Genomic DNA, 72,089 nt, shown 5'->3' on the forward strand with positions numbered 1-72,089 from the left:
AAGTTCCACAGGGAAAAAGTATATCCTAGTGGTAGTGGATTATGCTACATGATACCCTGAGGCAGTGTATTTGTCCTCCATTGAGGCAGAGAAGGTGGCAAATGCTTTGTTAGAGATTTTCAGCAGGATAGGTTTCCCAAAAGAAATACTGACTGACTGAGGGGCCAATTTCATGTCAGACCTGCTGGTTTCTCTGTGGAAGTCTTGTGGGGTGAAGCACATGAAGGCCACCCCCTACCATCCCCAGACTAATGGTCTTGTTGAGAGGTTAAACTCTACAATGAAGTCCATGCTATGGGCATTTGCAGATCAGCTTAAGAGGGAGTGGGACAAATATTTGCCCCATCTGTTGTTTGCTTACAGAGAGGTTCCCCAGGAATCCACAGGTTTTTCACCCTTTGAGTTGCTGTATGGGCATAGGGTGAGGAGACCTTTAGATTTAATTTGAGATGAGTAGGAAGGTAAGTATGAGTCTCACAAGGAGTCTGTTGTGGCATACGTCCTAAACCTCAGGACAAGGCTCTGGGAACTCATGGGCTTGGCCCAGGACAACCTGGCAGAAGCTCAAAAACAGAAAAATGTGTGGTATGACAGTAATGCTTGAGCTAGGGAATATGCTGTGGGGCAGCAGGTAATGGTTCTCATTCCTGTCAGACACAACAAGCTGCAAGCAGCTTGAAAGGGACCCTAGAAGGTGGTAAGAAAGGTAAGTGATGTTAACTACATGGTGGAAGTGCTAGGCAGATGGCAGGGGCACAAATTGTACCATGTTAACATGATGAAACCTTACCATAATAGGGAGGCCCTTGTGCTGAGCATTTGCAGTGGATTGCAGTTGGAGTCTGAGGGAGATCTGGGGATTGATCTCCTCAGTGAGGCTTAGGCTGACACCTTGGTGGAAGGAGTAGCAATATCCCAGCAGCTATCTCCTACCCAGGTTCAAGAAATCCAAGCAATGTTGCAGGAATTTGGGGACGTGTTCACTGGGAAACCAGGGTGCACCCACCTGGTGAAGCACCAGGTGGATATAGGGCCCCAAAGGCCTATTAGGTAGGCCCATTATAGGGTGCTTGAGAGAGTCAAACAGACTCTGAGGGAAGAGGTACAGGAGATGTTGGAACTAGGGGTGATTCAAGAGTCCAACAGTCCCTGGGCCTCACCAGTGGTGTTGGTACCAAAGATGGATGGCAGCACCAGGTTCTGTGTGGATTACAGGAAATTAAATAGTCACACAGAGTCAGATGCTTACCCAATGCCTAGGACAGATGAGGCCCTAGAGCAGCTGGGTGGGGCTAAGTATCTTACAATGAGTGGTGTCCCACAGGGCTCAGTCTTGGGACCACTCTTATTCGGCATTTACTTCTCAGATGTGAAAGCAAATATGGGAGGATTATGGCTGACAAAGTTTGCAGATGACTGCAAACTGGGTGCCATAGTTGATTCACCCGCTGACACACACATCCTACAGAAAGGTCTCACTGAAACGGACAACTGGTGCCGGAATCATGGCCTCAAATTTAACGCCAAAAAATGTATAGTCATCCCCTTTGGGAAAAACAAAGTACCCACAAATTATCACGTAGACAATAACCCACTGAATACGGAAGAAGTAATCAGAGACCTGGGGACTCAAGTCGATAGTGACCTCTCCTTTGACAACCATGTTGCCAAAGTGGTCAGAAAGACATTCTACCTTGCCCATCTCATCATGAAGGATTCTCATCCAGATCAAAGGAGGTCATTGTACCTCTATATTCCTCCCTTGTCAGGCCCATGATTGAATATAATGCTCCATTTGGGATGTATCTCACCCGGCACATGCAACAACTGGAAAGACCCCAGAAGTACCTCACCAAGAGGATCATAGGTCTCAAACATGTGCCTTATCCAGCTAGATTAAAGAAACTCCAGCTCTATTCAGTAGCATACCGCCTGCTCAGAGGTGATTTGTGCCTAACATATAGGGCCATGTCCAACCAAGAACTGATGGACATGCTCCATCTCAAAAAATCCAAATCCACCAGAACCACATGAGCTAAAGATTTCAACCTCTGCACAAATATGAATAGGACATGCTGGAGGGATAGATTCATAACACAGAGGTTACCCATACTCTGGAACAAAATCCCAGTTCATGTGAGACAGAGCCCTTCATTGGCACTGTTCAAGAAAAATCTCGATGCATGGATGGGAGATTGCAAGTTTACCCTGGGAGTCACCTCAGTGTCACTACTAGACAGAGGTATAGTTTACTAAATAATGGGGTCCCACATGTGTCACTACTAGAGAGGCGCAACTATATAATACGGGGTGGCGGAAGCCACATCACTGTTGGCTAGGCTTATAAATGCCCCCGGGCAGATAGCCTAGTACACTACTATGAAACTATGAAACCATTGATCTTACCAAGGGTTACTGGCAGGTGCCCTTGACTCCCAGTGCTAGAGAGAAGTCAGACTTTGTGACTCCTTTTGGCTTGTATGAGTTCACAAAGATGTCCTTTGGGATGAAGAATGCTGCAGTGACTTTCCAGAGGCTGGTGGATAATATCCTAGCAGGAGCAGGAGGGTTTGCCCTTGCTTACCTGGATGATATTGCCATCTACAGCCATTCCTGGCAAGAGCACCTTCAACATGTCAGGGAAGTGCTGGGCAGACTACAGAGAGCAGGGTTGACCATTAAGCCGAGCAAATGTCAGGTGGGTATGACAGAGGTCTCCTACCTAGGACATAGAGTGGAGAGTGGTAAGATAAGGCCAGAACCTGAAGTGGAGGCTATTCAGGCATGGCCTGCACCTGTTACCAAAAGCAGGTGAGGGCATTCTTAGGGACAGCAGGGTACTACAGAAAGTTTGCCCCCAGTTATAGTACCATAGCTGCTCTACTCACAGACCTGATGAGAAAGAACATGCCAGATAAGGTAGTGTGGACCCTAGCATGTGAGCAGGCATTTCAGAAGCTTAAAGAAACTTTGGGAGGACACCCTGTGTTAGCCAGTCCAGATTACAGCAAAGCATTTGCTGTGCAAGTGGATTCTTTGAACTATGGATTGGGGGCTGTACTTAGCCAGATTTCTTCAAAGGGAGAAGAGCACCCAGTGGTTTATCGCAGTCAAAGGCTCCAACCCAGGAGGAATGCTATGCAGCTGCAGAAAAGGAATGTCTAGCTATAGTGTGGGCATTGCAGAAACTTAAACCTTATCTGTATGGAAGAAAATTCACTGTAATGACAGATCACAACCCTCTAATATGGTTAAACAGAGCCAGTCAGCAAAATGCCAAGTTGCTAAGATGGAGCCTGGGGTTGCAAGCATATGATATGTCAGTGCAGCACCACAGTGGGAGTAGCAATGCCAATGCAGATGGGCTCTCAATACAGGGAATGGGGTGAGGTACCCTCAGATAAACCTAACCCTCTCAAGTAGCATTTATCAAGGGTCACTTGAAAAACTAGCTTGAGTTCTCCAGGGGGTAAGAGATCTTTGAAGTCTTAGATATCTCTGTGGTATAGTAGTATTGTCTTGTGTTTTTAATTATATATTATTAAATATTTTAAAACCTTTACCTGTGGCTGGTTTGTGTAAAGAAGTAGGCTCTAGAGTACATTGCATATTTATAGAGTTCATTGTAATAAGCCACTCTAATAAGCCTTAAGACTGAATAGTCACATTGGATAATAATATTGCACAGTAATAACTAGACACCCTTTTAAGGGCCTTTGGGTAGCTGATAATTATTAAGCTGGTGGTGGCAGGAATTACTACTGTATAGTCTGGGTAAAGGGGCACAGCTGGAGCATCTGTGTCAGCCTTTTCCAGGAGTGTCTGTGCAGTTGCATAAATACTTATCTCAAAGTGTAGGTGTGTGTCAGCTATATGGGCAGGGACATGAAGCACTGGTGGGACAGAGATGGTACTGGAGGTTAGCTTGCCAGGTAGGCTGAGATCTGCACCCTATAGCTGTGCCAGTGGGGAGCCTTATTGGGGACTTGAAGGGCAAGGGAGCAACCAGCCTCAGACTCACTGTGATCTCTGTGTGCACTTAAGGGAAAGTGTACTTTACTGTGTGTATTGGTTATTCTTTCGTCTTGTAGGAGACAACCTCCCTGGTGTTAGTGGTGAGGATTGAGGCTCCTTGATTGCTAGGCTAGGGCACGGTCATCACAGCGCCCTTTGGAAAATCCACCCAAGCAGTACAGCAGTGGCAATAGTAACATATGGTATATCCGTAGTGACATAAGTAACATACAGTATAGCAGTGACAATAGTAACATAAGGTATATCAGTAGTGACATAAGTAACATACAGTATAGCAGTGACAATAGTAACATAAGGTATATCAGTAGTGACATAAGTAACATACAGTATAGCAGTGACAATAGTAACATATATGATATATCAGTAGTGACATAAGTAACATACAGTATAGCAGTGACAGTAGTAACATATGGTATATCAGTAGTGACATAAGTAACATACAGTATAGCAGTGACAATAGTAACATAAGGTATATCAGTAGTGACATAGGTAACATACAGTATAGCAGTGACAATAGTAACATATGGTATATCAGTAGTGACATAAGTAACATACAGTATAGCAGTGACAATAGTAATATATGGTATATCAGTAGTGATATAAGTAACACAGAGTATAGCAGTGACAATAGTAACATAAGGTATATCAGTAGTGACATAAGTAACATACAGTATAGCATTGACAGTAGTAACATATGGTATATCCGTAGTGACATAAATAACACACAGTATAGCAGTGACAATAGTAACATAAGGTATATCAGTAGTGACATAAGTAACATACAGTATAGCAGTGACAATAGTAACATAAGGTATATCAGTAGTGACATAAATAACATACAGTATAGCAGTGACAATAGTAACATAAGGTATATCAGTAGTGACATAGGTAACATGCAGTATAGCAGTGACAATAGTAACATAAGGTATATCAGTAGTGACATAAGTAACATACAGTATAGCAGTGACAGTAGTAACATATGGTATATCAGTAGTGACATAAGTAACATACAGTATAGCAGTGACAATAGTAACATAAGGTATATCAGTAGTGACATAAGTAACATACAGTGTAGCAGTGACAATAGTAACATAAGGTATATCAGTAGTGACATAGGTAGCATACAGTATAGCAGTGACAATAGTAACATAAGGTATATCAGTAGTGACATAAGTAACATACAGTACAGCAGTGACAATAGTAACATATGGTATATCAGTAGTGACATAAGTAACATACAGTATAGCAGTGACAATAGTAACATAAGGTATATCAGTAGTGACATAAGTAACATACAGTATAGCAGTGACAATAGTAACATAAGGTATATCAGTAGTGACATAATACGATAGTGCCAATAGTAACATATATGGTATATCAGTACAGTATAGCAGTGACAATAGTAACATAAGGTATATCAGTAGTGACATAAGTAACATACAGTATAGCAGTGCCAATAGTAACATAAGGTATATCAGTAGTGACATAAGTAACATACAGTATAGCAGTGCCAATAGTAACATAAGGTATATCAGTAGTGGCATAAGTAACATACAGTATAGCAGTGCCAATAGTAACATAAGGTATATCAGTAGTGACATAAGTAACATACAGTATAGCAGTGCCAATAGTAACATATATTATATCAGTAGTGACATAAGTAACATACAGTATAGCAGTGCCAATAATAACATATGGTATATCAGTAGTGACATAAGTAACATACAGTATAGCAGTGACAATAATAACATATGGTATATCAGTAGTGACATAAGTAACATACAGTATAGCAGTGACAATAGTAACATAAGGTATATCAGTAGTGACATAAGTAACATACAGTATAGCAGTGCCAATAGTAACATAAGGTATATCAGTAGTGACATAAGTAACATACAGTATAGCAGTGCCAATAGTAACATATATTATATCAGTAGTGACATAAGTAACATACAGTATAGCAGTGCCAATAATAACATATGGTATATCAGTAGTGACATAAGTAACATACAGTATAGCAGTGACAATAATAACATATGGTATATCAGTAGTGACATAAGTAACATACAGTATAGCAGTGACAATAGTAACATAAGGTATATCAGTAGTGACATAAGTAACATACAGTATAGCAGTGACAATAGTAACATATGGTATATCAGTAGTGACATAAGTAACATACAGTATAGCAGTGCCAATAGTAACACAAGGTATATCAGTAGTGACATAAGTAACATACAGTATAGCAGTGACAATAGTAACATATGGTATATCAGTAGTGACATAAGTAACATAGAGTATAGCAGTGACAATAATAACATAAGGTATATCAGTAGTGACATAAGTAACATACAGTATAGCAGTGCCAATAGTAACATAAGGTATATCAGTAGTGACATAAGTAACATACAGTATAGCAGTGTCAATAGTAACATATGGTATATCAGTAGTGACATAAGTAACATACAGTATAGCAGTGACAGTAGTAACATATGGTATATCAGTAGTGACATAAGTAACGTACAGTATAGCAGTGACAGTAGTAACATATGGTATATCAGTAGTGACATAAGTAACGTACAGTATAGCAGTGACAATAGTAACATATGGTATATCAGTAGTGACATAAGTAACATAGAATATAGCAGTGACAATAATAACATAAGGTATATCAGTAGTGACATAAGTAACATACAGTATAGCAGTGCCAATAGTAACATAAGGTATATCAGTAGTGGCATAAGTAACATACAGTATAGCAGTGTCAATAGTAACATATGGTATATCAGTAGTGACATAAGTAACGTACAGTATAGCAGTGACAATAGTAACATATGGTATATCAGTAGTGACATAAGTCACGTACAGTATAGCAGTGACAGTAGTAACATATGGTATATCAATAGTGACATAAGTAACATACAGTATAGCAGTGACAATAGTAACATATGGTATATCACTAGTGACATAAGTAACATACAGTATAGCAGTGACAATAGTAACATATGGTATATCAGTAGTGACATAAGTAACATACAGTATAGCAGTGACAATAGTAACATATGGTATATCAGTAGTGACATAAGTAACATAGAGTATAGCAGTGACAATAATAACATATAGTATATCATTACACACTTGTAGTTTCATTCAAATAGATAGTTAGAAAAAATGGATTACATGTAATGGCATTCCACCGATGCAACTGTTATAATGTACATATTCACAGTGACATCAGTGAGATACAATGTAACAATAAGATCATGTGGCTGCATCCTATACAGAGTCAGCCAGCAGTTTCATTACAGATGTTACAAAACTTCAAGGCAGAGACAGGTTGCTTGTAGGAAGGGAGGATGATATGGGTAGATTAAGTTAGGTCACTGCAAACTCAAGTTCAAGAGTTAAGCAGATTTTCTTTTAATGCTTTTTTAAAACAGTTAAAGTTAGAGACTGATCTTATATGAAGAGGCAGTTTATGCTAATCGTAAGCGCCCATGTGATTGTGGAGGAGTTTACCAGTGGATTTATTGGGTTGGTAGATATGTAGGCGGTGTTGGTCAGAGCTGCGTAGAGTACGATTTGGAACATAGGGAGTTATGAGAGTAGACAGAGCGGGACAGGAATCAGGTTGGTTTAAGATGGAGTGAGTCAGGTGTAGTTGTGGCAGGAAAAGTTGATGGTGAAATTCAAGCCACTTTAATTTTTTATGGAAAGGCAGCGATGTGAATGATATGGTAGATTAGCGGCAAATCGAGAACTTTTATTTTATGTTAGTTCAAGTTCAGAGAAGAGATTAGCTTGAAGGTTCATGGGGATAGGGGCAGCATATAGTAGGGTGGGTAGTAAATAGGCATTTGCTCCAGAGTTTAGATTCATGTGTCAGACAAATTCTATTTCTATGGAGTAGATGTAGTTTTTGGTGAGTATTTTTGATGCAGTTATGACTGTGTCGGTCAAATTTAAGTTGATCAATAAACCCCCCTAGTAGTTTAGTGTGGGATTCTACCTTGATCAAAGTGTTGTTTAGAGAGGAGACAGTGAAAGTGGATTTGAGATGTTGGAGGGATTTGGGGAAGACGAAGAGGAGTTTAATTTTATTTGGGTTAAGTAGAAGTTGGTTGGTGGATAGCCATTTTTCAGCTGAGTGGAGCGGTTCTTGAGTGAGGGTAAGTAGGTGGGGGGATTTTTGGAGGAGGAGATTATAGTAGAGTCATCAGCATATTATATTAAAGAGGATTGAGGATGGGATTCACAGAGATTGTTAGTGAAAATGATGAATAGTAGGGACCCAAGGATGGAATCTTGGGGAACACTGGTTTGGACTGGGAGGAAAGGGGAAGATGCGGAGACCATTTCACAGCTTGGAGTTGATTTGATAAATAGCTAGAGAACCAGGAGAGAGTACATTAAGAGAGATTGAAGCTAGATAGTTTGGACAAAAGGAGAGTGTGAGATACAGTATCAAAGACTTTAGGTAGATGAAGGAATAGACATGAGACTAGTTTATTGAGATCACGTGATGAAGATATAGTGTGAGTAAAAGATATTAGTGTTATCGCAGTGCTGTGGTTGGGGCGAAAGCCATGTTGAGTAGGGGTGAGGGGATTTTCCTGGAGTAGGTGATCAAGGAGCTGTTTATGAATGCATTTTTCAAGAATCTTAGAAAGGGGGGGCAAATAGCAATTGGCCTGAAATTAGAGGGTTCAGTAGATTTCCCACATTTATAAAGGGGAATAATAAATAATTTCTTCCAGATATCTGGGACACTGTTTTATTTTATGGATCTATTTATTAAAAGGGAGATGGGATATGCACTGGTCTTAGCAGCTAATGTGAGGTAGAGTGGAGATAGGTTTTCGGCTGAAGGGGAGCATGTTTTGAGTTTACTAAGAAGAGTTCTAATATAAGAGAGAGAAAAGGAAGCAGTGTGTGTGGGTGGGGGTGAGGAATAGTGGGGAAGGTATTTATGTCATTCTTAGTTAGTTTCTGAATGTAATCGATGAAGAAGGGGTTAAGAAGTAATGCAGTATCTAAGGCATGGCCATTAGGGGAGGGATTAGGTGCAGAGGGGTGACCTGGGTGTAGAAGTTTGTTAACAGTATTCCAGAATTTCTTAGGGTTAGAGTGGGTTTTTTTTAGAGAGTTAAGGTCATTTTTTTTTGTCAAGGTTGACTTGTTTTTTTTAGTTCGGTTACAAAGTTCTTTGTAGAGGTGTAGACTGGAAGGGGTTTTGTGTTTATGCAATTTTTTCCAGGCAGTATCTCTCTTGTGCATGAGGGGGGGAGCAGCCTTAATTACCCAAGGAGAAAAGTTTGATTTAATTCTGATTTTCCTGTCAAGAGTCAAGGAGATTAAAATATTAAGAAAGATGGTATTGAATTTTAGTACAGCTTCTTCTTCTGCTTTCTCCCAGTCTGGGAATGCTCAGTTGGACTCTTTCCTCATTTCTCGTTTCTTCTCAAGTATCTGTCTCACTGCAAACATTGAATTGATTCTACTGAATCTTTAAATGAATCTGAACTGCTCATCCCCCATCTTACTTTCTACTACACTGCATATTCCTTTTCAAATCAACCAGAACCTTCATGCACCTTACCTTAGAAAACTCCTTTCTGTTACACTACCACTATTCAGTCAAACCATGTCAGGTGGTAATGGTATCATTTAGGTTTTTTGTTTCATTTTAGTGTATTTTTAATTGAATTGATCAACGACATAGACTGGCTGTATTTTTGCTATTCATTTAATGTGGGTTTAGGTTATTAATAGGCCTGTGTTCTAGGAGACTATAGAGACCACAGCCATGCTGCCAGGAGAGCTTAGTAGGTGGATTTGACACCTTCCTTAAAGGGGATCATACTCTTTGTCCCAGGAGTACATTTGGGGGTACCATTCTTATTGTCAAAGCAAAACCAGAAGGAGGTTAATGCATTACATCATTTGACATGGAAGATTTTTATTTTATTTATTTAGTTGTATTTTATTTTATTTTACATTTGTTAACCAGGAAAGTCCGACTGGATACATGTCCATTTTCAGCAGAGGCCCGGGGAGAAAAGCTCCACATTTGCAAATAAGTGACACTTTAAAGTTGTGGTTACATAGAAATCTAAACATTAACAAATCACTGACAGTTTATAGTCAAGGTTACATTTAAATCAAGCACATTGTAGGTTTATGGTATAAATATACAGATATAACATTTTGCATCTTTGAGGTGTGTAAAAAAGAAAGAAAAGTATTCACAGATTGAATGTAAGAATGATAGTTAAGAGAAAAGGTGGTTAGTTAAGAAGGGAAGTTATTATAACTAGTATGTACAGGGGTAGAAGAGCATAGCCTCAGAATGGGTAGTATAACACGTTATTTTCCTGATAACAGAATTCTAATGGTTGTAGAGAAGTGTATGTTGTCTGGGTGGAGAACGGTTATTATTGGGTATTTCTCCTAGGTGAGCTGTGCTTTTCTTACCTTTTTCTTGTTATTTTTTGGGTTAGTCTGGGTTTAGACATGGACATAGCCAATCCCTGTTTATATACATCTTTAGGGATATCTTGAATTGGGGCAAGGAGGATGTGGTGGTTAGTTCAGCAGGAAGGAAGTTCCATTTTTTCCAGCAGAGTTGGAGAATAATGATTCTCTGGCTGAGTTGTTGGCTTTGGTAGATTGTACTAGCATTCTGTTGGATGAGCGGAGGGATGCTAGGTTGCTGTAGGGGATGATAATATTAGTCAGAATGGGTGTACTGGTAGGTTTGTAGAAGATTTTATGAATAGCTTTGAGTTGGTTATACTGGAGCTGATTGGGTAGTTCTAGCCAGCATAATTTGTGAAGATTCTGACAATGGTGGGTTCTGTAGGCTGAGCCTGTGGCAAATCTAGCTATATTGTTATAGCAGCTAGTGATTTTGTTAAGGTTTGATTTGCTTAGGTTTGTGAGGATGGGTGAGGCATAGAGAAGGGTTGACAGCAGATGTGTCCGAGCTATGGCAGTTCTGGCAGATGGGGTTAAGAATTGTTTAATCCTATACAAGAAGCCTATTTTTTTGTTAACTGTTTTTATGGTTTTGTCTATATGGGCATCGTACTTCAGACTATTATCAATGATTATTCCAAGAAGTTTAGTGCAAGGTTCAGGAGAGATTATGGTGCCATTGTTAGTTGAGATTGCAATTATTGGTGATGTTAGTTTACGGGTAGGGGAGAAAAGTAGTAGTTTGGTTTTGTTTGGGTTCAGTAGGAGTCGGCAACTATTAAGCCAGTTCTCTACTTTGTTGAAGGTGATTTGGGATAGGGATTGTAGTTCTGTGGGAGTGGAGGCAGACCAGATAAGTGTGGAGTCATCTGCATACTGTATACATGTCTTATCTGGGATAACTTTGGGTATGTCATTAATGAATATTGAGAAAAGGAGGGGACCCAATATAGAACCTTGGGGTACTCCAAGGGTGACAAGTAGAAGGTGGGATAGATTGTCTTTCCATAGAACAGCTTGTTGTTTGCCATGCAGGTAAGAGTGGAACCAGATGATTACTGGGTTGTCTAAGGAAAGTGATTTGAGTGAGTCTAGGAGTAGGTGATGATTCACCATATCAAATGATTTCGATAGATCGAGAAAGAGGGCAGGGGAGAGCTTATTCTGATTACAGTTGTGATTTATTGTGTGAGAAAAGGAGGAAAAGGACAGTAGTTGTACTATGGGTGGGTCGAAATCCATGCTGGGATGGGGCTAGGAGAGTATTCTGAGTAAGGTGAGTTAGAATTTGCTTATGTATGCATTTCTCCATTATTTTGGCTAAGGGAGATAGGATGGCTATAGGTCTGTAACAGAGTTCAGTGGAGTTTCCCACTTTATGAAGTGGAATAATGTGGGAGATTTTCCAGATGGAGGGGATGTAGGATTCGTGGATAGTACGATTGATTAAGATGGAGATAGGGTATGCTATTTCATTAGCGGCCTTTTGCAGAAACTCCACAGGAAGTAGGTCTGCTGCCAGGGTGGTGGGTTTTAGTTTCATAAGTAGGGATTTAATATAGTCAGTAGGGATAGGATCAAATCTGAAGGGAGGGACATTAACCTGAGTGGATGTGATAGTAGTAGAAGAGTTGGGAGATAGATAATTAGCTAGGGACTAGACTTTTTCTGTGAAGAAAGTATTAAAGGTCTTTGCAACACATTTAGGAGGTAGTTGTAGGGTAGCTGAGGGGGTGGGGGTTGTGAACTTACCTGGGTGGAGCAGTTTATTAAGACCTGACCAGAAGTTTTGAGGCTGATTTTGGTGCTTTTACTGTAAATTGAAATAGTAGTTTTGTTTGTCTAACACAATAGACTTTTTTTCCTCGTTTCTCATTTGTTTGTATCTAATGTGGGCTTGTGGGGATTTGGTGGATCTCCAGGAGGTCCATGCTGTGTTTCTAGCAGTAAGTTTTTGTCTGGTACCATTGGATAGCCATGGAACTATTTTGTTTTTGGTTCTGATTGTTCGTGGGGGAGCACGCCTGTCTAAGATGGCAAGGAATCTAGCTTTGAAGTCTGAGACTGCTTCGTCAAGGGGAAGTAATTTAAGATTTGCCCATTTGCATGAGTTAAGTTGGCCTGAAAACTAGTTAGGTTAACTTTCTTTGTATACCTAAGGGTTTTAAAGGTGGTTTGGTGAGACATGTCATCCCTTTTTCTGTTTATATAGGTTAGGAGGTGGTCACTCATGTCCTCAGGTAGGGTGCCTGATTTGTATAACTGAGGTTTGTTGTTTATTAAGATCCAATCTAGGATACTTTCCTTATTGTTGGGCCTATTGATTCTGGTGGGGGAAGTAATAATCTGGGAGAAGCCATGTAAGTTGATATGGGTGGTGGGGTAGTTAGATGAACATGTTTTCCAGTCAATATTGAAGTCCCCGAGAATAATTGTTTCTTGGGGGTGGTTAGTGGATAGCCATTGGAGGGTGCATTCTAAGGTGTCTGTGTTGTTACCTGGGGGAATATAGATACATACTATGTTTATAGATTTTTGTTTTGAAGATTTGGAAGAGGATCTTGTTACGTAGGTAGGGGATTCTTTTGGTGGGGAACTTCTCTCTACAAGAGGTCTTGCTTATGCTGTGATGATGGTAATTTTTTTGGCACAAGTATTTTTAGTATTACTTGTTACTTAGATGGAAGTGATCTATTAGGACATGATAGAAAGGCAAGACAAAGATCATCATGTAAAAACTGGGATGAGACAGAGGAAAGTAACAGGAGTTTTTGCCCACCTGGGTAGCTAAGGGGATAGGCTTTTGATTAGTGAGTAAATATTGTAGCATTTCTAGTCGGTAAAGGTGCTTGGAGAGGTACATTCCAATTAGTACAGTATTTTCTATGACTGGCCTGTTGAGGTTAGAACAGACAGAGAGATTATGATATCCTTGGGACAGAAGCATATACCTTTGGTAATTAATTGAGCAAGGTAGCAGGTTTTTTAACTGCAGCTGATATATGATGAGCAAAACATAGGTAGCTGTTAATGAAGGCACCTAGATAGTCAATGACTGTGTTGATCTTAAGCAAGATCCTGACAATGTGGTAATCAGTAAGATAGACTTGTTTCCCAAAGGCAAATATAATTCAGTTTTTGATAGTAAATGTAAGGGCATGTTTGGTACACCAGGTGTTTGTTCCGGAATACCCATTTTGGAGGATATCAATGTCAATGAAAGAGTCAATTACTGCAGCCAGTTTACAGTCATTGGAAAACTTGGACCTTTGACATCTGCTTTCACATCACAGAAGTAGACACCAAAGACGTAGTGAGCAAGGACAGAGTCCAGAGGGATACCACTACTGACATGCTTTTTTAACTCTTACACTGTGTGTGTGTGTGTGTGTGTGTGTGTGTGTGTGTGTGTGTGTGTGTGTGTGTGTGTGTGTGTGTGTGTGTGTGTGTGCACATGCATTTGTGTATGTATGTACTCATGCATGAATGTGTGTATGTATGTGTGTGTATGGGTACACACATGCATGCATGTGTGTAAACGTGTATATCTATGTGTGTGTCTGTGGTCAGCTTGCATGTGTGCGTGCATATGTTTGTGTGCGTGTTTGTGTGTAATTGGAGAGCCAGTCTGCAACCCAACAGATTACATAGTGGTTTGCGTTTAGAAAACTGAGTTTCTTGTTTATGGCAATGTGGGGAATTGTATTAAAGCTTTCAGTGAGGTCCAGGTAGGGAGTATTGGCAGAATGGAATTTGATGATGGCATCCATTACCATTTTAAATAAGTCAACTAGATTGAGAAGACAGGATCTACCTTTTAGAAAGCTGAATAAATTAGGTTTGAGGGGTTGATGCTCACCAGTTTTGTTGTTTATGAGGATGATACATTGAATGCTTTCTCAGATAATATCAGTGAGACTAACAGTATGATAACTGTCAGGATTTATGGTGGAGCTGCCCTTGTGGTAGGGGCACCATGGTGTTGGTTCTCACAGAGAGACTGAGGCTGAAAAGTTTTAGCAGAGGTTCAGTAATACTATACCATGTACTAAACAAGAGATCATCAGAGCCTATGGAGCTATTGTTTTTTGTTTTGGATAAAGGTTCTTGGATCTGCTCCATACTGATTTTTAAGGGAATGGGAGTTTATTGATTCAAAGGTTGGAATTGAGGGGGTGAGTGAGAGGGGTAAAACTGGAACCTAATTTGTCAACTAGGACACTGGCTACATCTTTGGGACCAGAATACAACATCCTAATTGACTGGATCATGATGCATTGTTGGGTATTTTATTTATTTGTATTTGCATTTGTTAATCAGGTTAAAGTACTGACTCAGATGGACCTATATTAGATTCAGTGTGGAAGTACTCTCTGGATAAGTAATCCACACAGTAGGTAAATGGAGGCTGAGAGAATCATACCCTGGACTACAGGAAGCAGTTCATTAACAGCCCATTGCCTTAATCCTCCACAAAAGCTTTCACACTTTTACTTCTAATACTCGGAGCCTTATGGTTATCATTGGAATAGGTGCCTATGTTCAGTTTGTAGACCACCTTAGTCTTCCTAATGGCATGTTTGATATTATTTATTTGTTTGTTTGTCTTTTGTGTTTACCTTTTGTTGACCAGGCTAAACTCACTAGTTAGTGGTTTCATTTCAGGGGAGACTTGAGGTGGTATTTTATACTGGTTAGGGGAGATTTGGCCAGGGCACCAGGAAAACTCTTCTCTTCTTTTTGAAAATACCTTGGGATATCCTACATTCACCTATGCTACACCTTAAATCAGTCTGAAATCTCAGTCGAAGAACAGAATACTCAGGAATGCAGCACTCCCTCACGTGTGCAGCACCCCCTTATGTTACACTGCAGTATCCGTAAAGGAAAATTAATTCAAGCACATGTGGTGGGACTACAGCTTGATCTTTTAACATCAAAGGTAAGTGTGCCTCCTGTTAAGCAACTAACACTAAGTGCTTTGCAGGCCTCTTTAAGTAACTTCTTATGTTCTTTTTATGAAGCAGTTATTTTTCCCCTCTTACTATTTAGTTTGTTTATTCAAGAGTTCATTGTAGTAATTTATTTTGAAGATTCCATGTGCAGTGTCAGATCAGAGTTGTTTTTAGATGGGTATAGAAGTTAAAATTAAATGTAATGGCCTTAGTTATTGGGTCAGCTTTGGGGTGGGAGCTTTTAAGCTTTGTCTTTCCCACATACATGGATATTATGTCAGCTTTGGAGTAATCTCTGAATATGGCAGCAGTATTAGGCATGATGGCATTAGTTTATGGAAGATATGAATAGTGGTGGTTACATTTTATTTATTTATTGTGTTTATTTACTGAATATACCTGACTAGGAACAGGGCCCCTTTTCAGAGAAGACCTGGGGAGAAAAGATCCAGTTATAATCTTAGATACAGTAACATTTCAATTACAAAACTTGTTTTGCAGATTACAAAAGGCAGTGAAGTTGCAGAGACTTTGCTTACTAACATATTGGTAGTTACAAAATGCAGCAACGGTCATTGGAGATAATTACATTCTGTAAAACGGATCAACCAGTCGTGGATCAACCAGTTGGAGATAATTACATTAAAAGAAAGAAAACAACAGATTAGACATTAAAAAGGAAGGCGAATACGAGCAGAATTGTAAATAAGACAGTGTGCACAAATACATTTGATTTGGAGTAGAGAGGGTGGACTAAAGAGGCAGAGACAGGAGCTGAGAGTCAGAAGGGATGCAGGAGGATGAAAGAGTATTTTTTTCCCATCTTTTTTTTTTTTTTGGAGGTGTGCCAAGTCCACTATTTTACTGAGTGGTAAATGAGAAGGCAGGGTATAATTCTAAAGATTAGGTGGGATCTGCTTGGGTATTTTATTTACTTTATTACTGTTTCAATTTGGTGGTGAGAGAAGGGATGACCAGGCCAGGTGTGGAGTTCCCTGCTCTATATTCTTATCCTGGAGTGGAGCACTGATATATCCACTTGTTCGTAACGTAAGATTGTAGCTTAGCTTAGAAGCATAGTTGGGAGCAGTCATGCCTCAGAGAGGGTGAAATGTTCTAGATTTTAGAAATATGGAATGAGAAGGTAGAATTGTTTGGTTTGGTGACTTGTAAAAGAAGTTTATCAGTTAACTGAAGTATTGTAGATGGTGTGTAAAATTGAAGGAGGTTGTTTAGGGATGGACAATCTGGGTGATAGATGAGGTAATGACTCATGAGGATTTGGAGTATGTGAGAGGCTGGGAAGTTCTAGCCATTGTAGTTCCCTAAGACCTGTGCACGGGTGAGTCCTATATGGAAGTTTAGTGGCAGATTTAGCAATCTTATTATAGCATTGCTGTATTTTACTAAGCAGGGTAGACTGTATAGTGGTGTAAAGAGTGGAACAGAGTACAGAAGTGTAGCAGGAGGAGAGACAAGGCAACATTCAGTAATTAGTAAAGATGCCATCGATTTTCCAAACTTATGAGTACAAACTTCCTAGATCAAACAGTCCAATTTGATGAAGGAGGGAATGATGTTAGTAGAGGGGCAAGCAGAGGCAGTGTTTGTAAGGATGAGGTCACCTCTGATGGGATATTGGACTGTTTGATCTAGGAAATGAGTACACTGATAAATGTGATGAATCAGTGAGCATCTTTATTATTTATTGAATAAGATTTTCATTTACTGAGGGGGTAGCTAATGTCAACATGGATTAACAAATTTGGATGAAAAGGCACAGAATTCAGCTTGTTGGGGAAGTTGCCATGGTCACCAGGAGACAGGGGTATATTTACTTAGCGATAATGTGATAATTGGCTTCATTTATTATGACTGAGTGTTGCAGAAGATCCAGATTGATCTCTTGAGGGATTATGCATGAGATAATTGGGAAGAAGATAAATATATATATTCCTCTGCCACTCCCAGGCAGTCTGAATGAGGGTTTGTTGTAGTACCAAGGTATGGAGGGGTGCAGTCAGTAACTACACATAAATGTGTGTGTTTGGGTGTTCGAAAGGTGTCAAGATCATACAATTTTGTGTGCAGATTCCTAGGGATGAATGGCATCACCATAATCTAAACCAGATTAGAATTTACTAGACTGTAATGTTTAACAGGAGGTTATAGGGGCACAACATTTTAGCCAATATGGAAAAACCCTGGGGAGGGAGGTACAGGTCACTCCTGGTGAAACAAGCTGGCCTAGCAATCATTACCTCCCATGCTGACACAGACTGGATTCCTCCTGAATGGTACAGTTAGTTAGTCCATTACTGAAGGCAGTTCTTTTGTTTGCATTATTATCAGAAATGACTAGACACTGCTCACAACAGTTGAATTTCCTGCCTTGGACACATGCATGGAGTGCATGACCATGTCTCTCTGCATTTGCTGTGGGGTGGAGTGTCTATGGTCATTCACACCAGCACAGGCAATTACTTGGTTATACCCATATTTGTGACTGAGGGCACTATGGGCTCTAGTTATATTACCAGTACCAGAGAGTGAGAGAGAGAGCGATAAAGAGAGAGAGAGAGAGCTGACCATGAGCCTATCTTTGTTCATACTGGTCAGTAGAACATCAGTGGGTCTAATGATGGAGTTGCCTATTCCCGGTACATTGCCATGTGTAGCCACAGCCTCTTTGGATCTTATGGGTGTCAGTTTGGAATGAGAATGACTCCTCATAGGTGTAGATGATTACTGGCTATAAAATTCTGTATAAATAAAGCATGTCTAAGAGGTGTTAGTGAGACTTGGGTAATGATTTTTAACAAGCGCAGTTTAAGTGCGAGTGCTGGGTGGCTATGATGTGGCAATCTGCTTTCTGCTATATGTGGTGCGTGAGAGGCTCACCTCCAAAACTGTGTAAGTATTGACTCCTCTCACAAATTCTGTCTGTGCTGGATAAAAGTAAAGAATTGCCAGTAAGCACATGCAAAAAAGTAATCTAGTTCTAAACCCTGTCCCCCAAAAGTTTAGTGCTACTCAGGAACAAAAGCCTCCAAACCACCTCCTTGAAAAAAAAAGTCAGATTTTATTTTCCTGTATCTGGAAATGCATGGAAGTTAACTCCATAGGCAGCGGTCTTAAAGAAAACTTCCTTCTGGCAGGCAGGCAGTCCCTGAAGGTAGTTTAATTTTTAAGACTTATCCAACAGGCAATAGTCATAGACATAACTTAAAGTAGATTTTGTCTCTTTCACTCTTTTGTTTTATGTTACTGGCTATACCGAAACATTCTCAGACAGTTAATAGATCACATATACAATCCCAAGATGAAATTTTAATGATTTGTTTATCCAGTAAGTGGCAACAAACAGGCCCATGGCTTTTTATGCTAGAGAATTGGATGTTTATTAGACATAATACAGTTCTTATATTAAAAATTTAATTTGGCTGGAAATCTGTAATGAGTAATAGCTTTAAAATATTCCAAAACTGAAATGTTATTTCATATAATTAATCTGCAAGAAACATGGCAGAGCAATGGATAAGTAAAATCTATAAATATTAATGGAATCCAGATGCTTCAAACTATTGTTAAAAAAATCACAAAGATGAGAAGAAAAGAGGATGTTCAGTGTTACAGAAAATTACTTGAAGGCAAAGAAAAACTCACAAACTATTATTACATGAGTGCAGTGTTACAGTTAAAGGGATATATTATTTCTGATGTGTGCTCACAGTTTACAGAAAAAGTGCCAGGGTATGGAAACTGATTCTGCAGTCAATGCCAAGTTCCCTCTGCTCATACTTAAATATAATATTCAAAGTGTCTTCATAGTTATGGTGAAATAGATAAAAAATAAAAGGAAATTTAAAGTAGAACACATAAACTTTGAAATTTTAAATGTGGAGAAAAGTACTTTAGGACACAGTATACGAGATAATAAAAATGTGTAGCTCGATACTATAGATACAGCTCTAGTTTCTTATATGAGTAGAAGAAATATGCAGGTTTAGTGTTAGTAAAATGAAACTTTAACTAATTTTATCTATTTATTAACCATATATATTTAGAGCTACACAGCTGGTGAAAGGAATCAAACCCTATACCTTTCTAACTACAGAAAGCAGCTTATTAAATGCGCAGACCCTTGAGCTTCTGTGCTGCTAGACTAACAAACCTGCTACTAATGAAACCAATGTATCAGCAATATCTAATAATGTACAAAAATCTACTGCACTAAAAATGAACAAAAAGAAAGTACCCTTGTATGGCTCCCACATCCTTTCACTTAAATATACTAACTCCATGGTCAATCTATCTTGGACAAAGTGCAAAAAACACAAAGTGAAGTATTATTATCTCCCTCACCTGCAGCATTGTGCTACAGAAAACATAAATTGTAGCCACAGTTTAAAGAACACAGCAAACACATTCCTCAGTCCCTCACACCAACTGTCCCCCCAAACTAATGCAGACCGCCACAAACCATTTCACTGAATGCAATGCCTCTGTGGCTAACACTAGCATTAGCCATAGTTGATGTAATTATTCCTTAGTGTGGTCCAGTGAAAAATAATTCAGTGAAACTGCATGCAATGAAGTATGATCTCCAGATTTAGAAGTAATGACACATAAACTAGCCATTTGTATTAAACTAGGGGCTATTAACAAGCTCCATCCTGAGGTCTGAGGTTTGATTCACTTGGCTTCCATTTGCCTGCTGTGTGTCACTGAGCAAGTCATTTTACTAGACAATGCTGCTTGGACTGTGTCAAAAAAAACCCTAGTAAATCATTTATCTACCTTAGTTAACAAATAATAAACAAAATGTTCTAATTTTACAGAAAATTAAGAAAAACATATTAGATTTCTAAATTATCAGATATTATAGTATTTTAAGACATGAAAGAGAAAATATAGTCTATACTAAATATTTACATGTGTTTTGTTGTATTAATCAGGTAGGTTCCACTAAAACATGACATTTGACCTTCGCATAAAACAGGCAGTTAAAAACTCACCAAAACTTGGGCCACTCCAGAGTATCAAACCACATGTAACTGGTAATGCCAGGAAGCACATTCCCTCAACCCATCTTCTTCCAGCACTCACTTACTCCGCTCCTATTGTCACAAAACTGCAATCTACACTTATAGGTCAATGAGAACAGCGTTATTATGAAGTAGCAATATTTATGATTAAATTACCTCATAGGACACACCACTGCCTGGCTCTGAAACAGTTTAACTGTACAGAACTGACCCATTACAGTGGTTATAGGTTCTGCACCTTGTGTTTGTAAGGCAAACACCTTAACCATTAGGCCACCCTCCCAACCCAAACTAAATCCAGTGGTGAGAATCAAACCGTGCACCTTGTGGTTGAAAGGCATATATCTTAACCACTGTACCACTCGGCCTTTCCGGTTACCTAACCTTCTCACAGCTAGTGACCATTCCTAATCTCATTAACCAACCAGAACACTGTCCATCTCTAAATGGTGTAATCGCTTACTACTATGTTAATAGAATTCTGTGCTCCATGGGCAAACACCACCTACTAGTAACCAAATTAAATGACTCTGCAAGAGACTCATTGTACTCCAGCTGCATCTCCAAAAACTGGCACCCTGCCCTCTCCCTCTCAGACCAGTGGACATTGTAAAAGCCTTTAAAACTCAGCTAAAAAATATCTAGCAGACTCCTGGCTGTGCCCCTATATTTCTCTAGGCTAACTCCATCTTATACCTCATTACTATAACCTCTTTGGGCAAGAAATCCAGACAAAGCCAAAAATAATGGGTGGACAAAGGCCCAAAATAGGGACAAATTGTAAATATTGACAGTTGCAAGAATAACAGGTTTTATGTTAGTATGCATTTTCTGCAGGATATGAAGTGTTAAACTTAAATGTCTGCATTATTTGGTGACCTCAGTCCCCGTTGATTTGCCAGAAAACCACACATTTTATGAGGAACAGGTCAAAAATATGAAGCAAAAAATCTGGACATTCTGCAAAAATATGGACAGTTGAGAGGTATGACTATAGGCAACATCTTCCACAGATTGTCTATTTTTTTCCCCATGGACCAAAATCTGTGTTCAAGTGGTCAACTCTTTCCTCTCAGAAGAATTATAAACTAATTCTGCTTGAAACAATGTATCATTACAATTATCAGCATCTCTTACTGCATTCTTACAGAATAATCATCACAACTGATTAGTGAATTTAAAAGTAAAATATGCATACCATATCCACCACTGCTAACCGTTGCAATGAGAAGTAACTGTGTATTGCACCATGAATGCGACCCTGTTTCTTGTTTACAGAATTGCTCTATTCTTCTTTCATGAATCTAAGTGAAGTTTGCACACTCATACCCACCACTGTTAGTGGAATAACGTAATGAGAATAAAACTCTGTAATGCAATGAATGTAACCCTAAACATTACATGGAAACGTGAATTTTATTTTACTCGTTTTGTCTTTGCAGAAACGTTTGCTGTCTCTCTATACTGTATGTGTCTTATGTCTATATATTTGTCATTTAGAGCTTTTCTCGCTGGGCCAGTGAAGGGTTTTTATTGCCCAGTCAAACTTCCCCAGAAATTAAATGCAATAAATAAATAAATCCAAGATTGCCCTTTTTTCAGACTTTGTTGCAACTATTTTGGCAAATATGGAGAAATGAGATTCAAACCATGAAGATTATTTAGTGGTATATAAGAATAAATGCTGACACCATCTATGATTTATTTTGTAGCACCTTTCTTGTGTCATTCTTGCTGCCTGTAGATTATACAACATTATGGATCAAATTTCAAAAGGTATGCTGAGGACTTTGGAAGGCACCATGTATGGAGGAAATACTCCACCAACTTGTAAATAACTCCCAGTTACTAAAAAAGCCATCTGGCTATGAAAACAGGGTTTGAGAAGTCAAACAAAGTGAGCAGTGTCAAAGTTTGAGGCACTCCATTATGAAAACCATGAGCGTTGTGCACATTCTAAAAAAAAGTATGCATGTTATTCATGCCCCCTCAAAACTAATCATTCTGCCATATACATAAAATTGTCTGTACCTGAAATAATGGGCCAGATTCCAAAATGCGAGTGTAGTGAGGGCCCACAGCCTTCAGCATTCTGGTTTCACTACACTGAATATTAAAATTCAACCTACCGCTTGGTTTGTAATCATCCAGAGGGTTGAGATCCTCCAAATTAAATACCTCAGAACCCCCACACTATAGATTATAGGGGGTGGGAGGTTGGCATAATGGTTAAGGTGTTTACCTTACAGACACAAGGTGCAGGGTTTGATTTTCACATGGGGTAATTGGCTAGGCTTAAAATGGCCCTCAAGGGCACTTAGCCTAGTACTAATCTATGAACCTATGAACCTAATAAGCTCCCCATCAGTGTGAAGCAAAGTTCATCCCTGACTATTCAAACAACACCTTGATCACTGGATGGGAAATCACAAATTCACTCCTGGTCTGGTCTCCATATCTCTTATGGATAGAGGTCAACAGTAAGTAAATTAATTCTCAACTAACAATATCCCCCATATAACAACACTTGGCTATGTCATTACTAACATCCCCCTCATATAACCCTTGGCTATGTCATTACTAAAATACCCCCATATAAGCCTTGGCTATGTCATTACTAAAATACCCCCCATATAACCCTTGGCTATGTCATTACTAACATGCTCCCCCATATAACCCTTGGCTAAGTCATTACTAACATACCCCCACACCTTGTATAGGTATCTAGGGTACTCAGGGACAAAACTGGTTTGGGTTGCACAGCTAGGCTTATAAAGACCTTGGTGGTCATTAGCCTAGTATAACCCTATGAATTCAGTAGGGAATTGCTAATTGTAAGATAATGCAGTTCTGAAATATTCTATGGTAATTAATTGCATTACTTTGAGTGTAGTGCAAAGCTGCCCAAAGATTTGGCAGGGCAGCTGAATCCAAACAAACTTCTCTGGCAACTTAAACTGTATGAGTGAATTGCTGTTGCAGGTGTGGAACCAGCCTGCCTGCAGTACCATTTTTGTCATACAGGTGGAGCTGCTGAACAGCACCATCTGTAAGAGGAAACTGGTATTATAGCTTGAGAGTGTGCCTGTAGCACCAGTTTCATCTTACTGGTCGAGTTTCTTTGCCACAAGGTTGCTTAGTGACACAACCTCATCTGTAGATTGTCTGGGTAAATGCAGGTATGATAGACCTCATAACCATCTTGCTTGCATTTACCACATCCGGGATGAAGGACATAGGTGTGAGGTCACTATACTATCAGGGCATCACACCTGCTTTACAAACAAAGTGAAAGGAGCCACCTCCTAAGGAGGTTACTGTGCATGTGAGAGGTCACAGACAGCCCCTCACAATTCTGAATACCTGCAGTACAGCCTCACTTGTATTTTAACTTCCTCAGATGTTTGGGGTTTCTAATAAGGGACAGGAGTCAGGGTGCAATCAGAGTTCAAGAAATGAGTATTGCTTCAGTCTGTGATGGTTGTCAAGAGTGCTCTTCACAGTGCTAGCCATGTACCTAGAATTGGCAGTTCATACAGGCTTACATGTGTCAGCAGCATATTTAATTATGCTTAAACATTCATTTTTCCTATTCGCAGCACTCACACTACTGTTGGAACCGTTTCAGTGCCCCTCTCCTGTTCTTTTCTCTGCTTGGAAATCCTGATATTTTATGACTTTGTCTCTCTCATTATGCAAGACATTATAATTGCTGGATGTAGCTATTTCACTGATTAATAACACTTTGCTCAAATTGAATACCTTTACTTATGCTTTGTATTTTTCATTCCAGTTTTGTTCATTTATTATTTGAATAACACGTTGCTAATAGGTCCTTTTTCGTGGACTACTGTATGTGGTTTTCTTGCTCCTATTTTCCTAGCTGTTGCTATTGGATAATCCCATGTAATCACAACTTCTTCATTGTTAGCAATGTCACTAAAGCTTTGTGGTTCATGTTTCCAGTGCTTGCCAGCTACTTATATGTTGTATTGTTTGCACAATCCTCAGTGCAACAGTCTTGCCACATTATTGCACTTTTCAGTATACAGATACAGCCTAACATCTAGAAACCACCCTTATTAAAAGACATCTCATCTATTTGTTGTGGATGATTTAAAATGACATAAATCATCAGATGAACATCTGAAAGCACAATTAGAAATGCTTAAAACTTTCTCAGATGGCATAACGGATTTCCACTTGGTACAGCCTACAGTGTCTTTTTTCTACCTACCGGTGAAACTGCTGCCACATCAAAAGCCCATTCATTTCAATACGCTTAACCATTGATTTAGCCTTGCACTTTGGTAAGCTTCACCAATGTATGGTGCCAAATTAGTTCACTGTAGAACACCTGATTTCCCTTTTGAAATCGGACTAGGGGCTCTGCCATTCTCTAATAGCACATACCAAATGGACAAAGGAGCTGGAGGAGCCCTTTCTTGGAACTGGGAGTGCAGTAACAGCTCAGTTAGGCATGTTACGCCATACTAACCTGTTTTGGAATTTGACCCAGGTTTATGTTCTGATATGTGCCCATAAGTCTTGTAACTGAAATTAAGCATTATATATTAAATACACATGCTCATTGTTTTAGTGTTACATCCTTGTACCCTTATGCTTAATCTTGCATAACTAGAGCCACTGCGGTCCACCAGCTAGTAAATTTAATAACAATGTAACATAGGATGGGATTCTAAAACATCATGCACTACTCTACTCTGAGGTTTATGGAGTAATTAAGGAAGAGATGTAACGAGCAGTATTCATGTGTGATATGTACAGGAACAGGAACATTATCAAGGCAGATTTTATCTAATGGACTAATCCAGTGTAAATTGGCTTTCTTTGCATTTTAGTTATATGGACATATACACAAATGAAAATTCCAAATAATAAAAGGGGCGATGTAACAAAGTGCTCATGTGTGATATGCAAGGGATTTGTAACATTCACAAGACAGATTTTTATCTGATGCACTCATGTTGTGTATGTCTGCTTTGCTTATATTACATATGTACACACACACACACACACACACACACACACACACACACACACACACACACACACACACACACACACATGCAAGAGTGAGAGAATGAGAGAGATAGAAGATATATTCTGTTTGAACATTATAGTGATTCATGTTTCTATACAGCCCATAGGTAATGGAACTATCTGTATATGGTACTGGAATGTGACATATTGTCATGGACAGTTACGAATTGACAACAGCTTTCTATGCTGAAGACATGATAAAGTAATGCACAACACACAAATTTGGAACTTGCTGCACCCAGTGACTACAGTGTCTTATGAACTGAAGGATGTAAATTAGTAAAATATCAAGACTTGCAAGGAGAAATTAGAACAATGTGGGATAAGGATACACAATTTCAGTTGTAGTAGGAGAAACAGGGCTAATAAAAAGAATCTTCAAACTATTTAGATATGTAGCAATAAAAGTGAATGGGAAAACGAGGCAATTCTGGGTGTATTGTGGGGGCTGAGAACAACACTTTTATCAAATATCAAAGACTGAAGCAAAACTGATTTCATGTACTTTAATTAATCATGGTATGAAAAAACCTAAGCATTTGGAAAAATTAAACCAAGGTGGCGAATATGCATCCGTTCCCAAAAAGGTGCCCACAACAAACATTACAGTGGGATGTGTTGACATTTACATCAAACAGTTTCCAAAGGAAGGCTTACATATGTGGGCAGTATCACAATGTACAAATTGTGTCTTCCAAACAAAAGTATTCCTTCAACAACAACACATGGCATTAGCACTATAGTCATGTTCATATGCAACACAGACATAAAAGATGATAAAATAGAAAAGTGGACATACCGTGACATCAGGCCACTATAGTACCTCTGTATGTAGTAGTTCAGAATACTACTGACTTGTTTTCAAATTGACCACCAAGGCCATGCATCACTAATGGGCCTCATTAGCGTACAATGTTTCAGACTCTTATTCTATGCAACATGTGTAGCTTTCCAGGGACTGATGGCACACAGTGCCAATATTCACAAACATTCACTAATCTGATACTGCGTGTCAAATTCTGAAAGTTTTTCAGAACAAGGCAGCTACATTGGTGAAGACAGATGAAACCCTGTAAGTGACTCAGACCTGGATTCATTTATGCAGTCCAGATGCCTGTAGGAGCAGGCAGGAGAAAGGAATGATGAGGCTCAAGAGCAGGCAGGAGAAAGGAATGATGAGGCTCAAGAGCAGGCAGGAGAAAGGAATGATGAGGCTCAAGAGCAGGCAGGAGAAAGGAATGATGAGGCTCAAGAGCAGGCAGGAGAAAGGAATGATGAGGCTCAAGAGCATGCAGGAGAAAGGAATGATGAGGCTCAAGAGCAGGCAGGAGAAAGGAATGATGAGGCTCAAGAGCAGGCAGGAGAAAGGAATGATGAGGCTCAAGAGCAGGCAAGAGAAAGGAATGATGAGGCTCAAGAGAAAGGAATGATGAGGCTTAAGAGCAGGCATGAGAAAGGAATGATGAGGCTCAAGAGCAGGCAGGAGAAAGGAATGATGAGGCTCAAGAGCAGGCAGGAGAAAGGAATGATGAGGCTCAAGAGCAGGCAGGAGAAAGGAATGATGAGGCTCAGGAGAAAGGAATGATGAGGCTCAAGAGCAGGCAGGAGAAAGGAATGATGAGGCTCAGGAGAAAGGAATGATGAGGCTCAAGAGCAGGCAGGAGAAAGGAATGATGAGGCTCAAGAGCAGGCAGGAGAAAGGAATGATGAGGCTCAAGAGCAGGCAGGAGAAAGGAATGATGAGGCTCAAGAGCAGGCAGGAGAAAGGAATGATGAGGCTCTGCCTGCCAACCTTTGTTTGAAGTGACGGATAATAATGTGACACACTGAGGCAAGTGATCCTGGTGGCCCTGGTGGCTGTGGCCCTCGTTCATAACCTGAACCATGAATGGCAGTTGGAATAAGTGACTGGACAAGTCATATTGGGCATTATCAGTACAAGAGGGATGCAGGGATCCACCAAAAAAGATCCACAAACAATAACTCACAATCATCTTTTGACTGATATCAGCACAAAAATATAGAGCATAGAAACACTGTTTCAAGTCATCCTATATGGGCATTTATGATGGCTCCCAGGTTCTCTGTCATCTAGTACCTAGCTGGTGACCTCAGAACAGATAGATTAAATACCTGAGTGACTCTGAATAACTGTGCTATCAGTCAGATAGCTTAGGAGAGACACACTTCTGATGAAATCTCCATGGATTTGTAAAAAAGCAAAGCAAAAAATAAAACAGTCATGAGGAGAAATATACATACAATGCAGGACTTACCAGCAGAGTGAAAGCTGAGTGCAGTTGCAGATACCTGGAGTTTTTCAGGTATGTCTAGGATACCACAAGTAGTTAGAGTGCGGTATGGTTATGCTGGGGCATACATAAAGAGTAGCTGGAGCAGCATGGACACATGTGTATACAGTGCTGAGTCAGAGCAGCATGGACATGTGTGTATACAGTGCTGAGTCAGCGCAGCATGGACACATGTATACAGTGTGTATACAGTGCTGAGTCAGACCAGCATGGACACGTATACAGTGCTGAGTCAGAGCAGCATGGACACATGTGTATACAGTGCTGAAATGGAGCAGCAGGGACATGTGTGTATACAGTGCTGAGTCAGAGCAGCATGGACACGTGTGTATACAATGCTGAAATGGAGCAGCAGGGACACGTGTGTATACAGTGCTGAGATGGAGCAGCATAGACCCTTGTGTATACAGTGCTGAGTCGGAGCAGCATGGACATGTGTGTATACAGTGCTGAGTCGGACCAGCATGGACACATGTATACAGTGCTGAGTCAGAGGAGCATGGACATGTGTGTATACAGTGCTGAAATGGAGCAGCAGGGACATGTGTGTATACAGTGCTGAGTCAGAGCAGCATGGACACGTGTGTATACAATGCTGCAATGGAGCAGCAGGGACACGTGTGTATACAGTGCTGAGATGGAGCAGCATAGACCCTTGTGTATACAGTGCTGAGTCGGAGCAGCATGGACATGTGTGTATACAGTGCTGAGTCGGAGCAGCATGGACACTTATACAGTGCTGAGTCAGAGCAGCATGGACATGTGTGTAGACAGTGATGAGATGGAGCAGCATGGACATGTGTATATACAGTGCTGAGATGGAGCAGCATAGACCCTTGTGTATACAGTGCTGAGTCGGAGCAGCATGGACATGTGTGTATACAGTGCTGAGTCAGAGTAGCATGGAAACATGTATACAGTGCTGAGTCAGAGCAGCATGGACCCATGTGTATACAGTGCTGAGTTGGAGCAGCATGGACATGTGTGTATACAGTGCTGAGTCAGAGCAGCATGGACCCGTGTGTATACAGTGCTGAGTTGGAGCAGCATTGACACGTGTGTATACAGCGTTGAGTTGGAGCAGCATGGACACATGTATACAGTGCTAAGTCAGAGCAGCATTGACGCGTGTATACAGTACTGAGTCGGAGCAGCATGGACATGTGTGTATAGAGTGCTAAGTTGGAGCAGCATTGAAACGTGTATACAGTACTGAGTCAGAGCAGCATGGACATATGTGTATACAGTGCTGAGTTGGAGGAGCATTGAAAGTGTATACAGTACTGAGTCAGAGCAGCATGGACATGTGTGTATACAATGCTGCATCAGAGCAGCATGGATATGTGTGTATACAGTGCTGAGTCAGAGCAGCATGGACACATGTGTATACAGTGCTGAGTCAGAGCAGCATGGACATGTGTGTATACAGTGCTGAGTCAGAGCAGCATGGACATGTGTGTATACAGTGCTGAGTCAGAGCAGCATGGACATGTGTGTATACAGTGCTGAGTTGGAGCAGCATGGACATGTGTGTATACAGCGCTGAGTTGGAGCAGCATGGACATGTGTATACAGTGCTGAGTCAGAGCAGCATTGACACGTGTATACAGTACTGAGTCAGAGCAGCATGGACATGTGTGTATACAGTGCTGAGACAGAGCAGCATTGACGTGTGTATACAGTGCTAAGTCAGAGCAGCATTGAAACGTGTATACAGTACTGAGTCGGAGCAGCATGGACATGTGTGTATACAGTGCTGAGTCAGAGCAGCATGAACATGTGTGTATACCTTGCTAAGTTGGAGCAGCATTGAAACGTGTATACAGTACTGAGTCGGAGCAGCATGGACCTGTGTGTATACAATGCTGTGTCAGAGCAGCATTGATATGTGTGTATATAGTGCTGAGTCAGAGCAGCATGGACACATGTGTATACAGTGCTGAGTCAGCACAGCATGGACACGTGTATAAAGTGCTGAGTCAGGGCAGCATGGACATGTATGTATACAGTGCTGTGTCAGAGCAGCTTGGACATGTGTGTATACAGTGCTGAGTCGGAGCAGCAAGGACATGTGTGTATACAGTGCTGAGTAAGAGCAGCATGGACATGTGTGTATACAGTGATGAGTTGGAGGAGCATTGAAACGTGTATACAGTACTGAGTCGGAGCAGCATGGACATGTGTGTATACAATGCTGCATCAGAGCAACATGGATATGTGTGTATACAGTGCTGAGTCAGAGCAGCATGGACACATGTGTATACAGTGCTGAGTCAGAGCAGCATGGGCATGTGTGTATGCAGTGCTGAGTCAGAACCGCATGGACATGTGTGTATACAGTGCTGAGTCAGAGCAGCATGGACATGTGTGTATACAGTGCTGAGTTGGAGCAGCATGGACATGTGTGTATACAGTGCTGAGTCAGAGCAGCATTGACGTGTGTATACAGTGCTAAGTCAGAGCAGCATTGAAACGTGTATACAGTACTGAGTCGGAGCAGCATGGACATGTGTGTATACAGTGCTGAGTCAGAGCTGCATGAACATGTGTGTATACCTTGCTAAGTTGGAGCAGCATTGAAACGTGTATACAGTACTGAGTCGGAGCAGCATGGACCTGTGTGTATACAATGCTGTGTCAGAGCAGCATTGATATGTGTGTATATAGTGCTGAGTCAGAGCAGCATGGACACATGTGTATACAGTGCTGAGTCAGCACAGCATGGACACGTGTATAAAGTGCTGAGTCAGGGCAGCATGGACATGTATGTATACAGTGCTGTGTCAGAGCAGCTTGGACATGTGTGTATACAGTGCTGAGTCGGAGCAGCAAGGACATGTGTGTATACAGTGCTGAGTAAGAGCAGCATGGACATGTGTGTATACAGTGATGAGTTGGAGGAGCATTGAAACGTGTATACAGTACTGAGTCGGAGCAGCATGGACATGTGTGTATACAATGCTGCGTCAGAGCAGCATTGATATGTGTGTATATAGTGCTGAGTCAGAGCAGCATGGACACATGTGTATACAGTGCTGAGTCATAGCAGCATGGACATGTGTGTATGCAGTGCTGTGTCAGAACAGCATGGACATGTGTGTATACAGTGCTGAGTCAGAGCAGCATGGACATGTGTGTATACAGTGCTGAGACAGAGCAGCATGGACATGTGTGTATACAGTGCTGAGTCGGAGCAGCATTGAAACGTGTATACAGTACTGAGTCGGAGCAGCATGGACATGTGTGTATACAATGCTGCGTCAGAGCAGCATGGACACGTGTACACAGCGCTGAGTTGGAGCAGCATGGACATGTGTGTGTATACAGTGCTGAGTCAGAGCAGCATGGACAAGTGTGTATACATTGCTGAATTTGAGCAGCATGGCCGCATGTATACAGTGCTGAACAGTGTACAGGTGATCAGTGTGTAGCAACAAGTCATTAGTCCTTTATACTGGCAAGTAATTTGATGGATTGTGAAACTGTAACAATATACTCACATATCATTCCTCAACATAAAGTACTTGTTCTCTACCTAACCCCTACCTAGATAGCCATTACCAACGCACTACCTTACCCCCAAGCAACAAACTTTCACACAAAACTCTGCATTCAACTTTGTACTCAACTCATACATTCTCTCTGCTCAAACTCATCCCTATACTAGCAACAATGTAACCCATTTCTTACTCCTACTGTACACTAACATTTTAAATCTGCCTCAAAATTTTGTCAAACCTATTCCTGGTTGAAATATATTTTTTAAACCCTGAATGTAATCAACTGACTGTTTTAAACTATTGCTGATCAAAAATTTATCTATGTTAAATGGTGACACTTTTTTTTAAATATATATATATATATATATATATATATATATATATATATATATATATATATATATATATATATATATATAGACTGGAGCTTTTCTCCCTGGGTTTGTGCTGAAAAAGTGCCTGTGCCCAGTCAGACTAACCTGGTCAACAAATGTCAAAATAAATAGACACGCAAAGAGCTGTATTAATCATTGTTTCATAGTATTATAACAGGCCTTGTCACACTTGTAAAGTGTAGTGATATGTGTAGGGAACTGGGCAAAGAGAATTTGCAGTTGTGGATACTTTCTGAAAAGTTACAAGGTTACATAACAGTCGATATGCTATGCAATGTATGACAGCAGTGGCAGTCACAGGTAATCTAAAATATGTTCAGCATGCATTATGGTTACCAGACAGAGCAAACTCTGTCTCTTATCAACACATCTGATTAAAGGACCAGTTCCCATAAAACACATTATAACATCCAGCAAACTCAGAAAAGCACTAGAGCTTTGATGTCATGTAATTTATGCAGTTCAGATACCTGTAGGAGCAGGCAGGAGAAAGGAATGATGAGGCTCAAGAGCAGGCAGGAGAAAGGAATGATGGGGCTCAGGAGCAGGCAGGAGAAAGGAATGATGAGGCTCAAGAGCAGGCAGGAGAAAGGAATGATGAGGCTCAAGAGCAGGCAGGAGAAAGGAATGATGAGGCTCAAGAGCAGGCAAGAGAAAGGAATGATGAGGCTCAAGAGCAGGCAGGAGAAAGGAATGATGAGGCTCAAGAGCAGGCAGGAGAAAGGAATGATGAGGCTCAAGAGCAGGCAGGAGAAAGGAATGATGAGGCTCAGGAGAAAGGAATGATGAAGCTCAAGAGCAGGCAGGAGAAAGGAATGATGAGGCTCAGGAGAAAGGAATGATGAGGCTCAAGAGCAGGCAGGAGAAAGGAATGATGAGGCTCAAGAGCAGGCAGGAGAAAGGAATGATGAGGCTCAAGAGCAGGCAGGAGAAAGGAATGATGAGGCTCAAGAGCAGGCAGGAGAAAAGAATGATGAGGCTCTGCATGCCAACCTTTGTTTGAAGTGACAGATAATAATGTGACACACTGAGGCAAGTGATCCTGGTGACCCTGGTGGCCGTGGCCCTCGTTCATAACCTGAACCATGAATGGCAGTTGGAATAAGTGACTGGACAAGTCATATTGGGCATTATCAGTACAAGAGGGTGGCAGGGATCCACCAAAAAAGACATCCACAAACAATAAGTCACAATCATCTTTTGACTGATATCAGCACAAAAATATAGAGCATAGAAACACTGTTTCAAGTCATCCTATATGGGCATCTATGATGGCTCCCAGGTTCTCTGTCATCTAGTACCTAGCTGGTGACCTCAGAACAGATAGATTAAAAACCTGAGTGACTCTGAATATCTGTGCTATCAGTCAGATAGCTTAGGAGAGACACACTTCTGATGGAACCTCCATGGATTTATAAAAAAGCAAAGCAAAAAAAAAAACAGTCATGAGGAGAAATATACATACAATGCAGGACTTACCAGCAGAGTGAAAGCTGAGCGCAGTTGCAGATACCTGGAGTTTTCAGGTATGTCTAGGATACCACAAGTAGTTAGAGTGCAGTATGGTTATGCAGGGGCATACATAAAGAGTAGCTGGAGCAGCATAGACACGTGTGTATACAGTGCTGAGTTGGAGCAGCATGGACACGTGTGCATACAGTGTTGAGTCAGAGCAACATGGACACATGTGTATACAGTGTGTATACAGTGCTGAGTCGGGCCAGCATGGACACATGTATACAGTGCTGAGTCAGAGGAGCATGGACATGTGTGTATACAGTGCTGAAATGGAGCAGCAGGAACATGTGTGTATACAGTGCTGAGTCAGAGCAGCATGGACACGTGTGTATACAATGCTGAAATGGAGCAGCAGGGACACGTGTGTATACAGTGCTGAGATGGAGCAGCATAGACCCTTGTGTATACAGTGCTGAGTCGGAGCAGCATGGACATGTGTGTATACAGTGCTGAGTCGGAGCAGCATGGACACTTATACAGTACTGAGTCAGAGCAGCATGGACATGTGTGTATACAGTGCTGAGATGGAGCAGCATAGACCCTTGTGTATACAGTGCTGAGTCGGAGCAGCATGGACATGTGTGTATACAGTGCTGAGTCGGAGTAGCGTGGAAACATGTATACAGTGCTGAGTCAGAGCAGCATGGACCCGTGTGTATACAGTGCTGAGTCGGAGCAGCATGGACATGTTTGTATACAGTGCTGAGTCAGAGCAGCATGGACCCGTGTGTATACAGTGCTGAGTTGGAGCAGCATTGACACGTGTGTATACAGCATTGAGTTGGAGCAGCATGGATACATGTATACAGTGCTAAGTCAGAGCAGCATTGACGCGTGTATACAGTACTGAGTCAGAGCAGCATGGACATATGTGTATACAGTGCTGAGTTGGAGGAGCATTGAAAGTGTATACAGTACTGAGTCAGAGCAGCATGGACATGTGTGTATACAATGCTGCATCAGAGCAACATGGATATGTGTGTATACAGTGCTGAGTCAGAGCAGCATGGACACATGTGTATACAGTGCTGAGTCAGAGCAGCATGGGCATGTGTGTATGCAGTGCTGAGTCAGAACAGCATGGACATGTGTGTATACAGTGCTGAGTCAGAGCAGCATGGACACATGTGTATACAGTGCTGAGTCAGCACAGCATGGACACGTGTATACAGTGCTGAGTCAGGGCAGCATGGACATGCATGTATACAGTGCTGTGTCAGAGCAGCATGGACATGTGTGTATACAGTGCTGAGTCGGAGCAGCATGGACATGTGTGTATACAGTGCTGAGTCAGAGCAGCATGGACATGTGTGTATACAGTGCTGAGTTGGAGGAGCATTGAAACGTGTATACAGTACTGAGTTGGAGCAGCATGGACATGTGTGTATACAATGCTGCGTCAGAGCAGCATTGATATGTGTGTATAAAGTGCTGAGTCAGAGCAGCATGGACACATGTGTATACAGTGCTGAGTCATAGCAGCATGGACATGTGTGTATGCAGTGCTGTGTCAGAACAGCATGGACATGTGTGTATACAGTGCTGAGTCAGAGCAGCATGGACATGTGTGTATACAGTGCTGAGTCAGAGCAGCATGGACATGTGTGTATACAGTGCTGAGTCGGAGCAGCATTGAAACGTGTATACAGTACTGAGTCGGAGCAACATGGACATATGTGTATACAATGCTGTGTCACAGCAGCATGGACACATGTACACAGCACTGAGTTGGAGCAGCATGGACATGTGTGTGTATACAGTGCTGAGTCAGAGCAGCATGGACACATGTGTGTACATTGCTGAGTTTGAGCAGCATGGCCACATGTATACAGTGCTGAACAGTGTACAGGTGATCAGTGTGTAGCAACAAGTCATTAGTCCTTTATACAGGCAAGTAATTTGATGGATTGTGAAACTGTAACAATATACTCACATATCATTCCTCAACATAAAGTACTTGTTCTCTACCTAACCCCTACCTAGATAGCCATTACCAACGCACTACCTTACCCCCAAGCAACAAACTTTCACACAAAACTCTGCATTCAACTTTGTACTCAACTCATACGTTCTCTCTGCTCAAACTCATCCCTATACTAGCAACAATGTAACCCATTTCTAACTCCTACTGTACACTAACATTTTAAATCTGCCTCAAAATTTTGTCACACCTATTCCTGGTTGAAATATATTTTTTAAACTCTGAATGTAATCAACTGACTGTTTTAAACTATTGCTGATCTAAGATTTATCTATGTTAAATGGTGACATATTTTTTATATATATATATACATATATATATATATATATATATATATATATATATATATATATATATATCTATAGACTGGAGCTTTTCTCCCCGGGTTTATGCTGAAAAAGTGCCTGTGCCGTCAGACTAACCTGGTCAACAAATGTCAAAATAAATAGACACGAAAAGAGCTGTATTAATCATTGTTTCATAGTATTATAACAGGCTTTGAAACGCTTGTAAAGTGTAGTGATATGTGTAGGGAACTGGGCAAAGAGAATTTGCAGTTGTGGATACTTTCTGAAAAGTTACAAGGTTACATAACAGTCGATATGCTATGCAATGTATGACAGCAGTGGCAGTCACAGGTAATCTAAAATATGTTCAGCATGCATTATGGTTACCAGACAGAGCAAACTCTGTCTCTTATCAACACATCTGATTAAAGGACCAGTTCCCATAAAACACATTATAACATCCAGCAAACTCAGAAAAGCACTAGAGCTTTGATGTCATCAGCAATCATAGGCTAATGGTAACTGCACACAGCAACCAGCATAGCCATACATGTATAACTAACCTACAACTACCATGGACATTATAATGTACTTACTACACACTGACACATTGATTCATTAACTGCATGCATATTTCACTGTAACAATAACAAAAACAAAATGTATTTTCAATGTAAGATACTAGAACCTATTACTTTACATATCCATAATATTCACTGCATATATGGTTGTTAACCTGTTTGTGCATATAACTCATATTGCATATATTTTATTTTACCTGCATTTGCCACTACTGGGAATACACCAAATATCACATCTTCTGTTATGTAATCATATAATCTTTCCTACAAGTATACAAGTAGTCATGGATGCTTGGGTAATATGCTAATCAGAACTGTTCATTTCCTTACATGTATAATTACATTTGACTGACATGACAAAGCCTATAATAATAGTTAGAGATACTGGTGGTTAGTACAGCTAGTAGTACTGCTTAGCAGCAGTACGTTAGCATTTGTTACAGTAGCGTGTGTGCTCAGTAATTGTATTACTAATACTTATGAACTCATATCAATTCTCACACATTATATTACACCGTTCAGTACTGAACACAGGTGGTCATTGGTTATACTGCTCAGACTACCACATATTAGCCAATATCAGTTGTATGTATATCCACCTACGACCATACTGCACTATAATCTACCTGTTTGCAAAATTCAAGCCATACCTGCAAAGCCCAACCATTTCTGTAAGTCTACTCTTCCCTCACTTTGGTAATAAGCCCTGCGTCATACACTTTCATGTGTATTACTTGTTTTCTTTCTTGTAAATCTGTAATGGTTCTGCAGGTTATGATGACTTGTGAAGAAGTGAAGCTCACTTGAGCTCTTCTGTCTATGATAACACAGTCAAAGAGTGTCAGCCAAGTATCTAATCCTCCCCAGGCCAGGGGCACCAGCTAGTATGGATGGTGAAGACAGGTTACAGGGGAGTAAGAATGAAGGCCAACATTGCTGCCCACAGAAGATGGCTCTACACTGTACAGGGAGGCCCAACTCCATCTATGCTGGCATCATTCAGAAGAGCATTGTGAGCTGTTAGGCATGAGCATTTCTTTAGGGGAATCCATACCCCCTCCTAAAGTTGCAACTGCATTCACCTGTTCTGGCCACTGTTTATTGCTCTGGCTTCACTGTGGCTTCAAGAATGGCCTGCATCATGTCAGCATGTCATCTCTGTGTCTCTTCTAAAGAAGACTGAGCAGACAAAGCCTCATCGATCCTTCCTTCCATCCATCACCACCAGCTCTCACAGGAGTTTGGGATGCAAACTGAAATAAGGCTGCCTGGCTCCTAGTAAGGGTGTAATTCCTCTACAGCAACAGTACTGGCTTCCTCTGCAAGACTTCTTGATTTTGGCACATGCTTTTGGACTCCACAAGACTTACATATATACATAGAAATATTTCATGCACACGCAACAAAGCCTTTCTAGCCTGCCAATATACCAAAAATGGTCATTCCCAAAAGTTTCCAAGTTGTTTTAAAAGCTATCTTAATTAGTGCTTACTTTAATAGTTGGCAGCCATAAGTGCAGCATGCTGTCAGGCCCTGAAATACTGAAACATTGCATATAAATGAGATCCATTAGTGGTAAATGGTGCCAAAGAGCAAAATATGTCAGCCAGTATGCCATATAAGACTGTAGTATTCTGAGATGCTCACATATACGATATTCTCTCTGAATGGAAAAACAATGCAGCTACCTGATAGCAAGGTATGCCCATTTATTTTATGTCACATTAGCTGTGTTGTATCACTTTTTTAGGCCAATATTCAACATGTACATGACTGTAATACTTCTGCCATGTTTCCATTGCTGCCAGAGACTTGCATGGAGGATATTTCCTGTATATTATGATGCTGCCTTCATTTGTGAGGCTTCCTTTGGAAACCAGTCTACATAAATGGCAATACCTCCACTGTAATGCTTGTTGTGGGCATCTGTAGAGGACACTGATGTATATTGTTCCACATGTGTATGTTGTCATTGGTGTGTGGATTCTTTGCACAGAAAGCTGTTTGGATGTTGTTGAGATGTCATGGTTAATGCACCTTTTCAGTGTTGCATGGAAAATGGGAACAGTATCTCTGGATTGTAATTGAAGTTGATGGTCTCTACTTTTCCAAAGAAAACAAAGGTAATCCAGAAGGCTTGAGTAAAGTCTGGTATCCCACCTGTGACCCACAGGGTGACATGACTTACAAGAAACAGAGTATAAAGGATAAGTCCAGATAAAATCATTTTAGCTAGCAGATCTAGGAGACTCTCTCTGATACCCTCCCTGTTGGTGAAATAAAGACACCTTGTTGAGGTTTCCAGTAGTTTATTCAGTTAAGCAGGTAGATGGATGACTGTTCTTGTTCTAATACATTACATACAACAGGTCAGTTATTTAAAGGCAGTTACAGACAATGGTGGGAGGGTCCATGGGAGCTGATTGGAGGAAAATCTGGGAGATGGAAAAACAAAGAAACAATCCCAAAGGTTAGAGGTTAGTCTCTTATTTGAATATTCCTGAAAGACCCATGAGGGTTTACCAGCTCAGCAGCCTGTGGAACCTCAATTCTTAGTTAAAAGATTTTATTTTTATTTTTAACTTCTAACAAACAAACCACAACAACACATTATGAACTCCAACTACAGAACTATGTTAAAAAAAAACAATTCCGCCTGAGCTTCATCAGGTCCAGCTAATAGAGTGGTTTACAGTTTCAAGATTGAAAAAGCCTGCTTTTTACCAGGCTATCACCAGACTTTATTAGTCTGTTTTGTAACACATGTAAAATGAGTGCCTTTCTCTTCATCAGTGGGGCTCATATTCCTTGGAGCCAAGTACGAAAGCTTTATTCCAGGACTCTTTGCAGTCTGTTACATGTAATATGAGGGGCTGTGCCCACTTTTACATGCTTATTATCTCCTGACATATCATATGAAAGGCTCATATTCTCTTGGGTAACAAAAAAGGTTTACAGTGCCTGCTTATGAGGTTCATATGCATGATTGTTGTGACCGGTCCCCGTTCTTTTTCCTGTTGATAAAGACTGACCTTTTATATGCAGGGGAGGTAGTCACTTAAAGCTGCACTGGGTGATTACCATTTTTGAACAATACATGCATCCAGAGAAATAGCTTACAGTGGAAAACTAAGTCACAGTGATCATGTTTACTGAGCTCATGGATATGCAGAAGGAGGGGAGGACAAAGTAAGTAAAGTCTGAGACCTCAGACCTTTTGTGTGGGCTTTCTGTGCCCATGGAATACAAAATCCACTTGTTATGAGCTGTACAGTATACAAAAACTTTTAATAAACAAGAATTGCAGATGTTCTTTGAGCATAGGCAAATTGTGCCTATGGTGTAAAGAATATAGTAGTGTGGAGTGGTGCCCTGGAACAACAATTTTATTTGTACTGCAGATTATAGAAATTTTGTTAAATGCAGGCACAGTGGCTACAGTATATATACCTGGTTGCTGTGGGGAAGCCCCAGTGAAAGTTGGAATGCTCTTGGTTCCAGTGCATGGTTTTATGGTACTCAAGTCTGGGGTCTTCACTGTCAAGCTTATTCCTGAGTCTTAGAGATTTCATCACAAATAACCAAATAAGTGTGGAAAAAGTGCCAAAAGCAGGACAAGTAAACTGTAAAAGGAGGCACTGGAACCAAAAGCAGGACAAGTAAACTGTAAAAGGAGGCACTGGAAGACAAGCCAAAAGCGGGACACGTAAACTGTAAAAGGAGGCACTGGAAGACAAGCCAAAAGCAGGACAAGTAAACTGTAAAAGGAGGCACTGGAAGCCAAAAGCAGGACAAGCAAACTGTTCCAGTGGGTTTACCTTCATGTGTGCATATTGCACAAGGGCAAACAGCAATTGTCTGAAAGGCAGTTTGCAAAGTTTGCAAACGCCAAACACAAAAAGGATTGAATGTGCAATGAGCGAATGCACATTGACATTTGCTCATTGCACATTCAGAATTTTGGGGCGGATTGCACTATAGTGGGGATCAGAAAATGGTCTCTTTCCCCACTGTACTGTGATCTCAGAGTTAGAATATTAAAGTAGGGGGGTGTGGGAGTGCACAGCCCCCACATGGGGGTGCAGGTGGACTTGCCCCCCTGCTTTACACTTCATTACATTTTTTTTTTTATATTTATGTTCGAAAATCAGCGAATCTGCTTTTTGATTTGCTGATTTTCAAACATGTAAAATTGTCACTGTTATGACTTTCGTAGCTATGATTCGCTCATATGAGCAATCGCACCAGTGTGATTCGGTAAAGGTAAACCATTCCAGTGCCTCCTTTTACAGTTTACTTGTCCTGCTTTTGGTTCCAGTGCCTCCTTTTACAGTTTACTTGTCCTGCTTTTGGTTCCAATGCCTCCTTTTACAGTTTACTTGTCCTGCTTTTGGTTCCAGTGCCTCCTTTTACAGTTTACTTGTCCTGCTTTTGGTTCCAATGCCTCCTTTTACAGTTTACTTGTCCTGTTTTTGATTCCAGTGCCTCCTTTTACAGTTTACTTGTCCTGCTTTTGGTTCCAATGCCTCCTTTTACAGTTTACTTGTCCTGTTTTTTATTCCAGTGCCTCCTTTTACAGTTTACTTGTCCTGCTTTTGGTTCCAATGCCTCCTTTTACAGTTTACTTGTCCTGCTTTTGGCTTCCAGTGCCTCCTTTTACAGTTTACTTGTCCTGCTTTTGGCTTGTCTTTGATTTCATCACAAATCTAATTAGCCTACACCAGGACTTCCTGTCTAGGGGGTACAACAATAGATTACTAAATGTCATCCTCAACCACATCAGAACTTTAAAAGAGGCAGATAACCCCATTTTGAGGGACGCCCCCAGGAGACTCCTAGGGCTCAACAGAAACCAACACCGGGGTCCACAGGCGGACAAAAGAAAAATAAGCTTGGCCCTCAGTTTTACAGTGGGATTATAAAACAATGAGAAAGATCATGACTAATGATTATCGATAATAAACAACTTGAAAAATGTCTAGGACATCATCCTTGTTTTGTATGTGAGAGAGCCAGGAACATCTGGTATTGGGTAAAGTGCAAATTCACACCACAGGAGGACAACAGAGGAACTTACCCCTGTGACCCCCCCATTTTTGCACTTACTGCAAGTACATGAGCAACAAGGACTACTTCTTTTGTCCAGTACTCAGGACAAAAATCAAAAGCACTCATTCTGGTAATTGCAAAGCTGCTTTTGTGATATACCATGCACCGTGTAATGGCTGCAGTAGTTTTCACATAGAGAAAACTGTGAACAAATTCAAAATCAGGGTAGCACATTACCTGTGTGACATTAGACTCCAGATCCTCAAAAAACAACTAGCAAAGCACTGCCGTGATTTCCCAGGCCATGGTGTGTTCTACTTCCAGATCTTGACAAGTTCACTATGGGTCCATTCCAAGGAAACAAAAATTTGATCCTTGAAAAAATTGAGCTAATCTGGCAGATCAGGCTGGACACCCACTGCCACCCTAGTCTAAACTCAAACATTTCCATTAAAAGTGGGCTTGCACTCAGGAAACTAAACCATAAATCATACATCTAAAAGACCTAACCCAGGATTTGGACATAAACTGTTAATTAACCCCAATTGCTGCTGTTTTTATTTATTTATTTGACAATTGCTTACCGGGTTAGTCCGACTGGGCAAATGCCCATTTTCAGCGGAGGTTCAGGGAGAAAAGCTCCAACAGATACAGACAAAACATAACATATCATGTCAGGAATAAAGTACAGCAATTGTCTCTGAAAGTACAAATGAACGCATATTATACATAAAATACTTAAAAATGCATAATCATGACAAAGGATTTGAATACAATGGAGAATACTGGATTTGCTTACATTGTCATGTGATTAGGTAGCCATACTGGTCTATTGTATAACAATGAGCACTGTCTTAGGTGTAGTAAGGAGTTATGATAGTTGATTATCTATGACATGAATCCGAGGAGGAAAAAAGGGATAAGTGTAAGTGGAGGAGGTAGAGAGTCATGAGAATGTCTGATAGAGCTGTGAAGGAAGTAATATTGAGATGAGTTAAGATTACATCAGGTAGAGCAAAACATCTATGAAGGAGGTAATGAAGGTGTAGGTGTGAAGTATACAGTGCAAGAGGGGTGATAATCAGCCCGGTGATAGGCAAGAACTAAGCTAGTTAGGTGAGACTTAAGAAGTATTTTGAAGTGTGAGGGCAGTGGTTAGGCTGTGCTGGGTCAGTTGAGTCCAAGTCCTGGAGATCTGATTGGAATAAAGAGAATCTCCAGAACTGCTATTAGCTTTTGTGACTTGTGGTAGGGATTTGTCAGAAGATCTCAGGTGTTTTTTATTAGATTGAGGTTGAAGTAGGTTATGGAGTGCTGGACATTTGTCGGGTTGGTATACTATGCTGTGGGTCATTATAAGTTGGGAGGATGTTAGGAGATTGGGTAACTCCAGCCAGTTTGGTTGACGTAGAGCAGTGCAGTAATGGGATCTGTATGTAGAGTTAGTTGCAAATCTGGCAATCTTATTGTAACAGGTGTCAAGTATTACTAGGTCTGTCTTCTTTAAGTTGGTGAAAATAGCAGAGGCGTAAAGTAAGGTAGAGGGTAGATGAGTCCTGGCAAAAGATCATCTTGTGGAGTCAGTGAGGTAGGGTTTGATTCTGTGTAAAGATCTTAGTTTTATATAAACTTTTTTATGACTAGGGACAGGTGTTTGTCGAATTTCATATTATCAGTTGTAACACCGAGTAGCTTAGTATGTGATACAGGGTCTATCTTGGTGTTATTGGCTGAGTGTATTAGAAAGGAGGACAAGGGGTTTGAGGTTCTGGTATTTGAGAAGAGCATTAATTTGATTTTTTTGGGATTGATAATTAATTGAGAGTCAACAAGCCAAGATTCTACAGCTGAGAAGGATTCCCGGGTTGTATTTTGGAGTTGGGGGGGGGGGGTGTGCTACACAGATGAGCGTGGAGTCATCTGCGTATTGCATGATTGTGGTGAGGTGGATAGTGGTATGGAACTTATTGGTGAAGATAGTAAATAGGAGTGGACCTAGGATTGAACCCTGTGGAGTACCTAATGTGACAGGTAGCAGACAGGAGTAATCTTGTTGCTATTTGAATCGGTCAGATAGGTAGTCGTGGAACCATACAAGGGCAGAATGGCTTAGTTTTAGAGTTAAGAGTTCATTGAGGAGTTTTTGATGGGAGACCTTGTCAAATGCTTTGGACATGTCTAGGAAGATGGAGGAGAGTAATTGACCATTATTTCTGAATTGGTTAATTGTGTTTGTGAAACTTAAAAGGACCATAGTGGTACTATGGTTAGGTCAGAAGCCATGTTGGGAAATAGTTAGAAGATTATTGGATAGTTAGTAATTCATGAGCTGGGAATGGATGCATTTTTCTAAAATTTTAATTAGTGGGGGTAAAATTGCAAAGACCTGTAGTTGGAAAGGTCTGCAGAGATCCCACCTTTATGTAGTGGAATTATACAGGATATTTTCCAGATTTTGGGAACAAGCTGATCTAGTATGGAGCAACTGATTAAAATAGAGACTGGATAACAAATTGCATCAGCAGCTAATGTGAGAGATTCAGAAGGTAAATTATCAGCAAGGAGCAGCGTGGGTTTAAGTTTGTTGAGCAATTTTTATGGTGTTGATTTGTACGGGCTGGAAGGAGAAGGTGGTGGTTGTTTCCTTGGGACCTTTGGGAATGGTTGCCGGAGCATTACTGTTATTTTTGGTCAGAGATAATATGGAGTTACTAAAATAAGTATTAAATTTAGTAGCCATACTGTCCATAGTATTTGTTGTGGTTGGTGTTGCGGCTAGGGAATGACCGGGTTGCAGTAATTGTTTAATAGTAGGTCAGAATGTTTGCGATTGTTTCGGTACTTTTGTTGCGTTGCAGCGTAATAGTAGTTTTTTCTTCTTTCTTGACATGTTTCTTAGCTGCCAATAGTAATCTCAGGTGGCTTGATTTTTGTCGGACTTTTATTGTACACAAGCTTTGTCTCTGGTTTTATGTAACTGCTTGGTTTCTTTTGTTAGCCAGGAGCATAGTTTGTCTTTACTCTAATGTTTCTTGGAGGTACTTGGCTGTTCAATATGTCTAGGAAGGTATTATTAAAGTACAATATGGCAGCAACTAGGGGAAGTAGTGTTAGTGAGTGTGAAGATAGGTAATGGCTGCCAGCCTAGCCAGATAGAATTTTGTAGATAATGCTGTCATTTGTAAATACTAATGTAAGCCACAGGCTTGTTCTCTTAAAAGTGAAAAGACTGCATTGGATATTGAACTGCAAAAATGTAACAACAGTGCAATCTGCTGTAACAAAGCTGACAAGTCAATTCTTGGATGTCAAAACTCGGAGATGATATGTCTGGATGAAGGAATTCTACCTATTGTTTTGAGGCCCGAGTTAATGGCTAGAATTTGCATGTATAATTTATTTTATTGCTCTAGTTCCTGATCAGCTGCAAGATCAAAGGGGCTATTAACCTCTGAGAGTCTGTTAGCCTGGGAAATGAATCAGTGGTACTGTGTTATCAATTTAAGGACAGAAAGAATGAGAGCATTAGAGAATTTTGTCTTGAGAACATCCAACTCACCACTGTCTTGCTCTAGATGTAAGTAGGATTTTAGAACTGTGTTTTCTCTTAGATATAGCCAGGAAATAGGAAGATTCGATTAGTTTGTTTTTCTGTGATGTCAGAACTTTTGCTACTGTATTATTTTAAGTATTTATCTGTGATCTCTGAACTCTTGACTAGCACTGTGTAGTAAAAGGTATTGTCTTGTGTTTTTATTATTTATTATTAAATATTTTTAAACTTTTCAACTGTGGCTGTTTTGTGAAGAGATAATTAAGCTCTAAGAGTACATTGCATGTATATAGTGATACTGTACCAAGTCACTCTAAATAAGTTTTGACTGCTTGGTTGCACTTACTAGTTGGATAACAATATTGCACAGTAATAATTGTACACCCTTCATAAGTACCTTGGAGTAGCTGATAAATATTAGCTGGGTGGTGGCAGTAATTTCTACTGTATAGTCTGGGTAAAAGAGGCACAGCTGGGGAACCTGTGCCAGCCTTCCCCAGGAGTGTCTGTGTGGTTGTATAAACTCTTATCTCAAAGTGTGTGGGTGTCAGCTACTTGGACAGGGACACAAAGCACTGGTTGGACAGAGAGGGTGCTGGGGGTTTTAGCTTGCCCACTAGGCTGAGCTCTGGACCCTATAGCTGTGCCAGTGGGGAGTCTTATTGGGGACCTGGAGAGAAAGGGAGAAACCAGCCCCATACTGACTGTGATCTCTGTGAGCTCTTAAGGGAAATTGTACTTTACTGTGTGTGTATTTATTATCCTTTTCCTATATGGACGCCCATCACTGGTGTTAGTGGTGAGGACTGAGGCTCCTTGATTGCTGGCCCAGTGCACAGGCATCACAGTGGGGTACAGTCACAATGCTGGAGGGTGGTTATAAATATGTGAGGTGAAATTTTTTTCTGTTGAGCGTTTGTCTTTATGTAGGATTTTTGGAGGAGTTCAGATGGCGTCTGAGCAGGTAAGTTGGTAGGTGGTCGCTAATGCTATCTGGGAGGCAACTTGACTGGTAGGCAATGAGGGTTTATTGTTTAAAATCCAGTCTAGTATTGACTGCATACTGAATTTTTTGTCAATTCTAGTTGAGGATTGTATTAACTGAGAGAGTATATACAAGCTAATGAAATTTGTGGGGTTGTCTGAGGTACAAGTTAGCCAGTCGTTATTAAAGTCCCACATTATTATGGTTTCCTGAGGAAATGTTAGGGATGACCAGTGGAGGAAGTCCTCAGTTATGATGAGGTTGTTTTCAGGAAGGATGTAAATTCCTATAATAGTTATGTATTTATTGGGATTTATTTTGAGTTGAATAATAGTAGCTCAGCATTATTGCATCTTGGAGGGTTTGGTTATAGGTGTTCAAGTTTGAGTGTGTTTTTTTAAATAATTGCTATGCCTCCACTGGATTTATTTAATCTGTCAAGTCTGTGAATGTTGTAGCCTTGAGTTTAGATTTCATTGCTGCTTATTTCAGGTCTTAGCCAGGTTTCAGTTGAAGTTAAAGGGTCTGACTTTTTATGGGTAGGTTTGGTAGTAATGTAAACACATGCAAGGGGTGGTCTGTTTGGTCCTTTCTGATTCATTTTGGGGCCTGGGTTTTGGTGGATATCACTGCTACGTTTGAGGTTTGATCTTGAATGTACTGATGGGTTTGAGTGCTGGGATGTTAGTTTAACATATTTGTGGAATAGTTGTGGTGTAGCAAGTTGGCACACATATCTACATGTGAAAAAGCTGCTTTGGTGGAGTTAAGGAGGTTTGGCACTATGTCAAAGTGCATCACTTTAGTATGGAGTGGTAGGGGATATGAGATAGTAGAAAAGTAGATAATAAATAAGTGATGGTGGTAGCATGTTAGATTAGCGGCCAGGGAGAGAAGTGTAAAAGAGTAGCATTGTGGAATTTGGGATGGGGACGACTATAAGCAATTTGTGGGGGTTAGGCTTGGTGGTGAGATGCTGGTTAGTTTAGTTTGAGTTCCAAGTAAGAAGTGAGATTTAAATATAAATAACATTTTTAGATAGTAGCATTATGCTGGTATGAGTTAGGGGGAGAAGTAATGTAAAACAGAGTACCTCATTAAACCTTTTTAAGAGCAACCTGGATTGCTGGATGGGAACAGAAAATGCACCCCTGAGATTCCACCTATGTCCCTGCTGGACAGTGGCATAGGGTTCTGACTTGTTGGAACATGGGCTAAATTTTTGTCTAGGCTTGTAAGGGCCTCAGGGCCAATAGCCTAGTAACTTCCTATGATCCTATTATCCTACAAGGGAATGTTGAGGAGGGAGGTACTGGGTGAGCTGTGTGTTGATGACTATGTGTTGAGGGTGGTGATTGGGGAATCTTAAGTTTTGGGAGTTCTAAGGGGTAAATGAATGCATGAGTAGTGTGGGTGGATGGTAAATGGGGGTAGGGTAGGGGAATGGAGTGAGCCCGAGCGGAACGAAGAACCTCCAGCAGAAAAAGTCAATCAAGTAATTACATTTGTAAATCACTGCATCTACATTTGCATGATTTATTTGGTGAACTAGTGACATGGAAAATAAGCCACATTATTATTATTTTTTGTGCTCTCTTGATGTATACAAATCTAAAAAGTAACTGGCATGGGTTTGAGTGTTGTTGTACCTCATGAGGTGCACAAACTTCAATAGCAACTTAAAGTTACTTGAAATGTGTTTTTTCTTTTTCTACTACAGATTTAGCACTTGAGCTTTCATTTTGGTGCTAAGAGTGAGAAAAGTTGGCTAAACTCTAGCCTCCTAATTTAATTGACAGCCCACTCCCAACCTGATTACATCAGCCTCTTACGTCATCTAACCCCACCCTGGGCCCCATGGCACCCCACCCTCTCTCAGGAGATTGGTTAACTGCCCTTCTGCCTGGTCCGTCCCAGTTTCCAACCCTTTATCTAGCCATGCATAGAGCTATCTAGCCCTCTTTTGCACTAATATTACCACTTGGAACCTGGAAAGAGGAAGAATCTGAACAGAATAGCCCACAATAACTCCTAGATTCAGGAAGAAGCTTGACAGTGAAGACCCAATGCTGGAGTACCATAAAACCATACTCTAGGATGAAGAGCATTCCACCTCTCACTGCAGCTACACCACACCAACTAGGTATAGATACTATAGCCACTGGGCCTGCATTTAACAAAATTTCTATAATCTGCACTACAATGAAAATTGTTCCAGGGCATATTTATTAAAATATTTTGTATACTCTGCAGTTTACCACTTGGGTGCATTTTTATTCCATGGGCACAAAAAGCCCACACAAAAGGTTCTGAGGTCTCAAACTTTACTTACGTTTTTCCTTTTTTCCTCCTACTTATCACATCCATGAGATCTGAAAAAAATGAGTACTGTGACTTGTTTTCCTAGTTTTCTCGATGCATGTACTGTTCAAAAATGGGAATCACCTAGTGTAGCTTTAACTGACTACCTCCCCTGTATATAAAAAGAACTGTCTTCATCAAGGGGAAGAAAAATGGGTCTAGTCACATTAATCATATACAGGAGCTTCTCATAAGCAGGCACTGTAAACCTTTTTTGCCATACAAGAGAATATGAGCCTTTCATATGATATGTCAGGAGATAATGAGCATGTAAAAGTGGGCACAGCCCCTCATATTACATGTGACAGACTGGTCATACAAGAGAATATGAGCCTTTCATATGATATGTCAGGAGATAATGAGCATGTAAAAGTGGGCACAGCCCTCATATTACATGTGACAGACTGGTCATACAAGAGAATATGAGCCTTTCATATGATATGTCAGGAGATAATGAGCATGTAAAAGTGGGCACAGCCCCTCATATTACATGTGACAGACTGGTCATACAAGAGAATATGAGCCTTTCATATGATATGTCAGGAGATAATGAGCATGTAAAAGTGGGCACAGCCCCTCATATTACATGTGACAGACTGGTCATACAAGAGAATATGAGCCTTTCATATATGTCAGGAGATAATGAGCATGTAAAAGTGGGCACAGCCCCTCATATTACATGTGACAGACTGGTCATACAAGAGAATATGAGCCTTTCATATGATATGTCAGGAGATAATGAGCATGAAAAGTGGGCACAGCCCCTCATATTACATGTGACAGACTGGTCATACAAGAGAATATGAGCCTTTCATATATGTGAGGGGATAATGAGCATGTAAAAGTGGGCACAGCCCCTCATATTACATGTGACGGACTGCAAAGAGTCCTGTAATAAAGCTTTCGTACTTGCTAAAAGGAATATGAACTCCACTGATGCAGATACAGACTCTCATTTTACATGTGTTATAAAACAGATTAATAAAGTCTGGTGATAGCCTCGCAAAAGCAGGCATTTTCAATCTTCAATGAGTAAACCACTCTATTAGATAGATAGCTCAGGTGAAAGTGTTTTCTTAAATATAGTTCTATAGTTGGATCTCGTAATGTGTTGTCATGGTTTGTTTTTCAGAAGTTAAAAATAAAGTAAAACCTTTTAACTAAGAATGAGGTTTCACAGGCTGCCGAGCTGGTAAACCCTCATGGGTCTTTCAGGAATATTCAAATAAGGGACTAACCTCTCCCAGATTTTCCTCCAATCAGCTCCAATAGACCCTCCCACCATTGTCTGTAACTGCCTTTAAATAACTGACCTATTAAACGTAATGTATTAGAACAAGAACACTCATCCGTATACCTCATTAACTGAATAAACTACTGGAAACTTCAACAACGTGTCTTTATTTATCCCACAGGGAGGGTATCAGGGAGAGAGAGTCTCCTAGATTTGGTAGCTAAAGTGATTTTATCTGGACTTATCCTTTATACTTATTATTTATTTATTTAAGTTTGATGACCGGGGATGTCCACTAGGCCATAAAGGGCCCGTTTTCAGTGGAGGTCCAGGGAGAAAAGCTCCAGATATTGCAAGTTATGTATTACATGTTAACAAATAACAAAGATTTGTACAGATCAATTAAAACATTTGCAGAAACATAATCAATTATGTAATAAACTTTTAGGGAGTTAACATTTAAACAGAAGGTTACTAGCCCTTTTGGAGGTTGGGTAAACTGAACATTTGCAGAAAAAAACATTTTTGTCAAATAAGCTCTTTGTAAGTAAACATTAAACAAGAAGCTACTAGCCCTTTGCAGGTTTGGTGGACCACTTTGCATGGAGAGAGACTTTTCAGAAGAAGGGACAAAAGGGAGTGTTTTGGACATAGGGGTACCTTGCTGCACAGCCATCAAGATAAAGCCTGTACTGAGGTGCTTTAAAAAGATATTCCTCTGGATTCTGTATGGCTTGCACAGTGTGCAGGATTAGTGCAGGAGCTCTAGCAGGCAATATGTCTGCCTTGCGTTCCAGGAACAGCCTGCAAGAGCGTGCATGAGCACTCCTGCACTAGTCCTGCACGGACTAAACCCCTGTATGCAAATCACCTCATTTGCAGGAGAAATCCAGGCAAATGAGGTGAATTTGCAATCCCGGAAGCTTACAACTGGCTGTGCAGGACTAGTGCAATCTGCAGAAATGTACTCGGTTAGTAACAGAGTACATTTCTGCAAAATCCAAAACGGAGCCTTGACAGCTCCAAATAAAGGGTGCATATCAGACAGGAAGCATGCCAATGGCCAAGTATAAGGTCATTGGCATTGCAAACACCATAAAAAATAAAAAAAATGAACTTTTATTTATTTATTTATTTTTTTTGCCGATCTTGTCTATTTAAGCATAGGGCAGTGGCGCACAAATGGGATCAGGGAAAATAATAAAATAAACTGAAAATAAGCATTCTAACTAAAATCACTATTCTGCCATGCAAGTCAATGGCAGGCAGAAGACAACACGGCCAGTGAGTAGTGGCTGCTGAGGGGGGAGGCTCAGTGTGAGACATGTAATTATGCATTAGCAGGCAATCCTATGCAAATGAGGGGAATTATAGTGAATCCCAGTTTTTCCCAGCATGCTAGTCAGGTCCCAACAGTGTAAGAGTAGGAATAGCTTGGTGTAAGCCTAGGAGTTAGCTGACATCATGGGTGTGTGTGTCATGCATACTGTAAGCAGATTGGAGCCCTCTGGCTTGGGTTTGCTCCTAGTTTAGCACAGCTAAGCTAGGGGGTGTGCCTGAATTTGCCTAGCACTCTTTACGTTGCCTACGTGGGTGTGCGCACCGGGCATCGGGTTTTAAAGGAAGAAAACAAAAGTTAAACCAGGAAATAGCAGCTCTGTGCACATTTGAGCACTCTCTGCAGTGCACCACCGGGCTTAAACAGGAAGGCAATGGGAAGGGAAAACAGCAGTAGGAAGGTAATCAAGCAGAACTAGCATAGCTGGTAGGTGAAATGTATCAGAATCAGCCAATTACACATGCAGCAGACCAGCCCAGCCCAGAACACTACTAAAAACTATTCAAACATCTTCCCCTCTGGTTTTTCCCACACTCTACACCACCGGTGTATACAAGCAGGGAACGTTTAACAAAGAAAACTGCAAAATGAGAGAGCCTGCAGCAAGCAACATTGAACAACATGTGCAAGAGGCTGTGGGTAGTGAGGATGTGAATGCTGCCAATTAACCCACAGTGAGGAGACGGAGAAGAATGTACAGACCCAGGGTAACCTACCAGGGGCTACATGAGCTGGAGATAGTGGAGTGCTATAGGGTGGACATGGACCTCCTACAGCAAATTGTTGAGTTGTGCTGGCTATGCCTGACACACCAAACTGACCGAGGGGAACCCATTCCAGTGGATACCAAGGTATGTGTAGGCCTAGGAATACTAGCCACAGGTATCTCTCAAAGCTCAACTGGGGATATCATGGGGATCTCACAGGCATCGGCATCCAGAGTATTCCACCAGTTCCTGGATGCCATGTCAGCACATGCCAGTGAGCACGTATATTTCCTCAACACCCGTGAGGTGTTGGCCAGCAATATGCATCTCTTCCACCAAATAGCAGAATACCCTGAGGTAGTGGGTGCTATAGACTGCATGCACATATGCATCAAAGCACCACCCGGTGATCAGGGTAGAGCCTACATCAACCGCAAGGGCCTCCCTTCCATCAACTGCCAAGTCGTGTACAATGCCCAGGACATTATAATGAATGTGTGTGCTGGCTGCCCTGGAAGCTATCACAATTCCCACATTTGGCATCTGATGCATCTGTACCAGAGATTTGCCAATGGGGACATCCCCTATGGTCACCTAGTGGGGGATGCTGGTTACACACTGAAGCCATGGCTGATGACACCCATCAGAAATGCACACACTCCTGAAAAAGAATGCCATAATGAGGCACACGCACAGATCAGACTTATAATAGAGCGTGTGTTTGGGATGCTCAAGTCACATTTCTGGTGTCTGTACACATCTGGTGGAGCCTTGAAGTACTCACCAGCTACATGTACCCAAATTGTTATGGTATGTGCTATGCTACACAATATAATCCACGAAAACAGCTGCAGCAGGAACAGCATGGGGCAGGGCCACACAGCCCCCCCACCAATGTCAAGGCCTGCACAGGCACAGAGTGACTCGGAGGAGGAACAACCTGAGCCTGCCCCATTAGGCAGATGGAGGCATGCCCAGTATGCCTAGGCCATGGCAAAGAGACAAGGCATAGCACATACACTGACACAGTAGGGACCCAGGGAATGAAACCTCTCTCTGACTCATGTATACAGTAAAAGGGATGCCAAACATGACACTACCTGTGCTCAACCATGTATAGGGAGTGTACTATGTGCATCCGACATAGGCAGCCCTCCAGCACCATCCTCAATCCTGGCACACCCACAAGGTAAGTCAATCAACTTACCAATTGCCAAATGGAGTAGAACGTGTCGTTACCTGTATCTATGGTATGGATGTGAGCATGCAAGGGAATTGGGTGGCTGAATGTTATGGCAGCAGATAGTAGACACCCATAGTGGCACCATGACATCTATAACACATACTGAAGTCACCATAGTAGCCAGTGCTACACAGGGTGACAAAACCCACTGCAGGAAATGTGCTGGGTGACATGTGTGTCCATATGACTCACACATGCCAGTCAGGGAGGTTCACATACCCAACAACAGTCTCAACCAGCAGGACAGGTGTAGACAAACCCAAACAGAGCCTGTGCTATGGCCTCTGAATGATACCTATGGGTAACTTCCCCCCCAGGCCTACACAGACAGACTACAACAGGTCAGGCAGTGGGATGTTAGTTCTGAAGGGTAGGAAGTCAGACACTAATATGTAGGGCAATCAAACCTAAGACCTGTAGTACACTGATATGCCTCTAGTCAGTATGATAGGTTAGAATACAGAATGAAATGGAGTACCTGACATACCACTACAGTCATAGCAAATGTGTGCATATGCCAGGTGTGCCCCCCATCCTATGTAGAAATGTAGTAACAGTCAGGTGTGCCCCCCCAATCCTGTGTAGATATGTAAAAACAGTCAGGTGCCCCCCCCCCACAACCCTATGTATAAATGTAGCAACAGTCAGGTGTGCCCCCCACTCCCATGTAGACATGTAGAAACAGTCAGGTGCCCCCCCCCAATTCTCTGTAGAAATGTAGTAACAGTCAGGTGTGCCCCCCAACCCTGTGTAGAAATGTAAAAACAGTCAGGTGTTTCCCCCGGCAATCCTATGTAGAAATATAGTAACAGTCAGGTGTGCCCCCCCCCTCACACCTATGTAGACATGTGGAAATAGACAGGTCTGCCCCTTTCCCCCAATCCAGTGTAGAAATGTAGTGACACTCAGGTGTGCCCCCCAATCCTGTGTAGAAATGTAGTAACATGTATGAGTAGGTATAATATGACTGGAGCACAGATGGCCAGAGGTGACCAAGGTAGCAGGATAGGTTGTAGCATTTGCACAATATGCAGGTCTTGTGTGTGCTAGGATGGTGTGTGTTTCAAAATGTGTGAGAGTGGTCAGTATGTATGCATGTTGAGGTAAGACCTGGTGGCCATTGCCCACTACTGCTGCTGATAACAGGGACAAGCCCTGATAACTGCAGTGCCAAAGACAATCCCCACCAATATAACACATGCTAGCAGTAAACTATTGTAAATGTATGGTGGTAATATGTGTCACCATCTGAAAGACTGACATGGCATGGCTGTTGGGCTAGATATACAATCAGTACACAGGGGAAAGTACCCCAGACATACAGTATATATTGTGTCACTGTGAAATGTTGACACCCTTGGATTTGTACATATAGGTATGCATCACAGTAACAGGACCTGTAGTAGGGGGATACCGGTGATGTCCGCCTGAACACCTGCAGATCACAAAGGAGGTAGGACTGAAGTATTGGGAATCAAGCTGATGTACCCGCACATGCCAGCATAACTGTAATGCCCCATGCATATCTGTGTGTCAGATGCAAGTAGTGTCCATAGCACACATGCACCCAGCCACACAAACACCACTCACAGGCACCTCTCTGGCAATATCCCTGCTGTGGGGAATGGGTACAGTACGACCCCACCTGTATACGGCAGTAGTAGAAGACTGCAGCATGCAGTGCAGGTGTCCCATGCAGGTGTGTCCCTAGCTATAGGTAGCACCCTGCCAGAATCCACACCACCTGATCAAGAGTGATAGAAGGTATTAGCATGAACAACTATCACATCTACCCTCTCACACCAGGGGAATATACTGTAGGACTGGTGGTCTGGGACTGTAGGACTGACAAAATGCAACGGCCTGCCACATCTGGCCTGCATCAACACCTAATGCCCCACAGGCTCTTGCCAAAGGCCCATGTCTCACACATAATGCCAGTGCATGTTATGTCATGGACACCCAAATAACAACATAACATACTCCATTTAAGCCATATGCAAGGCAGTGCGAACAAACCACAGTAACATGTCCACCATGTCCCACTGCATGAACTGTGGACCAACACTAACACACACCTGTGATGTGGTGATACCCTTAGGGAAAGTATCACATAATGTATGAAAGAGGTTAGAATAACAGGGTGTAGGAGCATGGGCAGCATGGAATGTTGTTATTTGGGTGTCTGTGCTGTGACATGCCTGTAGAGCCTGCTATATATGCAGGTACATGTGTACTCCTCCATAGGAAATGTAGGCCAGTGTTGAGCCAGTCTGCCTGTAGCCTGCACAGTGCTTTGTTACATGCCTAGCAGCTTAGTGTACTTACCCAGTGAGATGTCATGTCCAGATACTTGCCAGATGCACTGCTGCTGGGCCACCATAACAGTCATGTATGTCAGACAAAGCAGTGGGATGCTGTACAGATGTATGTAAATAACTAGTGGGTAGTATGTGGTCATGGCACCTCTGTACCTGCAGTTATTATGTGTCAGGACAGACAGGGGTGTGTGAATGCATAAGCTATAGTGGCATATGTATATACGTAGTTACGTGTTATACCCATCTACATGGCTGTTAACATCCACATTGTCAGGCTTGGTCCACATGTCTTGCACTAAGGGGTTCTGTGTATACCTCTGGACTGTCCAGAGTGTGTCAGACTGTCCACATATATTGGCCATATCTCTGTTGTAGTCCACAGGAGCATTACTGTGCTAGCAGTGGTACTGTACTATGATGTCCTTAGAATGTCTGTCAGTAGCCAGGGTGCACATGCTAAAAGCAGATGTGACCTCCCACATACACCATGTCTGTGAAGAGAATCCCTATTACAGTAGCAATAATCTACAAATATACCTGCAATACATACCTGACATCCCCTTGCACTATGAAGTTGGGACTACTGGGGCTGAGGTAGGGCTCCACTCCATGTTCAGGCCATATGGTGAACATATATGTATATCTAATTATCCATATATCTATATAGATATATACATATATACATATCGACATACATAGATGGATATGTATATGTACATATATATACATATAAACACTCAGATATATACATATACAGAGGAATATATGTCTACACATATACAGATAGAGATACATATGCACATATACGTATGGATATCTACATATATATTGACAGTAGTAGGTATATCACAATAGATATGTATGCAGTGGCACATATGGGAGACGTCACCCTGTACGCACCACATGCCACAGGTACCTCCACTACATTACCACAGTCAACTGAACATGCTTGGGTACAGGTCACCATCACAGACAATAACCATGTGTTGTAATGCATGTTGCATACATGTCAACTTGATCACCTCAGTGGCCATGAGCAGGAGGCACCTGGTGGATTGGCTAATGCATGTCATTCACACCCTGAGGGTCACAACAGTAGTGTCTGTCGATAGATGCCCACTGCCACCTGGCAGGTGGCAGGATAACACTGTACACACAACCCCTACACAACCCATCTCCCCTTGGACAATAGCTAGAAGAATAAATGGAGCAACACCTCCACAGCTAGGAAACATACAATGGTGACAACATGTTAAGCACGTTAAGTACGTTAAAACACTGAAGTTTTAATTCTTCATAAAAGTAAAATGACTCTGTAGAACTGACTGTGCTGGAAAAGGGTCTTACATTTATTCCCTCTTTGAAATCTGATTTAAGTGAATTTAAGATCGACATGAAATGCTTTGCACAAAATGTCACTTTGAAGAGTATTTATGGGAACAACAACACAGATAATAGAACTATTAGGAAATCAAGTACATTTGTTCCTTTGAGCCATCCAGCTGTTGATTTATTCACACGAATGTGTTGTGATGGAGTAGAGAAACTGAGGAAAGGGAAAGACACCAAGCACTTTCACAATATAACTAGTCAAGAAAGACAGGCCATTTTTGATCTGCAACAGAATGATAATATTGTACTTAAACCCGCAGACAAAGGAGGGTCTATAGTTGTCCTATGTGCTGATTGGTACAGAGAAAAAATGCTAGAGATGCTAAATGATCAGAAAACTTATTCAGAAGTAACTTCACAAACTCTTAAAAACCACATGCAAAGAATTAAGAACCAACTAAATGACATGCTCATAGAAGGCACTATAAATATAGATCAATTTAATTTCTTTCACATTACACATCCCACTGTTCCATCTATAAGTGAACATCCAAAAATACATAAAAGTCTCAAACCCACCCTTACATCCTATTGTTTCAGGACAGGGTTGGGTTACAGAAACTATGTCTCTTTATGTCGAAAGGGAGTTGAAAACAGTGCTAAAACACATAACCACTGTGCTACGAGACAAGGATGATTTTTTGAACAGGCTGCATGCTATTATGAGGTCCAAAATAGACACATCAAATCTTTTGCTGACCACGATGGATGTTAACAGCCTTTTTACTTCAATCCTGAATGACTATGGAATGGAGACTATTAGGAAGATCCTGACACAGGATGTTGTTGACAAAGATGCCAACTTGATATGCATGTTATCAGAAATGATCTTGGAAACCAATTTTTTTGTCTATGGATAGCATACCTTTTGGCAGCGCTGGGGGGTGGCCATGGGCACCCTCTGTGCAAACAGTTATTTTAATCTCATTTTATTCGAATGGGAAAGAGAACACATTCTTAGTGCTTCCAACACTTGGCATCAGCATGTCATATTTTGTAGATTACCTTTTTTTAATGTGGGATGGAGAAGTTGAACAATTCATTCTATTTCTGCAGTATTTAAATAGCACCACTACTTTTTTGAAGCTCACAGGGCAGTGGTCATGCATTTCTGTACGTTTTTTGGATGTCAATGTTATTCTGAGACTGGATGGCAAAATAGACACCACTTTGTGCAGAAAGGACACTTGGAGAAATCATTACCTCCACAAGAGCAGCATGCATCTAAGATACGTTACTGGTAATATGCGGAATGAGATCACTAGAATTACTAGAAGGTGTACCCAAGAGTCGGTTATTCAGCAAGAGATTCAAGATCTGCAGAAATGCTTACAATTACGAGGATATTCCAATAAGGACACTGATTCTTCGCTTAATAAACCCATGAGGAATGAGGAAGTGGGTTTGAATAGCGCAGAAGCTATTATTTCTAGTAAAACTTGTACTAAACCTGACACAATGAGATTGATGGTTACATTTAGTACAGACAGTTTACAAGTAAAAGATATTATATGCAAATATTGGCCAATTCTCACTCAAGATTCAAAGCTATGAGATATTGTAGGGGAGAAACCAAGCTCTGGTTATAAAAACAAAAAGAATATTAAAAGACTTCTGTGCACTAAGGATGGTTTTTCTAAGCGATTGCAAGTAGGACCTAAAGGAGCTTTTCGATGTGGGAATTGCTTGGCATGTAATTATATTGAAAGCAGTAACTCTTTCAGGCATCCCAATTTGCATTTTGAATATACCTTTAATTGTAAAGCTACCTGTAACACCCAGAATGTGGTCTATTTGGCAACCTGCACGGTGTGCTCAGTATTTTATGTTGGCAAAACCAATCAGGTTTTTAAAAGGAGAGTCTTGAGGCATTTAAATGACATGCGTAAAGGCGATCTACATAATGCTCTTGCCTCACATGTACATAGTTTCTCTACTCATTCTTTTGTTTTTAAAGTTATTGAAAGAATATTTGTAGGAAAGAATCAAGGGGACATTTCTAACAAAACTGAATTGTGTGAAATCAAGTGGATAAGCAACCTACTGGCAGATTGCCCCCCTGGATTAAATGCAGTAATTCCCTTGAAACCAGAACTGAAAGCCAGGAGACTAACTATTGGCTAGTCAAGAGGTGTGTCGCTAATAGAACTATTTGATTGGCTAAGGAATCATGAATGAAAGAAAAAAAAGGGAGTTGTCCTATTACTTTGTTTTTATTGGCTGCTAGCCTTTTTAATGAACAAGCGAGTCCCTATTCACAATACGATCTGAAGAAGGTTTACCAAAAGTGCTTATCATGTTATTTAGTACAGGGACTTTTACATTTTGTCATATTTGTCTTGGAGTCATTTTACTTTTATGAAGAATTAAAACTTCAGTGTTTTAATGTGCTTAACATGTTGTCACCATTGTATGTTTCTAAGCTGTGGAGGTGTTGCTGGATTTATTCTTCTTGTTTTCTTTTGCCTGCTACACCTTTAGTAGTGAGAGGTATACATTTACTTTTCTTGGACAATAGCTAGGTCCACAGCTATGACCACCTACAGGAATGCACCCCTGTACTGACACATGTGTATGTGTGCATGACTGAGTATAGCATTGTCTATGTGTTAGCACACTTGTACTTGGGAATTCCATGAGGGCCTTCACAACCAACGCAACACCCATTGCCATAGTCAGTAGTGGCTGCTGCTAAATGGGACATTACATGTACCCTGTTAAGCTTCCCCCATACCGGCTACATGAGCCTTGCAGTACCAGCACAACAGTGTTTTACAAATGGGGTGATAGGCATGGGATACCCATTATGTTCTGGCATGTGTGTGTAGGTGTGCATGTCCGTATATCTGTTCATAGGTAGGTACTAGGCTATCTGCCCGAGGGCATTTATAGGTCTAGCCAGAGTGTCAGCTTTCACCACCCCATTGATTAATTAACTGAGCCTCTGTCAAACAGAGCCAATGAAGTGATCCCAGGGGTGTATTTTCTGTTACCCATCCACTCGTCAAGGCTTCTCTTGAAGAGTGTTAGTGAGGGGCCCTGCCTAATGTATTTAGGAATTTTGTTCCAAAGCATGGAGAGTCTCTGTGACAGGAATCTATCCCTCCAGCATATTCTATTTATTGTTGTGCTGAGGTTTAGCTCACTAGAGCGCATGGCTCACAGTGACTTGGATGTCTTTAGGTGGAGCATGTCCATCAATTCTGAGTTGGACATGGCTTTGTAAGTCAGGCAGAGATCACCTCTGAGTAAGCGATATACCACTGAGTACAGCCAGAGTTTGTTCAGTCAGCCTGCATAGGACATATGTTTGAGGCCAGTAATCCTCTTGGTGAGGTGCTTTTGTGGTCTTTCCAGCTGTTGGAAGTGTCTTGTGAGGTACATCTCAAATGGGGCATTGTACTCTATGATGGGTCTGATAAGTGATGAGTAGAGGGGCACTATAACCTCTCTATTTCTAGATGTGAACCCTTTAGTAATTAGATGGGCCACATAGAAGGATTTCTTAACTACTTTGGCAATATGATTGTCAAAGGAGAGATTACTATCTACCTGGGTCCCTAGATCTCTTATTACCTCTTCTGTATTAAGGGGGCTGCTGCCTATGTGGTAATTCGTGGGTGTTTTGTTTTTCCCAAACAGGATGACTATGCATTTTTTGGCATTTAGCTTGAGGCCATGACTTTGACACCAGGTGTCTGTCTCAGTAAGGCCTTTTTGAAGGATGTCCGTGTCAGCCGGAGAGTCAATTATGGCTCCCAGTTTGCAGTCATTGGCGAACTTGGTTAGCCATAGTCCTCCTGTGTTTGCCTGTACTTCTGAGAAATATATGCCGAACAGTAGGAGTCCCAGAACTGAGCCTTATGGGACATCACTTGTGACTGGTTTAGAGCCGGACCTGGAGCCCGCTATTCTTACCGTGTGAGTTCTGTCTGTAAGCCAGATGGCAACCCATCTTGTGACGTAGGGGTTTATGTTGAGGCTGGTGAGTTTTTCTATAATACCTGAGTGAGGAATGGTGTCGAATGCCTTGGCTAGATCAAGGTAGGCTGTGTGAACCACCTTTCCCTCGTCTATGGCCTTGGTGACTGTCTCGAAGAAGTCAACCAGTTTTAGTAGGCATGATCTGCCCTTAACAAAGCTGAACTGGGTCGGGTCAAGTGTTTGGAGGTTCCCAATGTCTTTGTTAATGAGTTCCATGATGATGTGCTCCATAGCCTTACAGACCAGGCTAGTCAGGCTTATGGGGCGATAGTTACCAGGGTCAGTTGTGGCACCTCCTTTGTGGAGCGGAATAACCATTTCTGTGCACCATTCTATGGGCACGTAGCCTATGGAGAGGCTGAGGTTGAACAGCGTGTTTAGGTGCGGGATTAGTTCGTTCTGTAGTTCGTGCAAGATGCAGCCTAGGACACCATCTGGCCCCATTGATGCTGTGTTTTTGGCTTTTGAAAGGGCTGTTTTCACCTGTGCTTCTGTGATTTCTGGGACACTACACCTTTCCGGTATTGTTGTGGGCCCTTTTGAAGGTGAGAGGGAGGTGAAGTTTGCTGTGAATCTATCTGCCAGGATGTTGGCAATATCAGTAGGTTCAGTATATTTTGTGCTATTTTGCACTAGCTTAGAGCATATCTGTGAGTTGCCACTTAGATTCTTGACATAGCTAAAGAAGGCTTTGTGGTTATCTTTCGAATCCCTGGCTATTATTCTTTCAAAGTTAGCCTTGGATGATTTTATGAGGGACCTTAGTTTCTTACTGATACTGATCAGGGATGTCTTTCCTTCTTGGGATTTGCTTTTTTTCTGAACTAGTTTCCTCCTTCTGTTGTATAATCTGTTTATTGCAGGGGTCCATCAGACTGGTTTCCTTCCCTTAGGGGAGTGAGTCTTGGTTTTGCTAGGGATGGCATGATCCATGCATCCTTGTAGGTGCTCATAGAGTGCAACTGTAAAGGATTCTGCATCTTGGGCAGTGTTATCCTTTAGCATGGGGGCTGTGAAACTTACCACCTCTGCCTTAAGTAAGGTGAAGTTTGCTTTAGAAAAGTTTTTCACTGTGGTTTCCTTGGTTGGGGGTGGTGGTAGGGTGTGGACATCCAGAGTGATTAGTTTATGGTCTGATCTAACCAGTGACGGGTTGACCTCCTGTACAGAACACCTGTCGCCCATGTTGGCAATGACCAGGTCCAATATGTTGTGGCCTCTGGTAGGGGAGTTTACCAGCTGATCCAGGGAATTGGAGGTGATAAATTCCAGGAAGCGTTGAGTCTGGGAGTTTGTACTCAAGTAGTTTTCCCAGCTAATGGTAGGGTAATTGAAATCGCCCAATATCAGGGTGTTCGGTAGGACCTTCATGTTTTCCAGTGTCTCCAGAAAGACGGAGTGGTGGTCCTGGGTCATGGAGGGTGATCTGTAGCAGGCCACAATTTGCATTGCAGATTTGCCTGATGTTAGTTGCACATAGATGATCTCAGAGGTATCATGCTGTGTCACTAACCTGGAGGTGTGGGTATCCCTGATGAATATGGATACAACCCCTCCTTTTGTGTTTCGGTCCGTGTTCTGTGGCTGAAATGTATGGTATGAGTTGTAGCCCAGTAGTGATGGAGTGCTCTCTGGAGCCTTGAACCAGGTTTCAGTTACTGCACAGATGTCGACGTTCTCCATACTTAGGAGTGCTTCGAGTGCATGCATTTTGAGATTTAAACTCCTGGCATTGAGTAGCATAACCCTCATTTTTTTACTTGTGCTGTTTATGGTGGTGGGTTTGAAATTTGAGCCTTGCCTAAAAAAGGCACTATGGGGGCAGCAAGAGCCTTGGCCAGTATTCGAAAGCCAAGGGGTGACAGGTGCAAGCCGTCTCTTGTGAAGCAATGTGGCTTGTTGAGCATGTCATCCCAGGCTGACAGACACTGGATCCCCTTTGAATGATACCAGAAGCTTAGCCAATTGTTGAAATTGATCATTTTTTCTTTATACTGAGGAATCATTCTTGGTGAGGCCAGGATGCTACTCAGGGTCAGGGTTATACCCACCTGGGCTACATGATCAGAGAGCTCTTCCATGTCTCTTTTCATGTAGTCCAGGGAGGTACGTCTCAGTTTATTCACCCCATCATGAACAGTGACAAAGTCATATTTGTACTTGTTCTAGAGTGACCTGAGTGCTTGTGTTATATGGTGGATTCTGGCTCCCGATAGGCAGCTAACAGTAACCTTCTCCTTGTCCAGCCTAGTGAGTGGGGCATCAGTGTGCCTGACTATTGAGTCACCTATTACTAGTGTGTTAGGTATGTTATTTTGCCTTAAGGGCTGTGATTGTGTGGCACATTGATTTTGTGTTTTATGTGTTGTCTGGTTTGTGACGGGAGGTGCAGGTTTTGTGGGTATCTGCTTTGGAGCTCTTTGATGCTTTTGCAGGTTTTTATTTAGAGCCTCCGAGTATGATTTTGTGTATTTATGTGTATTTTTTGCCAGTGCTGGTTTAGTATGTCTATGTGAGGCTGGAGGTGTGGTGCAAGTGTTAACCTTCTCCTCATGACTGTCTGTTCCAATCTTGGGTGGAGAGACCTTAGCCTCCAGCTTGGATGTATAATTGCATCTCTTGCATATGTTAGTGTTTTGTGGTAGGAGGAGAGGGCTGTCTGTTTACATGAGGCAGTGGTAACATTGCCTCAGGATACCCAGATTCACCAGCTGGACTGGAGAGTACACCTGAAGTTGCCCTTTGGTCATGCCTGAATATCAGGGTGAGCTGCTTAGTCGCTTGGTTGGTGAGGGGTGGATAAAGAGCCTTGCCCTGCTGGGCAGTCAAGTGTCGGGGTATATTAGTGCTTGCTATTAGGTCTGAGCAAGTGTTGGACTGTAGGATGCTTTTTGAGTGATTAGGTTGAGAGTGAGACTAGTTTCAAGTGAAAAACTGAAGAGGAGACTTAGTGGAGCCGGGAATAATTTAACCCTAGCTAACCAGTGCTGCCCGGCGCACAAAACCAGGCAAACGCAGTTTTTAAACTACTAACTTCTGGGCTGGAACTACTCCTCCAGGGACAGATGGCTGCTCAAAGTTCCCCTCTCTCATAGGTGAACAGAGAAACTTCCCTCTATCCAAGTAAGGTACGGGCAACTCAGAAACTTGTAACATAGCCCTGAATTCAGCACTAGCCTGAAAACTGGGCTATACTAGCTTAGAAAGGCGGGAAACAAGAAAAAATTTATTTTTTGAAAAGATAAGGCAAAAACAGTAAAAAGTACACCTAAAACAGCTTTAAACGACTACAAGTGATCAGAAAAGGCTATCGCACTTTAGTGTGTAGCCTACAACAATTAAACAATTTATTTAAACAAAAAACAACTTTTTAAAAGTGCAGGCAGTCAAATAAGTACAATATGTGAAAAAAAACAAACTTTTAAATCACAATAAGTGCTGGAAAAATCAGCGTTTAGGTGGAAAACAGTTAAGTACAGCAAGAAAATACAGAAAAGTGATACTCAATCACTCCAAAGTCTCTCTTTTAAGCTAGAAGGCTTGTATTAGTTTAAGGCTTTCTAGTGCTTTCCAGTAGGTTAGTTACAGGAAAGATGGGAAACAAGCGCAGATGTGTTTTTTTAAACCAGAAAGTTGAAAGAGATGGACAACTTCCCGAATGATCAATAAACTACAATTCCTGGGCCAAGAACCACTCCTCTTGTGGTAGGGAACAGCATTCCGAGACCACTTACTCCTATTACAATACCCATTGCCACACAGTAGTACAGATAGTGTTGTTGCTGCCCATAAGTGAGGCATGAGAATGCAACACCCTACTATGCATGTGGCATGTGCATGAGATGCATATCCCTGTAGTACCACTGTTGGGGTATACTATGGGTTATATCACAGTTGCTGCCAATGTGTGATGGTGGGTATGGCAGAGTGTCATCATGGGTTTCAGGGAGTACAATATCCACTGGGGGATGTGGGTTCTGTGTACACTGTCATTACACCAAGGTACACCCGGTATATGTCCCATGTACCATGTTATGGTTACCACTGTCACCATCAACCATACAGGTAACTGGTACCACAATCCAAGCCAGTTATGCATGTGATATGTGCAGCCTACCTGTACCACATTTGACAAACGGTCGGGTTAGTTAGCAGCGATAGGGCCTAGGATCTCGGATGTTTGTCTGGCTGTTATGTGTCTATAAATGTGTATATGATGGCATGTCACACTACTTATTGTCCAAATACACCCATCACATCCCCCATTAGCATACTGTACATGTCTGGGGATGTTCTGCATGTAACATGTAACCTGGGACACACCTCACCCTAAATGCTGTATGGTGTTTGCAATGTAAGCCACACACTTCAGTATCACTACATAGCTAGGTAGGGGTCTACTCCCAGTGTTTCCAAGTAACAGTGTGTGTGTATGTGCATGGGTCTACATCAGGTTGCAGGGTGTACATGCCTCAGTGGGCCACCCGTCCATGTGGCACAGGCAATAACCGGTTTAGTAACCTATGACATGTGTTCAACTATACCCCAGATATGTCACAGCCATGGCGTCACCACAGTGACATACCCCATTGTGGAATATGACTGCAGACCATCCTCATGCTGACACATGTACACCTACAACACAAATGGATAATATTATAGAGACCACATCCAACCAGTGTTACTAACAGCTATAAGGCATCATTGCTGGATGGCTACACTACCTGCCATATATGCATTACATGCTACTCCCTACAACATGTTACACTGCAGTACTGTGGTACCCTGTTATACAGTCACCATGTGCATCAGAACCATATCATATCCCTGCATTGATGGTATGGATGACAGGGATGTGACACAGGTATCATCATATGTACAGGGTGTGATGTTGGTTTGCCAGAGGTTGAGGGTGGGCCATGTGTGTGGGTGAGGGGTGTACTGTGGAGGGCTGGGCGAGGTGATGTGGTGTGTGTAGGTATGGGGTTGTCCTAGGTGCGTTTGCATAGTGTTTGGGTATGCATGCACACAGTTCTGCCATGTGGCTGCCCTACACAGGTGTTTATGGACAGCTGTAGACCATACCTGGCAGGGTGTGCAGTTCACTGCCTCCGGCCATGGACACTTGGACTGTGCCAGCCAGGGGGTCCACGGGCACGTCCAGGTACAGGCTTCAATGTGCTACTCTCACCTGCTGATGACAATTGTCCACTGGTACCAGGTCCCTCCTGGGACTGGCCAGGACCACGTGCACGTGACCTGCAGTGGTGTGGTGTGCACAGCACACCCCCTGCACTGCCAGGGATGCTGCTGCCACTACGGGAGCCCCTTCATGTCCTAGCACATCCATGTTGACTGCCAGCTGTTGGTGTTGCTGGCCCATGTCCATGTGGGTGTCGCTGCATCCCCACCACACATTGAAGCACAGACACACTACAGCCAATGAGGGCCATCATCTCATCATGCCATCTATCCATGTGCTCAGTAAAAGCACGGATGGCACCCAACATTTCACGTAGGTTGTCGCTTACAGATGTGAGAGCAGCCCTCTGCAGCCTCAGGCCCTGTCTGGTGTAATGCTCCATATGTGCCTGCATCACCATTACAGCCTGAAACATGCGCCTGCTGGTACTAGCTATGTTGCCTATGCCAGGGGCATGATGTCCAGCAGCCCTACCATGAGCATCTTGGGACATCCGCCTATGTGGTGCTCTGCTGGCCATCCGGCTATGCCTGCTATGATAGGGCACAGTAGGCATGGTTACCACACTTCCCTGTGCACTGCCACCAAATGCCAGCTGTTCCTCTGCTATGGCCACTGGTGATGGGGTATGTGTAGGCACTGAAACTGTGTGCGGGTTGGGGTGGATAAAAGGGTGATGTTAAATGTTAGTGCAGTGTCAGCCCCTGACAACCCCACCTGTGCCTCAACAGTACTCATCTTTGGTGTCTGTATGGACACCAGCATCAGATTGCATGCAGGAGGGACCCTGACCCACCTCACCACCTGTGGGGGAAAACAATAAATGCACTTTAAAACCTGTACAGCATTACCTAACAGTACACACAAACACACACACACACACACACACACACACACACACACACACACACACACACACACACACACACACACACACACACACCTCCATAATACCTACCTGTCCATGGCTTTACAGACAGTCCCACATATATGTCCATGTGTTACCCCATCCTGCATCACACTTGATACCACTCATTAACATCTCAGTCCTCTAAATGCCCACAAAAGCAGCCACAACACAAGGCCTGTTGCTACTTTACCTGCCTGACCTGTGTGTAGTGGTTTTACATGGCTTCACTGCTGTCATTCAGTATGCACCCTCTGTATGTCCGGACATGATGTGCATGGCCCCTATATGTGTGGGCTACTATGTTGTAGCCATAATATCTCGCACTGGTGTGTCATGTGTATGTAATGCTCAGTACATGACAGATATGCTACTCCTTCAGCCTATCATGTGACAACTGTAATATTTGGATACACTCCCTGGTGTTGACTAGTACTTCCCCAATGCATCTGTAGTGCTGCATATGTGTGTTGTAGGTGTCCTTCCTGCTGACTGCAATATTAAGGGTGTATGCTGTGTCACTAGGTGATGCCCCTTCCCCGGGATACCATTGCACCCATGTGCACAGTATTGCTGTGCACCTGTTCTGCACCCTGCCATGTACTGTGCACCACAACTCACAGTTGTACAACCCGTTGTGGAATGTGTAGTACTTCTCACAGCCCCTATGTACTTCTCACAGCCCCTATGTTTTCAGCAACACATACCTGGGATATGCGGACAGTTGTCATTGGTGAATGCCTGATGCCTGATTTACAGTTGTCAACATCAACAGACCTTGTATGACCAATCCAATACTCTTACACTGACAACCATCAGAGCATACCATAGCTATGGGGGTGCACGCACCTTTATTGATTTGAGACACACACATCCTTGATCTGCCATGGGACCACATCACCACATATCTTAGCAGTACATGAGCCTGATATGTGACATATGTCCTGTACTTTCACATGCAGTGTCTACAAATTGTGTTAGGTGTGTGGCTGCTGACTGCAATTCATGCACACCGTGTGGGCATATGTGTGCACACCCTTATCATGATGGTTTATCGCACCTCTTGTTGTCAGTACTACAGCAGTCACTACTCTTGGCAGGGGTATACCAGCATGGGCCATCTGCCTTTGCCAGTGTATGTTCAGTCTGCCCTATACATGTCCCCCTATTCTGCATGATTGCAAGGTCTACTCATGTGCACATCCCATGGTGTTCACACACTGCCGTTACTATTGCTGTGTGGGTAGGGTTATGGCTGCCACAGGTCCTGAACCTGACTAAGTGCAGATAGGGCCATTCCTAGCATCCTTAGGATCCCTGCTGCAGTGCACTGGTGTGTCATGCTGAACCCCCTCCTTCAGCCTTTTTGCAGATGCATGACAAGTAAGCCCTACACGTGTGTCACTTTGCAGTGTCCCATACACTGAACATCACATGTTACAGCCTAGTCCCAGCTGATAATGTGGACCACTGTAATGCCTTATGCCATAGTGTGTCTTTGTGGCAGTTGCCATTGTCCTACAGGTATATACACTGGTATTGAACTGTATATGGGTGTTGTTCTGAACATGTCCCTACTGTAGGTACTGTTATTCCCTCTGGGTACATTCCGCAATGACAGGATGTTAGTTATCATGCAGGTGTCTGACATACCCTTCCAATACCCCATCATGGTCAACTCTGTGAGACCGTGCATTTCACAGCAACAATACATGCACATGCACAGCATGCATTCAGGGTAGGTGTGCTAGATGTGCGCATGAAATATGCCATTGCCATTACATGACCGGTGTGTTGGCAAGCATCTACATAAAACATACTCACCAGCTACAGGCTGCTGCCTTAGTGGTATCCTGGAAGGATCTACATAAGAGGGTGAGAGATGCAGTGTCAGTGACCACACCTGTGGCAATGCTACAGGGTGGGTGCAGTATTACAATACACCAATGGTACATTCCCATGATACCACCACATCTAGACATCTGTTTATCACTACAATGCAGCAACACAATATATCTATGACATGTCAGATATGCATAATCTACCTGTACCAATTTGGATGTATACACAACAGTGGTCTACTGACCTTACCTGCATGCTCCTCGGCTGGTGTATGGGTGACACCCACCTCCACAAAGGAGTCCAGTGGTTGATGGCTCTCCAGATGGGCAGGTGCCACAAGGCTGGCCAGGAGCTCCTCCACACATGTCAGGGGTGATGGATGGCATGGCCACCCATGGCGAGGTGATCCCTCCAGACTGCAGCAGCACACAGACAGGCATTGCAAAGGTCAGTACAATGATGCCGGACCTGCTCATAACTGCGGTTGTGCAATCCAACATCATTGACCCTGTGGACTAGGTTGTTCCACAGGGTGGTCCACTCCTGCTGCTCATGTGCAACCCTGACAAACAGCACTGGATAGTGCTGGATCAAGTGTGATATCACCACATCATTCTCAGCTTGGGAATAGGTGGGCAATCCTGCATGTGCCATCTTGGCTGAAATACATAAAGATGGGAACAGGTCTAAGCAACTCATACAGCAAGGTTACCACAGTTTGTAATACATATCTCTGTCACCCCCCCCCACCATATCAGCTTCAACAAACTGTGCATGCAACTCATTAGGTATGGCTACAGCTTACCCACCAGTGGGACAGATATTGTATTGTACCACACTTTCTGCTATGTGATTGTAGCCATGTCCCCTGTGTGGACACTATCATTGCTGGCCTGTTACAGACTATTCACCTGCATGCTATTGTCAGGGCCACTATGGTTCCATATATGCCAGTGGTATGGCTGCTTTGGAATTGCTGCACATTGACATTCTATGTTATTGGGGATATCTATGCATGCTGTTGGACATGTACTGGGATTGTGCAGACTATTACTACCAACATATGTTCTATAACAGTGACACAATAACATGTATATGTTCTATTGGCCAGCAGATCCACCTCTCCAAACCCATCTGCCCATAATACCTGGCCACATCACATATGTGTCCCACCCTGGGACCTCCTCATGTACTGGTCCAGCAATACCATCAGGTGGAACCACCCAGGGGATGTTGTCCCCTCCCGGGGCACACACAGACATGTTCCTGTCCCCTGAGTTCAGGTTTGGAGTTTGCTCCATACTGGGCTCCACAGACACATGTGGGAAGTGCTACATCAATCTGAGGCACCCAGTACACATTCACAGGGCCAACATGCTCCTCCTGCTCGGTCTTCAGACCAGGCACCTTCAGGACGTGGACTGCTGTTGTGAGTAGCAGTGGGTGGGAGGCTTGTTCCCACTGTGCCCATATTGGGGCCCATGGGGCGTCCACATCACAGAGCACACATACCATCCAGGGTGTTTATCCACCACGTGTCACATACCACCCCTGTAGACTGTCCTCTATATCTACCAATCCTGACCACCTCCACAAGTGTACCTGCCATACTTCCCCATATTCCCATTGCATACTTCACAGATGGGGGCACACACTGCCAGCTGTAGATATCTGTGTTTATTGCTATGTGTGCTGGTGCCTCACACATAACACACATCACTGTGGTAGTAATATAGGGGACATGTCTTTACATACATACATGTTTGTGTGTGTGTTTGTATATGTGTAGATCTGCATATAGGTATATATCTATATATGTGTAGATATATGTGATGTTGTATATATGTGCACATATATATGTGTACACATGGGTATCTGTATATTTGTGGACATACATGTTGATATACATATATATCTTTATATATTATATATGTGACATATGTACACATATACATACCTATATGTGAGGTACATTTAGACATCAGCTCCACAATATCACAACACCTTCCTGCACAGCTGCACTGTTCTGCATTTCTACAACACAGACAGGTGCCACATATGGACATGGCCTGACATTAGGGGGGTATATGTAGGACCCAATTGCAGGTAACCCTATTACACACCTATGGCATTCCGGCATGCTAAATTACAGATTAACCTGAGTATCCTGCCAGTGGTGGGCTGTGGGTCCCACGTGTTCATCATAATGGCATTATTTCCACCACCAGCTATTGGCCATGTAATATACATACTTCCCATTACACAACACACACTATGATGGCTTACATCTTGTCAGTCAGTGCTGACTTGCACAGTTGATGGCTATCGCCCACTACCCACAGGGACAGACACTATTGTCCATAGCAGTTGTTCAGTTGAACATCATCACAACATCTGATGGCACATATAAATCATTCCACATCATCTATCCCATTATTATGGACCAGGTACTACATTTAATTACATGCATATATACTTCACATACCTGTTGTGGGAATGATGTCTTGATGAATGAATGCTGGCTAAATGCCTTTGCCTTAGACTTTTTATTTTGAAGTTTTTTGTTTTTCTATTTCTTTCTCTTTTTTTCTCTCTCTCTCTCTCCAGTAAATGGATTGAGCTGCTTTGAATAGATTGCAGCATGGCTTTAGTAGGTGATGCACATGATCAGGTGATGGCCTCTGCACCAGTCAGTGTCCTCCACTTGCTAACTGCATGCAGCTTGCTGTGTAGTACTTCCAGTTACCACTGACATGGCAACCACCTACTATAAATCCCTACATCATGTGGGCGTGGTCCCTTTACCTTTCCTGTGTGATGGACATCCTTCCTGTGTGTGGGCATCAGTGTTACAGACAGCAGGTAGCAATACCTCTTACAGGAGAACTAGCGCACTCAGGCCAGCTACATATTTGTAGGAGGTTCCAGAACTACAGACAGAGTGTGAGTAGAGTTGTGTTCTGCTTTGTATAATACTGGTGTTGCAAGGTTTGTGTGTACATACTAGTTTACCTTGGAATGCAGTCTGTCTGCATAGCTCTCAACTGTGGGCCTATCCTCTTGATGGCCAGAGGTGGGCCTATTATGTTTTGTCTGTCCACCACACAGGTCCTGTGTCAGATATCTCACTGGCAGTATGTGTGTTGAGTGCTATCAGTACATGGCTACATCCATTTATGTTTCTAACCTCCAATTCCTGACTAAGGATGTGTTGCAGACTATCCTGTAACACCAGTGAGTTGCTTAGTGTATGACAACAGTTTTCCACATATGGGCATGTGTTCCAGCCTCTGTCCTCCACCTACATACCTGGCTTTGTCCATATGACATGCTGTCAGGGGTTGTTCTGTAGTAGGCTGTGAGTATGTCATGCTGTCATTCCTGCCATCAGTCCACTGCTGTTGTATCCCCCACACATACTGTGGGGTTGGGGCCATATATGTGTGGGCTTTACCTACACAATACATGTGTGCCCTTATGCACTCCAGAGGCCATAGTATGTAACAGTAGTATATGGCCCTGTATTATTGAGTCTAGGGGGTGGGAATGCACCATAAATAACCTAGGCTGTTACAAAATGTGGGGGTATCAGGGGTGAGCTGCATCAAGGTATCTGGATGTACAGTACCATACAATTCACCTATATTTACATTAGTTACATAAATTGGGTTAATGCAGGCCTACTGCCCCTGCCATACAGACGGTTCTGTTTGTCAGTGTGCTTGTGATGGCCTCAGTTATGCCTTGTTATGTAACAGTTACATCCCATTGTGTCAACCGAGGTCTTTACCACCTAGTGATTGTGTATAGATAGAG

General features: G+C 42.0%; 2 protein-coding genes across 2 annotated transcripts; both read left to right on the plus strand.

The window, feature by feature from the left end:
* Positions 1–15,373: 15,373 nt before the first annotated feature.
* LOC122803924 (late embryogenesis abundant protein 1-like) lies at positions 15,374–27,164 on the plus strand. The gene is made up of 2 exons (XM_044073603.1): positions 15,374–15,454; positions 26,700–27,164. The coding sequence occupies exons 1-2, from the start codon at positions 15,374–15,376 to the stop codon at positions 27,162–27,164; spliced, it is 546 nt and encodes a 181-aa protein (XP_043929538.1).
* Positions 27,165–27,219: 55 nt separating this feature from the next.
* Positions 27,220–32,628, plus strand: LOC122803925 (late embryogenesis abundant protein 1-like). Its single transcript, XM_044073604.1, has 2 exons — positions 27,220–27,375; positions 32,263–32,628. The coding sequence occupies exons 1-2, from the start codon at positions 27,220–27,222 to the stop codon at positions 32,626–32,628; spliced, it is 522 nt and encodes a 173-aa protein (XP_043929539.1).
* Positions 32,629–72,089: the final 39,461 nt, after the last annotated feature.

Source organism: Protopterus annectens, chromosome 6.part0 (genome assembly GCF_019279795.1).
Source record: "Protopterus annectens isolate FY-2018-M chromosome 6.part0, PAN1.0, whole genome shotgun sequence".
Lineage (NCBI taxonomy): Eukaryota > Metazoa > Chordata > Ceratodontiformes > Protopteridae > Protopterus > Protopterus annectens.

Coding starts and splice junctions, on each gene's coding strand:
- LOC122803924 (XM_044073603.1), top strand. CDS start 15,374: ATGTTACACTGCAGTATCCGTAAAGGAAAATTAATTCAAGCACATGTG. Junction 15,455..26,699: donor TTGATCTTTTAACATCAAAG/GTAAGTGTGCCT, acceptor AGATGCCTGTAG/GAGCAGGCAGGAGAAAGGAA.
- LOC122803925 (XM_044073604.1), top strand. CDS start 27,220: ATGAGGCTCAAGAGCAGGCAGGAGAAAGGAATGATGAGGCTCAAGAGC. Junction 27,376..32,262: donor GGCTCTGCCTGCCAACCTTT/GTTTGAAGTGAC, acceptor AGATACCTGTAG/GAGCAGGCAGGAGAAAGGAA.